The sequence below is a fragment of the Lytechinus variegatus genome, chromosome 4, assembly GCF_018143015.1.
Source record: "Lytechinus variegatus isolate NC3 chromosome 4, Lvar_3.0, whole genome shotgun sequence".
In the NCBI taxonomy this organism is placed as follows: Eukaryota; Metazoa; Echinodermata; class Echinoidea; order Temnopleuroida; family Toxopneustidae; genus Lytechinus; species Lytechinus variegatus.
Genome location: NC_054743.1, coordinates 2,141,915 through 2,214,003, shown reverse-complemented (window position 1 = coordinate 2,214,003; position 72,089 = coordinate 2,141,915). Strand labels below are relative to the sequence as shown.

Here is a 72,089-nt window from a genome sequence, read left to right as displayed (position 1 = left end):
CTGCTGACGATCGGACTTGGCATCTAGTCTTCATTCGAAACATGTTTTATGGTTGAAGTGTCAAATGAAATGTCAAATTTCGACGACGACCTACGCGGGCGACCTACAGAACCTTTAAACATTTAGGCTAAAGAAAACACCGGGAGAAAAATAAAGGGAACATTTTGAAAACGTATTTGTTGTATGCATTGGCGGCGGAAGCCAACAAGATATAGGGGGGGGGGGGGGGTCCATCTGAAATTTTGGGATGCAAGGTCCATCTGAAATTTAGGGATGGACGCAGGCAAAAAAATTAACATTTGAATTTAGGGGAGTGGATTACCAAAAATATTTGACAAGCAAAAAAAAGGGGGGTTATCAACCTAAATTTTAGGGAGGGGGGGGGACACAAACATAATTTCAGGGAGCGCTAGGGGTGGGGGCCCACGTGAATTAAGGGGGATGCATGCAGGAAACAAAGTAGACAAGCAAAAAAAATGTTATTATATCAACAAACAATTTAGAAGGGGGGAACGTCCCCCCCCCTTCTGTCCCCCCCCCGCGCTTTCGCTGCCTATGGTTGTATATATAAATGTTATCATAATGACGTCATATAAAATTGTAAATGCACTCGTCGTGAAGGTGTTGTGGCTCAGTGGATAAGTCTGCGGACTGTGAACCACAAGGACCGGGGTTCAAATCCCACTGCAGCACGTCCTTTGGCAAGGCGTTTATCTACAATTGCCACTCTCGACCCAGGTGTAGTAGGTACCCGGTAGGAAGAAATTCCTTGGAATGCTCGATGCGCCCGATCAGGGTAGCCGTGCTAAAGCCGGGGTAATGGTATGCAGCGCGTAGAAACATTTGTATTAAGCGCTATATAAATGTTGCATATTATTATTATTATTATAATCACGTTGTATTTTTTGGTCATGCAGAATTGTAAATGTACTTGTGACTGGTTGATGACGTCAAAATCACATCATTATCTGGTCATATAAAATTGTAATATATTCGTCTTTGATTCGTCAATATATGACGTCATATATAGGTCATATTCTGGTCATGCAAAACTGTAAATTTTACTTGTCATTGAATGGTCAATTAATAACGTCATAATCACGTCAAAATCTGGTCATGTAAAATTGTGGATAGACTCGTCGTTGATTTGTCAATAAATGACGTCATAATCATGTCATATTCTGGTCATGCAAAATTTTAAATTTACTCGTCATTGACTGGTGAATTAATGACGTCATAATCACGTCATAATCTGGTCAAATACAAATGCAAGATAAACTCGTCGTTAAAAGTGGTCGTAATTACGTCTTAAAGACGTCATATTTATTGTCTACGACCAGTATGCCGAGAATACGACGTAATTATCACGTGATTATGACCATGTCTGCTATCAGGGTATGAACATTAATGACGAAATTAACACCCGTTAAAATTTGCAGCACGTGTGCGCGCGAGCTCTCACTATAGGCCATATATGGGCAAAAACATGCTTATTGCAAATCCACTGTAGCTCTTTAAATAGTCCATTCACCCTCAATTTTTTTTTCATATATCGATAGAGTATGAGTTGTAGATGTGATTTCATGTCACCATTGTCCCTAAATTATATCGTGACGTCATCAAAATGGCGCCTAAACTAAAAATTTCATTTTTTCAAAAATGACGTCATCAAATTTATGCAAATTTGGTTGTAACTTCTCGAATATACATCGTTTTTCGCCCAGATTTCGATATGTTGTAGTTTAGAATGTACTCTTTCTCCTCAGTTAACATAAATATTCGTTTTGAGAAACGCATCATTGCGTAAAACAGCGATGAAAAGAGGCATGTCATTTTTCCTCATTTTGCGTGTAATCTCTATGGGACATGACTTTTTCTCAAAACCAGATTCGACATTCCTCTATTTCGTGAGCCATATCTCCATTTTTTCTTGTCAGCTTTCCTTGAGCTTTTAACATGTTGTAGCTGAGATTCTGGGCTATCGGAAGTGTGCCCTTCATTTTTTGATCAGATGCCGGGATCATGCCCGTATTTCACTTGCAAAATTGGAATTGTAATTCTCAAAATTGCTTACGTGTAATCTCTATGGGGAATATCGTGGCTCAATGGATAACGCATTTGACTTGCTTTCTCGAGGGCGGAGGTTCGATTCCTGGGGTAGAAAAGATGATTTTTTTTTTCGTTTTTTTTTTTCTTTTTGCCACCTCTTACATGATCCTTTATGATAATTAAAAGGTATGAAAGTTAAAATTTAGCAAGATAAAACAGATTATCATTGTTTTTTTCATATCACATGTGTTTTGCGTGTAATCTCTATGGGACATGACTTTTTCTCAAAACTAGATTCGACATTCCTCTATTTCGTGAGCCATATCTCCATTATTTCTTGTCAGTTTTCCCTGAGCTTTTAGTATGTTGTAGCTGAGATTCTGGGCTATTGGAAATGTGCCCTCCACTTTTTGATCAGATGCCGGGATCATACCCGTATTTCGCTTGCAAAATTTGAATTGTAATTCTCAAACTTGCTTACGTGTAATCTCTATGTGGAATATGCTAGCTCAATGGATAACGCATTTGACGTGTTCGTCCGTATTGCTGACGTGTAATGGAGATATGATTGGTAATGTGATTTTAGAAAATGGCGGCTAGATGACGTCATCATCACCTGATGACCTTGAAAAGCTTATTCTGACGTATCCATGACAGATCCTATGTATGACGAAAAAATATTATCATTGCGTAAAACAGCGATGAAAAGAGGCATGTCATTTGTCCTCATTTTGCGTGTAATCTCTAAGGGAAATTACTTTTTCTCAAAACTAGATTCGACATTCCGCTATTTCGTAAGCCATATCTCCATTTTTTCTTGTCAATTTTCCTTAAGCTTTTAGTATGTTGTAGCTGAGATTCTAAGCTTTCGGAAGTGTGCCCTTTATTTTTTGATCAGATGCCGGGATCATGCCCGTATTTCACTTGCAAAATTGGACTTGTAATTCTCAAAATTGCTTACGTGTATTCTCTATGGGGAATATCGTGGCTTTGACTGCTTTCTAAAGGGCGCGGGTTCGAGTCCTGGGGTGAACAAGATGATTTTTTTTCACTTTTTTTTTCTTTTTGCCACTTCTTACATCATCCTTTATGATAATTAAAAGGTATAAAAGTTGAAATTTAGCAAGATAAAACAGATTATAATTGCTTTTTTCATATCACATGTGTTTTGCGTGTAATCTCTATGGGACATGACTTTTTCTCAAAACTAGATTCGACATTCCTCTATTTCGTGAGCCATATCTCCATTATTTCTTGTCAGTTTTCCCTGAGCTTTTAGTATGTTGTAGCTGAGATTCTGGGCTATTGGGAATGTGCCCTCTATTTTTTGATCAGATGCCCTGATCATGCCTGTATTTCGCTTGCAAAATTTGAATTGTAATTCTCAAACTTGCTTACGTGTAATCTCTATGGGGATTATGCTAGCTCTCAGTGGATAACGCATTTGACGTGTTCGTCCGTATTGCTGACGTGTAGGTCCGTGTTGCAGACGTGGTGGTCCGTGTAGCTGACGTGTAGGTCCGTGTTGCTGACGTATTGGTCCGTGTTGACGACGTGCTCTGCCGGCATGATCCGTGTAGATCCGTGTGAAGCTGCCGTGTTGATGCCGTGTTCACAGTCATCTGGGGCAAAACTATCCCGGACCTCCCCGGACCATGCCGGCATTGCCGTGTTGATCCGTGAGGTATAATCATCTATCTTGTATGTATCTGTTTGAAGATGTATGTATGACGATTGTCATCACCACATCAATAATCACATTTAGTAATGGTCAAAACTTATTCTTAGGATGTCTACGATCAAGATTATCAATGATATCTAAATGATTTATTTCATACATCAGCCGACACTGAATGACAAATCATGACAGACCACCTAATTCGTCCGCATGACGAATTAAATTCTAGTTAGGTGGTCTGTCTTTGACAGATCACCTCTTAATTTCGTCAGAATTTTTTTATTTCTTTATTAGGTGGTCTGTCATTTATGACAGATCACCTTTTAATTTCGTCAGAATTTTCTTTTTAGGTGGTCTGTCTTTGACAGATCACCTCTTAATTTCGTCAGAATTTTCTTTTTATTTCTTTCTTTATTTATTTCTTTATTTTTACGGATTTTCTTGTCGCCAAGATATTTCAAAATGGACTTTATCAATTTCATTGAGTTTCATGTCATTTATAGGATCTATTATGGACACGTCAAAATAAGCTTTTCAAGGTCATCAGGTCATGATGACGTCATCTAGGCGCCATTTTGTAAAATCACATTATCAATCATATCTCCATCATCAATTATCAAAAATTATCAATATTTACATCACATTAACTTCAGGTCAAAGGTCATCAAATCATGTCATCAAAGGTCACCTGAAGGTCACGACGCGCGCGTACGCGCGCGTCAAAATTTTAAAATGCTCAAAATCACTTTTTGACCAAACTAGAGTACGTTTCAGGTCATTCTAAGCATTTCAAAAATTTGCGCGCGCACACGCATGCGCGCGCGTTTCCGCGCGTAATCCCTTAACACAGTGCAAAAACACCGTTTTTTTTACACCATTGCATTGATAATATAATTTTGAGCAATTTGATACCCAATTTGGCTCTCTATGACTAATAATAACGAAATCAACCCCCGTTAAAGTTTGCAGCACGTGTGCGCGCGAGCTCTCACTATAGGCCATATATGGGCAAAAACATGCCTATTGCAAATTCACTGGAGCTCTTTAAATAGTCCATTGACCCCCCATTTTTTTTTCATATATCGATAGAGTATTAGTTGTAGATTTGATTTCATGTCACCGTTGTCCCTAAATTATATCGTGACGTCATCAAAATGGCGCCTAAACTAAAAATTTCATTTTTTCAAAAATGACGTCATCAAATTTATGCAAATTTGGCTGTAACTTCTCAAATATAGATCGTTTTTCGCCCAGATTTCGATATGTTGTAGTTTAGAATGTATTCTTTCTCGGCAGTAGGCATGAATATTCGTTTTGAGAAACGCATCATTGCGTAAAACAGCGATGATAAGAGGCATGTCATTTTTCTTCATTTTGCGTGTAATCTCTATGGGACCTGACTTTTTCTCAAAACTAGATTCGACATTCCTCTATTTCGTGAGCCATATCTCCATTTTTTCTGGTCAGTTTTCTTTAAGCTTTTAGTATGTTGTAGCTGAGATTCTAAGCTTTCGCAAGTGTGCCCTTAATTTTTTGATCAGATGCCGGGATCATGCCCGTATTTCACTTTCAAAAGTGGACTTGTAATTCTCAAAATTGCTTACGTGTATTCTCTATGGGGAATATCGTGGCTTTGACTGCTTTCTAAAGGGCGCGGGTTCGAGTCCTGTGGTGAACAAGATGATTTTTTTTTCTTTTTGCCACTTCTTACATGATCCTTTATGATAATTAAAAGGTATAAAAGTTTAAATTTAGCAAGATAAAACAGATTATAATTGTTTTTTCATATCACATGTGTTTTGCGTGTAATCTCTATGGGACATGACTTTTTCTCAAAACTAGATTCGACATTCCTCTATTTCGTGAGCCATATCTCCCTTTTTCTGGTCAGTTTTCTTTAAGCTCTTAGTATGTTGTAGCTGAGATTCTAAGCTTTCGCCAGTGTGCCCTTCATTTTTTGATCAGATGCCGGGATCATGCCCGTATTTCGCTTGCAAAATTGGACTTCAGTTATTCTCAAATTTGCTTACGTGTTATCTCTATGGGGAATATCGTGGCTCAATGGATAACGCTCTTGACTTACGTTCTCGGGCCCGGGGGCGCAGGTACCATCCAATCTCTTTCCTATCATCCCATCTTTTTCCTACCATCCCATCTCTCTCCTACCATCCCATCTCTTTGTCTGTTTTCTATCCATCTGTCTAATCTCTCTATTATATCTATCTGTTTGAATATGTTTGTCTATTTATCCATTTATCTTTCAATCGAATATCTCATCTCCTACCATCCCATCTCTCCTACCATCCCATGTCTCTTCTACTATCCCATCTCTCCTATTATCTCATCTCTCTTCTACCATCCCATCTCTCTTATACTATCTCATCTCTCCTATCATCTCATCTTTCTTCTACCATCCCATCTCTCTCATACCATCCCATCTCTCTTCTACTATCCCATCTATCCTATCATCTCATCTCTCTTCTACTATCCCATCTTTCTTCTACTATCCCATCTCTCTCCTACCATCCCATCTCTCTTATCATCTCATCTCTCTTTTACTATCCCATCTCTCCTACCATCCCATGTCTCTCTTACTATCCCATCTCTCCTACCATCCCATCTCTCTTATCATCTCATCTCTCTCTTACTATCCCATCTCTCCTACCATCCCATCTCTCTTATCATCTCATCTCTCTCTACTATCCCATCTCTCCTACCATCCCATCTCTCTTATCATCTCATCTCTCTCTTACTATCCCATCTCTCCTACCATCCCATCTCTCTCCTACCATCCCATCTCTCTTGTACCATCCCATCTCTCTCCTACCATCCCATCTCTCTCCTACCATCCCATCTCTCTCCTACCATCCCATCTCTCTCCTACCATCCCATCTCTCTCCTACCATCCCATCTCTCTCCTATCAACCCACCTCTCTCCTACCATCCCATCTCTCTCTCCTACCATCCCATCTCTCTCCTACCATCCCATCTCTCTCCTACCATCCCATCTCTCCTACCATCCCATCTCTCTCCTACCATCCCATCTCTCTCTTATCATTCCATCTCTCTCCTACCATCCCATCTCTCTCCTACCATCCCATCTCTATCGTACCATCTCATCTCTCTTGTACCATCTCATCTCTTCATTCCATTTCATCTCTTTCCTTCAATCCCATCTTTCTCCCACCATCTCATCTTTCTACTACCATCCTATCTTTCTCCTATCATTTCATCTCTTTTCTACACTAACATCTACCATCACTAATCACTATTATTGAACAGAAGAAATGATATAGGCAATAATATGCAAGTAACATTACAATACTTTAATAATACACAACATTATACCTATCTATTTTGGTTTAATAATTTCATCCATTCTACATATATAAATACTAGTACATGAATATGAACATCATCATGATCAGTATCATTACACAATTAACATTATCATCCATTTTATTTTCATCATCATTTTCTCATTATGATAATTATTGCATAAAGGTTTGAATAAAGAAAAATAAAAATATCAACAAAATGTTCTCCATGTACTGCAACTCTTCCATATACTCAAAAGAGTTATTCTTAAAGATTCCTTAAGAAAATTTGGACTATCACACTTTTAGCTAATTGTTTCAAGCATTAGCCAATTATTGAAATTTGCTGAAGCCCACAAACTGCGATACATCTTTCTTTTTTGCACACAAGTTGACCATTATGCATCAAGTTTTCCACCATTACAGTTAGAATAATTGGATTTGTACTTTCCAATTGAAGATGACTTTTTGCCCAAACTAATAATCAAACAAAGGAAAAACATAAACAAAATTAGTAATGAAGCTGAAAATAAAATTTAAATGACATAATCTCATATCATTAAGACACATGTGTAACATTCTAATTTACTCAAATTACAATGTCTAGCATTACAATTATATAAAAAATACATTTTATTATGAAGTTTAGAGAATTAAATAAATTATGTTACTGTTGGGAGGGGGATCTGAATCAGCCCCCCCTCCCCTTCAAGATTTTTTGTGTTAAATCTGTAACGCAAAAAGCGTGCAACAAACTATTCAATGACTTTTTCTTTTCAAGACTTGCCCAATTTCTTAGAACAGGGGCCCGTTTCTCAACACCTGGGCAAGTTAGTCATATCTTTATCCACAAACCAAGGAGTTAGTTCCAATCTTACTAAACCTGTTTCACGAAAGGCTTCCTAACTAAATATCTTGATATCAATACTATCGGTAAAAAGAGCAGACGAGACGTAGCCTTAGTCACAAAATAGCATAGTTTTCAAAAAAAAATTATGACGAAATTGCAAATATTGTGATGAATTGGGAATTACATCTTTTAAAAATAATAGCACAGGTAAATTATGCATCATACATACTTAGTCCATGAAGACTGGGGCATTCAATTGCTGAAAAATGGAATTATGAATAATTTATTTCATGACTAAAACATCACATGTGGACGTTGAGATGGGTACCCATGGGATATCCAATTTTAATAGTTTACGAAAGTAAACTATAACGGTTTTATTTGTAAAATTATGATAATTATACAATATTTTACGATTCCAAACATCATCGAAATATAGTTTAACATTTTTCTTTGATAAATCTTTGATATCGACCTTACGATTTGACAGATTCTATGCATAAATTAGAGATTAGAATTTATCCAAATGTCAATAGGGTCTGAAATCAACAAATACAAATGCAGTTATGGATGGCTTGAAGTGGTGGAATTTTTATCGATTGAATTATATTACTATTTCAAAATGAATGGTTTTGCTGCGTTTTGCTAACAGTTTTCATACTTACTTTGTATTACAATGATCATTACAATGATTACAATTATGCATTATCCCACTTATTTTGGGATGTAATTTCAATCTCTATAATTGATTACATAAGATTATAATTTTCAAATTTCTCGGCACTTTTGCATGTCATAATCTACCCACGTGATGCCACTTCATCATTAAGAGAGAAGTTATGACAGGTTCGGAGGTGTCATAATTATTTAGTGAGGTTGTTGTACCCAATCTTGGTAAAGAGGGCTTCGTGAAATGGTTAGCGGACAACTAGCTCACTATCTCCGATTTAGTCAAGAAGTTAGACTTATGACAGTGTTGAGAAACGGGCCCCAAATTTCCAAAGCCTGGATACGCATTTCTGAAATTATAGAATATTTCATAAATGCATATTTGATTTTGATTTGATTTTATTGTTTACTTCTGCAATCACATCATTCGTATATAATACATTTTCCATAACATAACAAACATAGTATATTGAGAACTTTTTTTGGCATGAATCATAACTAAGTGTACTAAAATTATCATAACAACAAAACTGATTTCATACCAAATTAGTTAACATTTACAATTTGCAGGAGAAGGATTGCCATCATAAAATTCTCAAAAACATGAATTTGTATAAAAATCCAATGCAAATCTTGTGTTTAGTCGAAATTCATAAATGCATCATTATTACAATATTACAAATTAAACTCAATTAATTTGATGTTAGGTCAAAATAAAGTCACAGATAATTTCAACTAAAAAAACAATAAAAACAAGTGGAATGCCTCTGGCCGTCTCACCTGCATCACGCGGTTCAATATAGCAGCAGTGCTGACTTTGAATACTACTCTAACTCGCACAAGATGTTCAGCTATACATGGTTACTCTTATGTCCACTTTTTATGAACTAGACCAATAAACTTACAGAGATATGATGGTTATTCAACAAAAAACCCCAACATGGCCAAAGTTCATTGACCTTACATGACCTGTGACCTTGATCATGTGACCTGAAACTCGCACAGGATGTTCAGTGATACTTGATTACTCTTATGTACAAGTTTCATGAATGAGATCCATAAACTTTCAAAGTTATGATGGTAATTCAACAGATACACCCAGTTCGGCCAAAGTTCATTGACCTTTGACCTTGGTCATGTGACCTGAAACGCGCACAGGATGTTCAGAGATACTTGATTACTATAATGTCCAAGTGTAATGAACTAGACCAATAAACTTTCAAAGTTATGATGGTAATTCATCAGATACCCCCAATTCGGCCAAAGTTCATTGACCCTAAATGACCTTTGACCTTAATCATGAGACCTGAAACTTGCACAAAATGTTCAGTGATGCTTGATTACTATTATGTCCAAGTTTCATGAATCAGATCCATAAACTTTCAAAGTTATGATGGGAATTCAACAGATATCTGCAATTCGGCCAAAGTTCATTGACCCTAAATGACCTTTGACCTTGGTCATGTGACATGAAACTTGTGCAGGATGTTCAGCGATACTTGATTAACCTTATGTCCAAGTTTCATGAACTAGGTCCATATATTTTCTAAGTTATGATGACATTTCAAAAACTTAACCTCAGGTTAAGATTTTGATGTTGATCCCTCCAACATGGTCTAAGTTCATTGACCCTAAATGACCTTTGACCTTGGTCATGTGACATGAAACTCTAATAAGATGTTCAGTAATACTTGATTAACCTTATGGCCAAGTTTTATTAACTAGGTCCATATACTTTCTAAGTTATGACGTCATTTCAAAAACTTAACCTCAGGTTAAGATTTGATGTTGACGCCGCCGCCGTCGGAAAAGCGGCGCCTATAGTCTCACTCTGCTTCGCAGGTGAGAAAAAAACAATTAGGCAAAAGCAATTTTGTGTCTCACCCACTTATGAAAATAACCAGAAATATCGTGATTTGCGAAGGCATGCAAGAGAATTATATCGAAACTTCATTATGAAATGACTGGGATGGAAAAACACTTGTCATAAGAGCCTTGCACGTACACTTTAAGGTTGACCAGAAAATGACCTTTGACCATACCATGTGACCTCAGACTGCAGCATAAAATGCAGGTTGCCAAGTCCATCTACCATCCAAGATTGGTTGAAAAGTGACTTACTGTTTGGGATATATGTCATTACAGGTTTGTGACGGATGGATGCCGGACGAACGCCTGACGGACACCGGACGACATTTGGATCCCTAAGTCTCGCCTTCACCTCTGGTGGCGAGACAATAAAATACATAAGAACTGTGATACAATTTTTTTAATACTTTAAAGGGGAATGAAACCTTTGGAACAAACAGGTTTGTGTAGAAACAGAAAAATCAAAGAATAAGAATGAAGAAAGTTTGAGAAAAATTTGACAAATAATGAGAAAGTTATGAGCATTTGAATATTGCAATCACTAATGCTATGGAGATCCTCCTATTGGCAATGCGACAAGGATGTGTGATGTCACTAATGAACAACTTTCCCTTTGGTAGACTATAAAATACCCTCAAAATGTTTCTTTTTGCTTTTTCTATGATGATACAAACTCTTTATCCATGATGTATTCTTAAAAAATATGTATTACATGCCCTCATGTAGAAAGAACACATGATCTATGGATAGATGTGATAAAAGAGGCAATTCAAGTGAAATATATACTAAAGTAATGGGGAGAGTTGTTCCCAAGTGACATCACACATCTTTGTCGCATTTCCAATTTGCTATCTCCATAACATTAGTGATTGCAATATTCAGATGCTCATAACTTTCTCACTATTTGTCCGATTTTTCTCAAACTTTTGTTGATCTGTTTCTTTGATTTTTCTGTTTTCACACAAGCAATCTTGTTCCAACGGTTTCATTCTCCTTTAAATATTTCACATTTCATATAATAAAATACAAAAGAAATAGTCACAGGGTTTTGTCATCAGCCCCTCATTTGCATACCAACCAGGATGTGCATATAACTGTTTTGTGTAAAATAAACAAAACTTTAAAATTTCATAACTTTCTTATTTTACATCCAATTTTTATGAAATTTTTGGTGTTTAACCCTATCTAGGCCGGGGGGGGGGCGCCTCCGAGGCCCCCCCTCAACGAATCGCGCAATATTTTTGCTGCGCGAATTTTTCTGACCGTGCCGCTCGCTGACTATTTACTTTCAAGTCTTGAGCAACTTTTGAGAGCAAATTTGCGTCACCCGGGTACGCGGTTCCGAAATTACGCAACATTATGTAAGTGCATGTCAGACCAAAAATTGCTCAAAAACGTAATTTCGTGTACAAAGTCAATGCAAATTGTGTTTTCAACCAAAATTCATAAATGTATGATTATTTTTAGTTTTGCTGGTCTAAACGTATTTATTTTATGCTTTTTATGATCACAGAAGAGTCACCAACAAATTTCATTGAAAAAACAATGAAAAACAAAAGGTCAAAAAACAAAGAAATACATAAGAAATTACAAAAAACAATAAAATACATAAGAAAATTATTTGATATCGCAATTTTTTTCATTTACACTTGCTAAGAACACCACAAAGAGTTTCTATACAAAAAATTAGTACATTTGGAGCTTTATTTAGGGAGTTAGAGGAAAAAGTATGATTTCGCAGACTAATTACGCATAAATTAGCATAATCACTTAATAGCAATTCGCATGAAATAAATTACTATACAATCTTGTAGATTATGTCCCAGACAACCTGCGTGCCAAATTTTCGGCGCAATCGCACGGTCGATGGCCGAGATCTTTGGGGGGGGCCTGGGAGGCCCCCCCCGGCCATATGAACTCCAAAAATACCCCGGCCTAGATAGGGTTAATATGCTTTTTTTTATTTTTCTATTTTTATTAAATCAATTTTTTGCTGGGGTGGACACCGTAGGAGGCACTCGCATATATTGGTGGTACGGGGACGTGACACTTTGATGACCCCCTTTTTCAGACTCAAGTTTCAGTTCTCTAGATACTCCGAATGAGAAAAGTTCAGTTCAGAAGCCGCCCAGCCCCGCTCGCAAGACCCCCGTTACGAGAGATCTCAGTTCTCTAGCCCTACTAAAATTGTCCAGCGCGAGCACCGCATACGAGAGATGCACGTACATCTTTGCAACTCCCTACATAACTAGTAGCCGCTCTATGCATGGCGAGCGTATAGTGCCGCAATCCCATTCCGTAGACCCTGTTTTTCACACCGTTCGGTATATTCAGTATATTATGGACACCAACGAAAAACAGCATGTGCTGATAGGGTGTTCCATCCCACAAGTGGTAGATAAATAAAAAAACTTCCAAGACCCGTATTTTACCCTTTTAGTGAATTCCTTAGACCCCCATTTCAGAGTTTCGGGAGGCACACCCCATCAAAAAACAATTTGAGTGACCCCCCCCGCGGGGGGTGGACTTGTCCTTTAATGAATCGTGAACAAAATCTCATCAAGCAGGAGCCCATGATGAAAACTTAGAATGTAATAAGTCTAATTCCCATAGTCCTGTTCGTGGATGTTGATGAATCATGAGGTAGGTCTAATATGAAGCAGGATTCTATGATGAAAACTTTTTGGTGCCTGGGACAAGAGATTCACCTTCCTTTTCAGACAAAGGTTGATTGGTCATCTTTAAGTCCCCTTTTCGCTGTTACGCTGGGGATGTTGTCCCTTTACTTTCCAATGAAAGATAAGTTCTACGCCAACACTGATAATAAAACCCAAAAAAAGAAGAAAACAACTATCAATTATACAGCTAAAAATCATATTCAAATTTCAAAATCTTATATAATTAAAACACGTGTGTAACGTTTAAAGATAATGCCAGTTCTGGTAATGATTTCAAATTGAGTTTGTACAAAATCCAATAAAATGACCATGAAAGTATTGGTTTGCATAAATAATACGTGCCAAAGGATTCTGGAAGAAATCGTGTAATTGCTGAGAAATTAGCAAATAAGCACAGGATTCGGGTCAAGCGTCGTGCTCGACTTTCAAAGCAATGACAATACACTGTCCCATGTGCGCTTATCTGTGTTGGTGATTTTCAGTGTGAACATTTTTCAGTGTAGATTTCAAGATTTCACAAAGTTCAGTTTATGTAACTCTACCAGATCTAGATCCTCGATGATATAGTGACAATTAGGCCTAGTTTTACAGACTTTCTCGTGAAATCAGTGTTAACAGCAATTTCCTTCATTTATCTTTAAGATCACTCAAATTCAAATATATACCATAATAATCATTCAAAAAAAAAATCAAAGTTGAAAAGATTAAATAAATAATCTACATGTTAGATTTTGGTAGAAAAATAATGCACAAAATTCAATCTAGAAAATTTTGTTAAGTGAATATTGCTTATAAAGACGAAAAGAAAATAACTATTAATAATGAAGCTGAAAATGAAACTAAAATTTCAAACTCTCAAATCATTAAAAATTCTGTTATATATTTTGTGTGAATTAAATTACAATTTTAGCACCACAATTATATAACTAAATGTACTAACCTTAAAAAGGTTAAAGGCAAAGCTGTGTACAAGATTTTGAACTATAACTTTTTCATAAGTCACATTGTGTTTGTCAATAAAGTCTACCAAAAAAATTCAACATACCTTTTACGAACTTGGATGCGCTGATGAATTTTGAATAAAATCCTTATGCAGCTGCAGTCCATAATGGGAACTTCTGTGGCCTGGGAAGGGAGACCTGGGAAGTGAGATTCACTTCCCTCAGCAAAGGTTGACCATCTTCGACTCTCTGGATTACAACAGAAGAGAGTCCCTCAGCCAGGAGCCCAGAACTGATAATATAATATCATAATATAGTTGGGTTCTTCACAATAACTGAACAAATGTATATTAATAAAAGAAATTAAAATCATGATATACCCCACCAAAAAATATGGCCACATCAAAATCAACATTAAGCATATCCATGTTTTTATCATAAGTAAAAAAATATGCTGAAGATAAAAGGTAATGCTTTCAATGCCAATATAGTTTTTATTTACTCGAATTTTCGACGGACCTCCGTCTTCTTCAGGAGTATATACAATGTGTGGTATCAATCAGAGAGCGCATCCTCAGATGTTGTTATGATGACTGGCTGAGGATGAGCGCCCTTCACAGAAACATACATAGCAACGCTTGTTTGTAATTATCTAATTGTTACATAACAATTAATATTGCGCAATAAAATTTCTTGTTACGCAACAATAAGAAATTTAAGAGATGAGATGATAGAACGAAGATCAAATTGGTTAAGAGAAAATGGTTCTCTCGAAAGTATTAAGTACGGATAGGTATTATTGAGCAATAAGAGAAATTCCTGTGTGATACGGTACCAAACATCGTGGCGCTTGTCAAAGTATTTTTTTCTTTTTAGGAACTAACGAAACTAACGAAAGAATGAATATGAATATGATATGGTCAATAGCACATTAAAAGTGTATAACTCTGTATTTAACGAATGAATATAAAAACAAGCATCTCAAAATCATTTTTTTGCTTGATATTCCTTAATCCTTGTATAATCATTTACACTAGTCAATATTTTAAAAAACATAAATCTATATTATTATAGCATTCAAAGCTGTTAAATGTTCATGGTAATTTATTAAATCTTGAAAATATCATACAAATACATATTTATTTTAAATCTCATTTTGTGAATTATTTTCATAAACCTTTTTCAATATTACAAATCATATAAAAAGATGAATAGAAATGTAATTTATGTTACATGTAAGCCATTTTTTTCTGAATGCAAACAATGTATATTTCATGAAAATTACATTGTTCCATAATGGAGTACAGTTATAAAAGATGAATAGAAATGTAATTTTAACAAATTACTAATACTTAAGTATTGTTAAGCCATTTTCTTTCTGAATGCAAACAAAGTATTGTATATTTGACGCAAATTACATTTTCTTATAATGGAGTACAGTTGTCTCCTAAGATTTTCAAACATGATCATTAAGTACAATACATGTATGTACATGTATGATTACTGTATATAAAGATTCATTCATTATAATCTATTATTGTGAATATGTGAAAATATTAGATTGTATCACCTATGATTTGTGTATATTTTTATCAGAAATAAATAAATTGCAATAATTTCAAAAATACAGTTGTATCGATGGATGCCCTAGTGACAACGTTATTTGAATGTCTTTAAAGTCATCATTTTTGTGCATCACAGATTACATATTATTGTTACCAATTAAACAAGGAATATTATTCCCCCTTAGTAGATACCCATCAGTCAATTATCTTTCATCTTCTAATATTTATCTTATTTCATATACTAAAACATTACTTTAATTCCTTCATGATAACTATAATATATTGGTATGATTTCCGTTTTCAATGAATCCAATCCTATACTATAAACATGATCTATCAATGTTCCATTTTCTGTTGTAGCATTCACAACATGTTGTGTGTAACCATGTAAACACATTAACTGGTGTATTTTTGAAGTTCCTTTTAATAGATCTTCATTAAAATCTCCTCCAATAATACATTTTGTGGTTTGTTTACTTAGTTTGTCTAATAAAGTACCTAAACTTTCACAAAACGATGTTATATTGTAAGATGGAGGTCGATATACCACTGAAATAACAATTGAAATTGGATCCGTAAGAACAGTTGCAATAAATTCTAAATTATCTATACATATATCTAATCTACTTGAAGTTTGCCTTTTATTGTAAATTCCAACACCACCATGTGATTGGTCTTTAAATTTGTTTGATATACCAGATTCATTGTATGAATGATGGCGTGGCTGATGATAAAATTTAAAATCCTGTATATTAACGTCATAGATGTCGTCATCATTAATCCATGTTTCAGTCAAACAAATGATGTCTGCATTCATAAATTGACACTGTGACTGAAGATCAATGAAATGTTGTTTTAATCCTTGTATATTGTGTAAAATCAATGTAAAGTTATAGCTATCATCATTTTTATTCTCAACATTTTCAAGGAATACTTTCATGTTTTTCATTCTTTCTTTGATTTCAGGATTACAATGTATATTTTGTGGCTTGAAATTCTCCAATGTAAGTCCAGATAATGAAGAAACACGACTAAGGCCTACATATGCTTGTCCAGAGTCAAATATTCTTTTCAATGATACAACAGCTTTGTCTAACGTCAAACCCTGTACTTTATGTATTGTACATGCGTAAGCAAGTTTAAGTGGAAACTGTTTCCTTGAATATTTTTTACCCAAAAATTCTTCACATCGTTCAATAGAATGAATACCAACATTTTCTTTGTCAAAGTTTACTTTGATGGAAATTGTGTTAGAATTTGATTTGATTATTTCAGTAACATTTCCAAAACACCCATTTGTAAGACCTTTGCTAACATCAATATTTTTAAGTAACATGACCCTTGCATTAACAGCAATCCACAAATAATTAGGTAACTGGCTTTTACAACGTGTCACAGGTTTTTCACGAATTTTACTTCCATTCTTTGCATCTTTCTCAGTGTCTTCTGCTTTTAAACAAATTACATTTGCACATTTTTTATGCAATAATTTCTTATTCCATTCATCTACTTCTTTGTTACATGAATAAATGTGCAAAGCATCCTCACATTCTTCACCTGTTTCACAAGATTTTAGCATTGATAAGTCTTTATCATTAAGAACATCATCACGTTCTTTTATACGTAATCTATTCAATAAAAGTGCAAATTCTGTATCATCCTTTTGTCTCATTATCTGTTGAAGTTCTATTTTTTTGAAATTATCATTCCATAATACCCCTTGAAGACTATCTTTATATAAAGGATTTCCAAACACAGGTGGTAACTGATACATATCTCCAACAGCAATTACAGATACACCACCAAAAGGAGTTTCATCTCGAGATTGTTTGATTTGTCGTAGACGACTATGAATATAATACAGTAACTTCTGGTCTACCATTGATACCTCATCAATAATAAGAATTTGCAACTGTGCTAGTTTATTACGGAGAGCACTTATTTTCTCTTCACTTAGCGGCTGATAAGGCATTTGAGCTCTAATTGGAATTGACAAGATGCTGTGAATAGTATGACCATTGATATTATAAGCTGCTACACCTGTAGGGGCTATTTTTAACACTGAAATATCGTCAGGATAATGTAACATTCTGGCCAGTATACGAGTAGATTCGTAATAAAGACATTTGACTAGATGACTCTTTCCTGTTCCAGCACCACCAGTAATAAATACATGAAAAGGTTCTATCAATTTTCCATTAACTTTATTTAAACACCATTCTCGTATTTTATAAAAGACAAGCATTTGTGTTTCATTCAAATTTCTTATCATACCATGTCTTTCTGTTTTAGATATTTTTGATGATCGTAATTCTAAACTGTAAGTTTCTGCTTTAGAATTATTTTTCAAATCAGGAATATCAAGATTTTCGTCACAATCTTCCATATCTATATTTTGCTTTGGATGCTCAAGACGTTCTACTTCACTTTCAGGACATAAAAGACTCCAGGCATCTTCCTGTACACCAAATTCTTCTAAATGTGCTTGAGCTTGATCTATTGATTCAGCATTTATTTCAAATTTCTTTCGATTTGTGCAGACAATCAAACTAACTTTTTGTACTGAGCCATGTATTTTCACAACACCTGTTTCATAGAAATTTTGATATGACTCAAAACCTGGAGGCTTTAGATGTTCATCACCATAGTGTGGAAAAAAGAGTTGTAAAATGCTAAGGAAATACTTTTCAGGTGAAACAACAACAGAATATCGAGGGTATCTTACAACTGCATCTTTTCCACGTGTACGTTTTTGAACATATCCCAAATTTTCATCCAATTTAAAGATATTTTCTTTACATGTATTTGTAATTTGTGATTTTGTTAAAATTCGATATTCCGAACAAAACGTTGCAAGACACATAGCACTAAATCTTTTGGTTTTAGGCCTGGCTTTATATCTGTCAAGTTTGCTTGGCATCCAGATATTATCTTCATCATCACATTCTGGTCTGTTATTAATGACACTTAATGGTAAACTCATTCTAACTGGATCAGGTCCAACAGGTATGAATTCTACTTTTCTAGAGCTCTCTTTTAATCGAAGACTACAAACACGATAGACACTTTCTTGAGCGGACACTTCGCGATTATGCATGTAAGCTTGACCTAGTTTTTTCATACTTTTTTTGGCATCTGTATTTCCTTCTTCCATTTCCGATAAGGTATGACTCAAAAGCATTCCCATTTCACGTTCGGCCTTAGACATATAAGACACAATGTAAGTTACACATGCATATGCATTAGTAACATATTGCAAATCCATATTTGCATTCCAAGCTCTAAGTAATTCTGGATTATATTGATTTACCCATACATCTTGTGGTTCTCTTTGGATGATCACACTTTCCTGTGAAGCAATCTCGTTGTGTGCACTTTCAAACTGGTTTTGTGTTATACCCAATTTTTCAAAAAGATCTCTGACACTGTTATATTCAGTCCCGCCAGATAATGCATCTTTTACACTATTCAATAATTGTTTTGCATCTTCTATCCTCCTTGTTTTTTCAGATTTTTTCCCCTCGGTCTCATTGTTATTTTTTTGCTTTGTTTTTTTATCTTTCACTTCTGTATCCTCAACAGGTTTTATGATAAAGGTCTTCTCTGAAGGTGGCCTTGGAAAATTAAACCTACATGTAGTTCCTTTCTTTTTGCATGATTTAGAATGTTTTTTGCTATGCTGTTGTACAGAGCTAACTATTTCATAGAGTTCTGGATCTTCTTCCTTATCAGGTTTCCGGCAAGAAATGTATTTATCTATGAATTGTGTAACATCATCGTCTTTATCAATTCCTAATTGCGGTGCTTGATCTACCCACATCAATAAATGTACGTGACTACTTCCGCGACTCTGAAACTCGATTCTTTCAATATAGTCTATGCAACGACCTACTGGTGCAGCTGTAGACATAATCACTTTATTCATAAACATATGAAATCTATGATCAAACATTCGTGCAACGGTTACTGGATTTGATCTTATAAGTTTACACTTATCTGCCCAATCTAATTCACTCAATTTTCTTGAGTCTCCAGTCTGACATAATAAAGTATTTAATAATTCTGGCCATCTCATATCTGCACATGAAAATGAAGCAAACCATGTAGGTTTTCCAAGTTGCCTTACCATTGCCAATACATCTTTTTGTGTCTTTTGCCAGTAAGGAGGTGTTCCACGAATTTGTTTTAAAAATTTATATCCTTTGTCTGCTTTTAAAATATTCTGAATTTTTTCTGCATCTTTCAAATCCTTGGCAGTTATCGGTGAAAGGTTATCTTTGGTATTCTTACTTTGTCTCAATGCAATAGAAACTTGCGACAAAACTTGTTGAATTTCATAAATATACTGTGCATAAAAGATAAAGTCTGTATTTTGTGCGAACCTGTTATCAACATGCATTAGTCGATTGTGTAAATATCGTCCCAATGTTAGCTTTTCATTTCTTTTATCATGAAAAGTAGGCTGACCTTGAGGAAACAATACAGGAAAACATTTGGCCTCATTGGTTTCATCTTGCAGTACTGATACAGGGCTTTTTCCTTCACATGGAGCACAACATATTATATCGTCAAAATACTGATCTAAAATTTCCTGTCCAATGTCAGCGGGTTGCAGACATGAATTTAAGTGAATCCCATTTAATCTTTCTTCAACATCATCATCATCTTCATCATTTGGTTTATTATTGACTGGGACACTGTTTTCTTTCTTTTTTCCATGTGAACTTTCAATTATATTTTCATCTTTTGAGAAGTATTCATCTAATGAGTCCAAAATTCTTCTCTTAAATTTCTTTAAATTAGATATATCACGCAATGATACTTCTTCACTTTCATTTTCTTCTTCATTCTTTTCCATTGAATTTTCCCATTCATCATTAACTACAACATCATAATAATACTTATTATTCATTTTCAAATAACTTAATGCATTCAATAATTTAGATTTATCTACAAACTTATACTCATAATAACTTTTAAAAGACAACTTCCTTTTCAACTTTACACGTATCAGCTGATCTTCTGTCTCAGGTCTAGGCAATATCTGTACAGTTTTAATGGTATTTGAAGGAACACAAACAACTGGGCCATGAACTCCATTTTGACCACCTTTTGGCAATGACATCATTTTCATGAAAGGAATATTAAGTGCAATCAAATGTTGCTCTAGAGTGTTTAAATTAGCAAGTTCTTCTGGAATTTCATGTAAATGCAAATTATTAGTATGTGCTTCTGCTGGGACCTTTCCACATTGTAACTTTCTATGACAAGTGTAACATATCCACAGGGATGATCTCACTGATTGGCCTATCTGGCATTCTAATCGACATGTTGAGTTGCAAACATGCAAATACTTTTCACTGATACATGTCTGTAATTTATATTTACTTTTATTGCATTTCATAACTTGGTTTTCAAAAAGAAGTTTAAGGCACACACAGCAAACATATTCTGGGCCATGACTGATAATCTTCCGAAATTCTTGCAAAACATTGTCAAACTGAGACATTTCCAATTCTTTCTTTACATTTCTCTTAATGTTGTGTTTTTTTACTTGTTCTCTATAACTCTTGTTTTTTTGGTACTTACTTTTTAAACTCAGCAATTTCTTTTGTTTAAAACTACCATCTTTCTGATATTTATTTCTTATTTTATTTTTGTGTGACTGCTGGAACTGTTCATCAGACTGATATTTATTTCTCATTATATTTCTGTGTAACTGCTTAAACTGTTCATCACACTGATATTTAATTCTCCTAGTATTTTTCATCATACTCTTCTGTGATTGCTTAAACTGTTCATCAGAGTGATATTTACTTCTCATAGTATTTTTCATTCTACTCTTCTCTGATTGCTTAAACTCTTCATCACACTGATATTTAATTCTCCAAGTATTTTTCATCGTACTCTTCTGTGATTGCTTAAACTGTTCATCAGAGTGATATTTAATTCTCCTAGTATTTTTCATCCTACTCTTCTGTGATTGCTTAAACTGTTCATCAGACTGATATTTAATTCTCCTAGTATTTCTCATCCTACTCTTCTGTGATTGCTTAAACTGTTCATCAGAGTGATATTTATTTCTCATAGTATTTCTCATCCTACTCTTCTGTGATTGCTTGAATTGTTCATTTGTCTGATAGCATTTTCTTGTTGTTTCTTTCCTATTTTCACGAAATACTTTATTTAATCTATACTTTTCATTCAACGAATTGAGAAGTGTTATTCGATAAGTTGAATCAGAATGATATTTTTTGTTGCAATCATAAGTCATTTTTCCCCTTTTTCCGTCATCCTCATATTTTTTTGTTTTCTTCAAATCCTCATAATTAACAAGCTTTTCTATATCCATATCTTTTTTTTCCGTAAAACTCCGCTCTTCTCTTTTTTGTTTCTTTTTTATATCCTTCATTACACTATAACTTTTCTTACTTCTACGTCTTTTCGTTGATAAATCAGATATTTTAACATTGTTTACTCTAGCATATTTTCTTTCTTTGTCATTTGCACAGCTACTTATATTTGTGGTTTCATTACATGGAAAGCTAGAATCACATGATTGCACTGACATAACAACATCATAATGGATGCCATGAGTATTTCTTAAATAAACACCATTTGTAGTTGTTTCCTTTCCTATTTGAACATTTTTACCAGAAAATAGACTCCATTTTAACCGGTCTTCATCATATACATAAATGTCAGTTTCAATCAAATTAGCTAAAACCACAATTTCCATTTCAGTTGCCCATGTACCACTTTCCTCAATAATGTTATTTGAGACATAGTGTGAAATACTAGAGTAACCCATTCTCAAGAATCCAACAAACCTATCTTCATTTTCTATGAGATGTGTAAGGATAGCTTGCCTAATGATAAGATGATATTCCTCACTTCCTGTCAATGCAAATGATATAGCACGATAAAAACAGTTTCCATCATCTTCAATATCTTTTACATCTTTTGGTTGCTCTAGAGGTACCCATTTTTCATAAGCATAATTTTCAAAACTAGCAACAAAATGTGGAATATTTATTATCTCACAACATTTTTTTTTCTCTTTACTAACAAGAGGCTTGAACCACAATATACTATGACTTTCTTCAATTATCATTAAATCATCATTCCTATCATAATCAATTTCACCAATGGTTGATAAATCAGTTTCATTAAGTTTTGCCAATTTTGAATTGTGAATTTCTGTGTGAAAATTGTCATTGCATTTCAATCCACTTTCAGGATTAGTCAATTTGCGTTTTGTACCTAAAATGCTATTTGAGTTCTCTATTTTAGTCATAATTTTCAACTCTTTATAGTCACTGCTGTCAACACTATCTTTCAAGTTTGGCTCATTTTCATTTACATGCATTATTTCTTTATCGTGTAAATTATTATTAACTGCTTCATTAGAATCCTCAGTGAAATGTACATTATAGTTATGAAATACTTCTTGTGCAAATATCCTTCCATCTAATCTTTCGGTTTCATCTAAGCAATTAGATTCCATGTCAGATTCAGATGATCCAAAATTTCTTTGACTATTTGTATTTGAAGGACCTTCATTCAACGAATCTTCTAATTGAATACGACCATTCAGTGTTTCATTTTTATTTGACAATGCTTTTGCACATATACTAGTTAACTCATATTGAGTTTGTGAAGAACATTTCAATGTTTTTGCCAGCCTCATGCAATGATTATAAACACCTTGCCAACTTGGAGTTTGAAGCACTACACTATAGCCATCCTCAACGAGTAAGCCTCTTGTGTTTCTTGAATGTGAATCAAATATAAAGAAACAATCATAACTAGATATGACAATAAAAGTATTTCCAGAAAATGTCACAAAACATGCATCAGAGTCACTACTCAATTCTTGTTCAAGTGCCTGTTTCAACGGCATTGAAATAGATTCTTCCATTGTTGTTTCATCTCCTAACAATCCAGGTATTGATTCACGTCGTTTTATCTCAAACAACTCATCATATGCCTCTAAGTGTTCAAGTAGATCAGAAATTAATAGATATTCTTGTTCACGTGCTACATAATACCTTATGTAACGATAGAGTTCATCACCATTGGCCAGAATTTTATCTAAATCTTTATTGTCCCAATCATTAGCATTTTTCATTTTACTATACAACAAAGCAGACAATGAATTGGCAACACATTGCTTTCCTGCTGAATCACCAAATCTCGTATCACCTTGATGAAATGTTCCTTGTGCAACTGGTTTTATTTGCATATTTACTGTTGTGCTTATATCTTTCATTGTTGCTATGTTCTTTGTTAAATCACTACTGACTGAAGTAACGGATTCAACTACATTAAAATGAACATTTCTTGTGTACTGTATATAAATGCCTTTATGAGATGTAACAACATTTATTCTTCCCGGTTTCCTTGCAGAGTACAGCTGCCAACATGGTACTTGATCATTGTAAGAATAGATATCGGTATCAATCAAATTTGCCAATGCACTCATTTCAGTGTCTGTAGCCCAAGTTCCATTTTCCATTATTCTATTTTTCAAAACATATTCTCTGACAGTTCTGAACTCACTTCTCAATGTACTCTTAAACTTATCATTGGTCTGTAATAAATGGTTCACAGTAAAATTCCTTAGAATTACATGATGACATTCAGTTCCAGAAATAGCATATGAAATTGCACGAAAGAAACAGTTTCCATCATCAGCTATTGTTTTAATGTGTGAAGGAATTCCGATGCACTCATTGCTATTGGACCTTGCATGGAAGCTTGTGTCTGTATAGGGAATATTCAATTTTTTACAAATGGCTTGTTTGTCAGTTATCTCAAGAGGTAAAAATTTAAAAGATTTGTCTGGCCTATCACACATTCCAAGATCTGATACAAACTCTACTTCGTCTCTTGATTCATTGGAAGAAAGATGCATATCATCTTCTTTTCTTTCCTGATCAATTCCTGCTTTCATATGAGATTCCAAGGAATTTTGCGCAAAACAATCGTCAGTAGACTCATCCTCTGCACTCAAAATTGCATTGTCTGTATTTTCATTCAATCCTGCATCTGGGACAATTTCATCGTGACATGTTTCATCACGTACATGCTGTGTATCAATACACTGACATGACCCTTCACTTTCAACTGAACTGATCAGTATGACGTCATCTTCAACATTTGTGTCTGAATCAGATTCTATACAATTTCTCCCACGATTGCGTTTGATAGGTGTGTCAATGTCGATATCACTATCACTCTCATTTTCTTCAAGATCGATCTGTAATTCAACTTGGCTTACTCTATCTGGAATGTTCATGGTTTCTTTACTAGACATATGTTTACAAATTTCATCTGTTGCACATGCACCCTCATTAGAATGTATGTATAGATGGTGATCTACATTTCTGTTTGTCAACTCTTCTTCAACTTTGCCTACTGTAATTGATTTACCAAAACTGTTCAACTGATGAGCCACTGGGACTTCCTTACAATTTGCATTATTCTCAATCATATCTTTGTTAGATTGTGTTCTGACCTCTTTCTTTGGAATCTTTGAAACATCAGAGCAATTATCATCTCTTTGATTCACTTTCGTGAACTGACCTTTCATGTTCCTTCTTTGACCTCTTCCTCTTCTACCACCTGCATGAACTCTGTATCGTCTCAAATCTTGCATCTTTTCCACAACAATACACGTCTTCGGGTTCAAGTGCTTAGTCAAACCTGCTTTTGACAATGAAGACAAACAACTTGTTACATGAGCATAAGATTGATTTTGCATTGTTTCAATTACCACATTGGCTTCATTGTAAAACTTCATGGAACATGGAGATTTCACACTACAAGCATAAATATTCAATAAAGTTTCTACGTAGGATTGCACATTGACATCTATTTCTTTATTTTCCATTTTGTGGGTCACCTTACACTCTTCTTTCTGTTCTTTGATTTTTCTTTCACGACTACCATAAAATCTCTTGAATGCTTTGCCAATGTAGGTTACACCTGGTTCTAACAATACACCATTAACTGATCTTCTCTTTCTTTTGTCCTGTTCGTTTTCTTCATCTGAATGTGTTCTTCCTTCTGTTTTTCTTGCCATCAATTTTGTTCTTTTGCATTCCACTTTTACCCAATTACCATCAAGTTCTTCATTGAGCAAGTTTTGATCTTTGAAATGAGACAGATTGTCTGTTACACCATTTTCACATCTGCTGCATTGCTCTGCAAACACTGTGCTCTTTTTTACTTTAACATACCTCTTCTTTGCTCTCCTTTTTCGTCTTGTCTCTTTGAAGATTTCCATGTTCTCATTGTCATTGTCATCATCAACATCTGCCGACATGAGAGGCTCATATCTGTTATAATGAGATGGAATACATACTCTGTCAAATATTCGATTACCAATGTTGCTATGGCCACAGCATGGGCAAATCCAAACCAATTTCTGGTCAGCAAGTTTGTCATTGTTCAAGTATCCCTCACAAGTCACATGAAAATGGTTGTTGCAAGATTCACATGTTACGTAAGTGTCACTTTCATTGATGTCATTCATGCAATGACAACATTTACCAATATCTGAATTGATCATTGATGTGTAACTGGAAAGCATGTTTAGAATCTCATGAATAATTGAGCCGAATTGAGTGGCAGCCATTTTCAATTTCTTTATTCCAACAGATAAAAAATTTGAGAAGTACGCACACAATGAATTGTCTTTCAAGGTCTTAACGTTTCCTTTAAAATTCACTACCCACACAAAAGTACCTTTAAATGTATTATGTCAATAAAGCTCACTTGTATTTGCAAAATTTGGACCAAATTTATATTTGCTTCTTTGCAATTGAAGTTTTTCTTTGGGGGGAGGGTAAAAGTAATCACTGCCTATCAGCTACTCTTTATATTTGCGTATACAATTCAAATTGTAATCAAGCAAGGTTTTTCCCTTGATCAGATTTATATCCCAAGTCAAATTTATAAATGCTAATTGCTTCACTCAAATTTCTCTCTTTTTATCTCAATAACACTCTTTCTAACTTTACTTTCAAATGTATCACTCTTTTCTAAATCAAATCCAAGATACTGTTTTATTTTATCTCTTTCAACCTACTCAGGTTTATGACTGGTTGCACTTGTGCAATATCACTCTCTCCACTTTAAACCTCTCAAAAATTTTAGTACCTTTCAGTATCTTATCTGTAAGGAACTCTTTATATTTTCATATATAACTAAACTATATTCAAGCAAGATATTTTTTTCCTCTATCAAACTTTATATCCCTAGTCAAATTTATGAATGACTATTAATTTGCTCAGTCAGGTTCACTCAAATTTCTCTTTTTATCAACAAGGTCACTATTTTACCCTTTGAGAAAAAATATCACTATTTTCTAAATCAAATTCTGCAATAACGCTTCTAGCCTTTATTCTGTATTTTAACTCTTTCACTTTACTCAAGTTTATCCCTAGTTGCAGTTATGCATTAGTCTTACCCCTTTTAAAATTTTAGTGCCTTTTTGTATCTTTTATCTGTATTTTTGTCAATAAATTAAATTTGTATTTGCAAAATTCTATAAAGCTCAGCCCAAATCACTTAGTCCTTTGTATTTAAAAAGTTGTTTTATTCTTTGTAATGAAAATCAATTGCCCGTTTCAAACACTATAAAATTTTATCTGTAACCTCGACTTCAATCAAGCTTTTTCCTTTTTTACACTTTATATTCCAAGTCAAATTTACAAAGACCAATTTTCACTCAATCCAGTTCACTTGATTTTTCAGATACCTCTTTATCACAATGTTACTTTCTCCTTATCTGCTCTATCACTCTTTATCTGCTCTATCAAATCTGGAATATTGCTCTTACCTCTTTTGACGTATTCAGTTATATCACTGTTTGCACTTATTATTGTGTAAAGTCACTTTTCACTTTTTCACCTTGAAAAAAATTGTATTACTATTTTTAATTTACACTAGGGAATGCAATCAATACACTTTTGAAATCAATTCTCTGCAAGTAATACCTTCCAATTCTTATTTTTTTGGTTTCTTGGATATGGAACCAAAATAGTAAAATAGATTTGTGGTTTAAAGTACTATATTACACTTGATCTATAAAAATTAAGTTTTCTTAGATACTCTATTTCTCAGTCTAGTTAACTTATATTTTCAAAACTCTCTTTCTCTCACTGTTGTGCCACAAACTTCTAATTTTTTTAATCAAATTCACTTTTATATTTAATATACTTTCTCTCTAAGTTATCAATGAAGCTCACTTGTATTCTCTTCTCACAAACAATCAATCACTATTTCCTTTCTTAACCAAATGCTACAAATTCCCAAAGTCAATCAAATAAAAACTCTTGACACAAATTGGGGAAGTCATTCAATGTTTTTAATTCTTTAGTTTAGGTTTTTTGTTTGTTTGGGATTGTTTGTTTTTAGTTTGGTTTTTTTTTAGTTTTTTAAGTTGTTTAAAAGAATTATGTGTTTAAAAAAGAATTATGTGTTTAAAAGAATTATGTGTTTAAAAAGTTCTGTTTGTTCGTTGCTATCCCCAATTCCTTGTGACTCACCCAAGCCTCTAAATGCAAGGGTTATTGTCGTGAATTGGTAGACAGACTTCCAGATGAAATTTCGATGAAAGTTTAAAATGAAGTTTCTGAGGTTCTAAATGAGTTCGTTTTGTCTCTCACCTTTACGTCTAAAGGTGAGAGGGTGAAAATGAAATGGTATGGTATATGGTATGAATGAAATGTTCTGAATATGAAGTTTAGGATGAGGTTCTAAATGAGTTTCTTACTTCTCGCACCTTTACGTCTAAAGGATCTGAGGGTGAAGGTGAAATGGTATGAGATGAGTGATATGGACTGATTTGACAATCAACAGAAACAAGACAATACAACACAGAGAGAGAAAAGGAAAAAACAAAACAAATTAATACTCTATTGATTCTCCCAAGTATTTTCACTCTTCTCACTCGGGGGGGGGGGGGGGCCACAAACTACATGTTTGCTTTATAAATGTAACCTTTAGATGTAACCTAAAAAGCTGCATACCTTTATTTGCAAAATATTTATTTTATTTTATATGAATCAATGCTAATTCATACATGAAATTTTGAAAATAGTTTTTAATCATTAAATATAAGCCATGAACTTTTGATTTTAGTTTGAAGACTCTTTTGAAAGTTATAATCAAAACTATATTTAAAAAATTGGTATGTTTTCTATTGTTTTTATAATTTCTTACATATTTCTCTGGTTTTCTACCTTGTGTTTTTTATTGTTTTTTCAAAGGGGATTGATACTTGAACTATTTCAGGCATATAAAGCAGAAAACAAGTGAATTTTCATAACTTATAGTAGAAATAATTGTATATTTAATCAAGGATTGCCGCATCAACAGTTTTTCACATTACGGAGAATCCCCTCCCCCCCCCCCCCCAGAAAATTAAAGTTAAGCACTTTCCCCAAAATAATATAACAATAATATTATAATCAAAATATATATAAATATATTATGGTTGACAATGTATTTTTGTTGATTAAAATAATCAACCTTGTATTTAACTATTACATGAATAGTCAATCTACTTTTACAGTATTTTATTGAATTCGTGACCTTTGACCTCATCAATCCCAAATTTAAAGGGGAATGAAACCTTTGGAACAAATAGGCCTGTGTAAAAACAGAAAAATCAAGGAATAAAAATAAAGAAAGTTTGAGAAAAATCAGAAAAATAATGACAAAGTTATGAGCTTTTCAATATTGCAATCACTGATGCCATGGAGATCCTCCTATTGGCAATGCGACAAGGATGTGTGATGTCACTGATGAACAACTTTCCCTTTGGTGGACTATAAAATACCCTCAAAATGTCTCTTTTTGCTTTTTGTTATGATGATACAAACTCTTTATCCATGATGTATTCTTAAAAAATATTACATGCCCTCATGTAGAAAGAACACATGATCTATGGATAGATGTGATAAAAGAGACAATTGAAATTAAATATTTTCTAAAGTAACGGGGAGAGTTGTTCACAAGTGACATCACACATCTTTGTCGCATTGTCAATTTCCTATCTCCATAGCATTAGCGATCGCAATATTCAAATGCTAAACTTTCTCATTATTTGTCCAATTCTTCTCAAACTTTTGTTGACCTGTTTCTTTGATTTTTTTGTTTTCACACAGGCTATCTTCTTCCAATGGTTTCATTCTCCTTTAATCACATCACTGTCATCCTCAATACACATATGACCCAAGTTTGAACTTGATCCGTGAAACGGATTTTCAGTTATCGTGAGAACATTGTATTTTTTACATATTTTATTGATTTCATGACCTTTGATCTCGTGATCCCAAAAAACTAATCAGATCATTGTCACCACTCAATTCATACATGAATAAGTTTCAAGTTGATTGCTGAAACAGTTTACGAGTTATCGCAAAATTCGTCATTTTTTTATGTACTTTATTCAATTAATGACCTTTGATCTTTGACCTCATAAACACCAAAACAAATCAAATCCTTCCCACCCTTCAATGCACATATGATCCAAGTTTAGGGTTAATCCGCGAAACCTTTTTTTTTATATTGCAAGAAAAATGTATTTTTTATGTATTTTATTTATTTCTTGACCATTGATCTTTGACCCCACAACCCCAAAATCTAATCAGATCATTGCCATCCTTCAATACATATATAAAGTTTCTTTAGCTTTTAACATTGCTTATTCATATGTGACTACATATTGGTCTATTTTCATAAAACTAAGTCAATTGTAATACAAAATGTCTACAAAAATTTTACTTATCAAAATTATTTTGTACAAAACTTTGGTACTCTCAAATGAGGGGGAGGGGTTATTACTTTTTTGTTATATTTATAAATATACTTACGCTGTAATAACAATTTAACTACCTCCAAGAAACCTGTACTCAATGGCCTTCTGCCCTCTGAAATAACCTGTTTTGGAAAATAAAAAAAAAACAATAAGGTGCTTTCCAGAAACTAAAGTTCCTCCTTGTTATAGATAAATAATTCCAATCATGACAACAGATGAAATTCCAATGAAAGTTTAAAACGAAATTTCTGAGGTTCTAAATGAGTTCCTTTTGTCTCTCACTTTTACGTCTAAAGGTGAGAGGGTGAAGATGAAATGGTATGGTATATGGTATAAATGAAATGTTTTCAATATGAAGTTTGGGATGAGGTTCTTAATGAGTTTCTTACTTCTCGCACCTTTACGTCTAAAGGATCTGAGGGTGAAGGTGAAATGGTATGAGATGAGTGATATGAAACTGATTTAACAACTAACAAAAACAACACAATACAACAGAGAGAGAGAGAAAAAGAAAAAACACAAAAAATTAATACTCAATTGATTCTCCCGGGTATTTCCACACTTCTCACTCTCAATGGATCTCGGCCACATACTGCATGTTTGCTATATAAATTGGTACATACGTCTCCCGTGATGTAATGTAAAGAGCTGCATAACTTTATTTGAGAAATATTAGAATTTTTATTTTATATGAATCTATTATGCTGCTAATTCATACATGAAATTTTGAAAATAGATTTCAATCATCAAATTTAAGCAATGAAGTTTATTGACCCATCAAAACAAAACAAATCAAACAAAACGGATGAGCCATGGTCATGATCTTCAAATCTACACAATATTGGGTTCCAACCTTTTTGAATTTGGAAGTTATGAGCCTCCAAACGGGCACCCCAAAACATTGACTTCGCCGCTGAAAACCATTTTCGGCGACATCGTGCGCAATAACGGCTGATTAGATCCGCGAAATAATACACTGCCCATGTAAACATCAAAGAGTTCTTCCAATTTACGTAAAATGAGTATTCTATCTCATCAAACTTGGCTGCAGCAATCAATCAAAAATAGCAAATTTTATTTAAACTCAGTTGTTGAACATGCATTGATTACTAAGAGAGGCCAATATTAGCAACCGTTTCACCTTAGGGCAAAATATTTCATATTTTTCAATCAGACACTTCTGGGAACATTTGGTGCAAGTTTAAACAAAATCAAAGTTGGTCGAGTGACAAATTGTCTGAAAATTGGTTGATTTGATGTCGATTGACCCATAAAAGATAATGAAAAAAGTAAATATGCTATTTTTTCTGTACAATCCTGTACAGTCTGGCTATTGAAAATAGATAGCCCCAAAAAAGGAAAGAGAAAAGCATTTTTTTTGCTACATTATGTATACATGTAATAGGATTAATGAAACCCTCCCCCACCCCACCCCCCAAAAAAACATAATACATAATGAATCTTAACATGGAAGATGTAATAAAACTATACCTACTGTACACAGAAATAACAATATAAACACCTTCAGCGCAAGCCTTCGCTGAATTGCCTCAAGATGAGACTCTGAAATTACCTGTTTAAAAAAAAATAAAAATACACACATGTGATATTGAACTAGATCGCTCTTAAAAACATCTTTGAACTCATCACCCCAAAACTTAACCAAACCATTGTTAACCCAAACCAAGTTTGAAGTACATCTGTGAAACAATTTTTATGTTATTGCAAGAATGGTCTATTTTTTAATGTATTTTATTGAATTTGTGACCTTTCACCTTTCATCTCATAACCTCAAATAGTAATCAGATCATTGCCACATCCCTATGCACATATAATCCACATTTAAAGTACATCCATAAAATATTTTTTTAAGTTATGTCAAGAATGGTTTATGTTTAAGTATTTTATAGAATTCGTGACCTTTGGTCTCATGAAATAAAAATCTCAATATATTGTCCCTACATCCCTACATTATACACCAAATTTCACAATCAAATATCTAAAACTGACAGCACACTCAACCAATTCTCCTTTTATTCTTTTACCCTTTAAAAGCAACACTGATCAGAGAGCATTATCTGACTGGCGCATAACGCTGCACAGACAAATCATGTGCATCAAATTATGCTACTTTAATGAACTGCTAAAAAAACATATTTAGAACATTTCTAATCACCAAGTAGGCCTAGATTACATAGAGAAATATATTTATATTCATATATATATACATATATATATAAGTATATATTTAAAACCAACGCTGGTCAGAGACCATTATCTGACTGGCACATAACACTGCACAGACAAATCATGTGCATCAAATTATGCTACTTTAATGAACTGCTAAAAGACATAGAAACATTTTGAATCACCAAGTAGGCCTAGATCTACTTATAATAAAATATACTTACACACAAATGAAGCTGCAAATGCTCCTTGAGTTGACAAAAACTGAAACTTGACTTTGAAGAAGTCTTCGATTTCAACTGAACTGATGTAAACTGTCTTGAGAAAAGTAACACATAAAATATAAATTAAAGGGGAATAAAACCTTTCTGTAAAAACAGAAAAATCAAAGAATAAGAATAAAGAAAGTTTGACAAAAATCGGACAAATAATGAGAAAGTTATGAGCATTTGAATACTGCAATCAGTAATGCCATGGAGATCCTCCCATTGGCGATGCGACAAGGATGTGTGATGTCATTAATGAACAACTTTCCCTTTGGTAGACTATAAAATACCCTCAAAATGTCTGTTTTTGCTTTCTGTTATGAGACAAACTCTTTATCCATGATGTATTCTTAAAATATATGTATTACATGCCCTCATGTAGAAAAAACACATGATCTATGGATAGATGTGATAAAAGAGGCAATTCAAATGAAATATGGGTCAATCCACATCAAATCAACCAGTTTTCAGACAATTTGTCACCCGACCCTCTTCGATTTTCTTTAAACTCGCACCAAATGTTGCCCCAAGTGTCTGACGGAAAAATCTGAAATATTTTGCCCTAAGGTCAAATGGTTGCTAAGATATGCCTCCCATAGCAACCAATGCGCACACAACTAAATTATTCAAATACAAGTGGAATGCCTCTGGCCGTCTCACCTGCATCACGCGGTTCAATATAGCAGCAGTGCTGACTTTGAATACTACTCTAACTCGCACAAGAGGTTCAGTGATACATGGTTACTCTTATGTCCACTTTTTTATGAACTAGACCAATAAACTTACAGAGATATAATGGTTATTCAACAAAACACCCCAACATGGCCAAAGTTTATTGACCTTACATGACCTTTGACCTTGATCATGTGACCTGAAACTCAAACAGGATGTTCAGTGATACTTGACTACTCTTATGTACAAGTTTCATGAATCAGATCCATAAACTTTCAAAGTTATGATGGTAATTCAACAGATACCCCCGATTCGGCCAAAGTTCATTGACCCTAAATGACCTTAGACCTTAATCATGAGACCTGAAACTTGCACAAAATGTTCAGTGATGCTTGATTACTCTAATGTCTAGGTTTAACGAACTAGACCAATAAACTTTCAAAGTTATGATGGTAATTCAACAGATACCCTGATTCATCCAAAGTTCATTGACCCTAAATGACCTTTGACCTTAATCATGAGACCTGAAACTTGCACAAAATGTTCAGTGGTGCTTGATTACTATTATGTCCAAGTTTCATGAATCAGATCCATAAACTTTCAAAGTTATGATGGGAATTCAACAGATACCCCCAAGTCAACCAAAGTTCATCGACCTTAAATGACCTTTTGACCTTGGTCATGTGACGTGAAACTCATGCAGGATGTTCAGTAATACTTGATCAACCTTATGGCCAAGTTTCATGAACTAGGTCCATATACTTTTTAAGTTATGATGTCATTTCAAAAACTTAACCTCAGGTTAAGATTTGATGTTGACGCCGCGGCCGTCGCCGCCGCTGCCACCGGAAAAGTAGCGCCTATACTCTCACTCTGCTATGCAGGTGAGACAAAAACCACTTTTGCCACCATGTGTAAATTCTATTTTTTAACACTCTTTGTATGCACTATATTTGTACCAAATTAAAACACCACCAAATGGTCAACATTTCCTATATTTCTAAATAGGGTCTAATTAGTTCTAGACTATACCACTTACATATATCAGGCCTACAGGAGAAATGGAGAAAAAAATCGAGGTTACAAATAACAGCCCAAGGTTTACACCACTGATCTCACCCTCCCTGCATGCATAACATCTTGTCATCTGTCTAAAGGCAAGGCCAGTCAATGTCAGAAATATTCAAAATTTCCCCATAACAGATGGCTTTTTTTGTCTAGATCTAGGCCTACTAACTTATGGGGTGTTGCAAGAAACTTGCACTTGCAATTGATTCCAAGTTAATTTTAGGTCTTAAATTCAATCAAACAGCTTGTAGATCTAACTAACTAGAAAATTCCAGTTGAATGCTAATTATCTTCGGTAATCCTGAGACCGATTGCACAAAAAGGTCTTTCAAAGGACCGTCTTCTGTGTCGCCCATCTTTTATGATGCGCTGTATGCAGGATATTTATGAAATGTACTATGATAAACAAATAAAATTTGTTAACTACCATTTAAATCGATTGGTATACAATTTCATTATATATCATATCATTTTATAAACAAAGATTTTGTTTACTTTAACGGATGGATAATATATGTTTCAAGGCAATTTATTTAAAATGCGTTTCACATGATGGCGCATCATAATAAATAAGCAACACGAAAGACGGTTCTTGCAAAGTGCAATCGGCCCCTGGGATTTAGGGGCCTAAATCATTTGCTTAGTTTTGGTCTATTTAAAAAGACGATCAAAACATCGTCATCTTTGATCATTTCATTGGTCGACATAAATTGCCATCTTGGATGACGTCATCATCCTTACAAACGTATATACCAGTCGCTACATATCGCAATTTCTGCCGCTGCTTTGCTCTTGTACATGTAAACGTCCGTGCGTTCGGAACTTGTCGCTTGCATTGATTGGCCAAGATATCAAAAATTTAATCGGAAAGCCTTGATAAAAGCACAACTTGTTGACGGCTTCCATATTTTCCTCTCCGGCAGAAAATTATAAATTAAGGATAAACCCGGGGAATAACTCGTCGGTAACGTATATTTTCAATATTTTATACATTTTGCATTATGCCCTAAAATGTACCCCCAATGCCACAATTAATAAAATCCCCTCAAACAAAGGTGATATATAGCAATATATATGTATCTATTGGACCCCCCCCAACTTTCGCCTTGACTCCCCGGGAGTGCAGTCAATTAACCAGCCAGGCCGATAGGCGATCGAGCGCGCTCGTACGTTCACGGCCTTGTAGCTTGCGGACGACTTATTCTCATTGCATTGTAAGTGCATTTGTGACTTTTGCCTGAAGTTAGCAACCTAATATAATTTGGACCCCTAAAAACAGAAGATTACCCTAGCCTAAACTAGGGCCAAATCCCTTATCATTATTAATAGGCAGTGTATACAGCCACACGCGTGTGTCTTTACCATCCAGCCACACGCGTGTGGTTATATCCAGAACACCTATCTGTGGATACCGCCACACACCGCCAGTAATAACAGTAAAACGCGTATGTAGGTCTGACCGTCTATATCACGATAAAAATAACCTCATTTCTTCATTAAATTCTTACATTCTAAACCACTCTGATTTCTTTAAATCGTTTCAATTTCATTCTCACCGTCTTCTCTCCTTGCTTTTCTTGTCTTGTTACAAAAGGCCGCCTGTTAAATAGCAAATTCTCTTTTTCTACTTGTGTCGATTCTGGCTTCCTTCGCGGTGGCAGACCCATACAGCGTTAGCGCAGCGCAGTAGTTGACATACACAGTTTGGGTTTACGTTTGGTACGAATTATGAATATTCATAACTTAGTAGTACGTCTTGGTAGTGCTTGCATGAATATGCATGATTTCATTTTTACGATCTCCTGCTAACGATATCGATAGCCTCAGGAGATGAAATGAAAACGAATACTTAGTAGATGGATAGACAGATAAAATTTAGATAAACAGGAAACAGAGTGATAGACATATAGATAGATAGAAAGAAAGATAGATAGAAAGATAGATAGATAGACAGAGACACCGGGGATAGTGGACAGATAGATCTGACAGAAAGACAGAATATATAGGCCTGGCATTAGAATGAAATATGAAGAAAATAAATGAATCTATAAGTATTAGATTTATACGTACCTACATTACTACTAAAACAAATGATTGGATAAATAAATAAATAAATGAAAAAGTAGACCTAGGTAAACTTAGACTTCTGGTGATGGGAGAGGGTCATAATGTATACATCATAACCACTGGCGTAGCCAGGAATTTTGAATTTACATTCTCCTTGCCCCCCCCCCCCTCCTGTTGAAAATTCCTGGCTACGCCAGTGGTTATGATATATACATTATGACCCTCTCCCATCACCAGAAGTCTAAGTTTACCTAGGTCTACTTCTTCATTTATTTATTTATCCAATCATTTGTTTTAGTAGTAATGTAGGTACCCATAAATCTAATACTTATAGATTCATTTATTTTCTTCATATTTCATTCTAATGCCAGGCCTATATATTCTGTCTTTCTGTCAGATCTATCTGTCCACTATCCCCGGTGTCTCTGTCTATCTATCTATCTATCTATCTTTCTATCTATCTATCTATCTATATGTCTATCACTCTATCTGTTTCCTGTTTATCTAAATTTTATCTGTCTATCCATCTACTAAGTATTCGTTTTCATTTCATCTCCTGAGGCTATCGATATCGTTAGCAGGAGATCGTAAAAATGAAATCATGCATATTCATGCAGCACTACCAAGACGTACTACTAAGTTATGAATATTCATAATTCGTACCAAACGTAAACCCAAACTGTGTATGTCTACTACTGCGCTGCGCTAACGCTGTATATGGGTCTGCCACCGCGCCGCGAAGAAAGCCAGAATCGACACAAGTAGAAAAAGAGAATTTGCTATTTAACAGGCGGCCTTTTGTAATAAGACAAGAAAAGCAAGGAGAGAAGACGGTGAGAATGAAATTGAAATGATTTAAAGAAATCAGAGTGGTTTAGAATGTAAGAATTTAATGAAGAAATGAGGTTATTTTGATCGTGATATAGACGGTCAGACCTACATACACGTTTTACTGGTATTACTGGCGGCGTGTGGCGGTATCCACAGATAGGTGTTCTGGATATAACCACACGCGTGTGGCTGGATGGTAAAGACACACACGTGTGGCTGTATACACTGCCTTATTAATATTATGTCTGATTATCTTCCATAAACAGATTTGCTAGCTAAGCTAAAGTTAACATCGATATGTCTCTTGTATTTAAATTTAAACTTGAAATTTGCAATCAATTGCATATATGTTTCTTGCAACAAACCACCACTTGTACCACTCCTAGTACCAATGAGGTCCAAACATTACATGTATGGACCTCATAGGCGACATCAGTGCTAAAATTGGGTTAGAGATTTATGTGGATCTAAATTTATTGTAATTTCAACAAAAGTACTAGCTAAATTTGAGGCTTTTGTTGAAATTTTGCTTTAATGATACATTAATGCTTCAATAAGTAACAAAAAATTGAAAGAAATGAAGGGGAACTTACATTTTGACGACTTTTTCCTGATTTTCTTGGCAGTTGTCCTTCACTTCTGACTCTCGATCGGACCTGATATGCAGATCACGTATACGCGTTCTCGTCAGGTGATCGGTCGGTTATTCTTTTCGCCAGATGTTGATAATTATATATTTCATAACGCAGCGTTCATCGCAAATTTAGCTGAAAGAGATTGAAGTTGAACAGCGCAAGCTTTAATTTATTCAGAAATAACGTTTGATTGCACAAGTTTCGCCTCGGACATTTAGGATCATTTGGTCCCATATTGGCGTAACTACGGGGGGGGGGGGGGGGTGTCCCTACCACCGTCCACACCGGGCGTCCACAAGCCAGCAATTATCTTTTTTCTCTTTTTTTAACCAAAATGCTTCCCCCCAGAAAAAAAGAACCAGGGTTAAAGAGAAAGACAATTATGATAGAGGAACACAAAATACTTTATTTTTTCAGCTTTTAATGCATCGACTTATAATCAAATATTAAATGGGGCTTAGAACATTTTTTTAAAAAGTCAATTAATAAAAATATTCCGCTCTTCGGGATTTGAGCTTTCATGAAATATCCGATCTTTTTCATGATTACCGAAAATACTTCAAATGTCAAAAAAAAAATTATCGGTGTAGTAGCTGATACCTTGCGCCCGCCTTAATTATTTTAATGTTGAGATACTTTGCTTTAATTTAATGAATTCCTAAAAGCATTAATTCTCAGATCATTTGTCGCAATCGAATGATTCGATTGGTAAGCTAGTTGTATAATTATTATGATTCATGAATTGTTTAAAATGTGTCTCTCTATCAGTTTTGAATATTTAAAAAAATGTCAGCTCGTGCTTTTTGCTCGCAATATTTTGATTAGTAAGAAATTCTTGTGTATGCGAGTTTGATACATAAATAACTAGAGAGAGAGAGGGGGGGGGGGTGTCCCTCAGCTACTTGTCCTTGCTTATTCCAATTTTTTTTATTATGCTCGTGTTGTGAGTATTTCAAAGTCTTTTCTTTTTCTCACCCTTTTTATTGTCTCGGAGCTTCCCTCTATTTCTTTGCTACGATGTATAGCCCATCTTACTTGTTTCATTTTTTTATGTTCTCATTTCATTGAAAACATAATTATTAAACTGACGTAGAAGACTTTACAACAAAATTTTGATATTGTTTTTCTTGTTTGTTTGGCTTTCTTTTTTCTTCTCCTCAGTCCTTTTTCTAATTAGTTTCCCTTTCCTTATTTTATATTATTTCATTTCATGAGGCATCCGCCAACTTATATACAACAACAAACGTTAGAGGCGGATATCCAGTAAGGGGCGTGGTGGTGTGCCCTCTAAAAAGAGGAAAATAGGAAGGAAAAAAAGCAGGATTTATCTTGGTGAAGATGATAGTGGTGGTGATGGTGGCGGTGATGATGATGATGATGATGATAATAATGATGGTGGTAGTGGTGATAAAGATGAGAATGAAGTTGGTGACGATGATATGATGATGATGTAATTTTGTCTTTAAAAAAAATAATAGTGCAAAGGCGAAATCATTTAAAGTTTATTATGAAAATAGCAGAAAAAAATAATTTGAAAAATTGTACGTATGCGTATGGAAAATCTATCCCCCACCAAAAAAGAAAAAAAGTGAGATTTTGTTTTGTTATTTGTGACGGCGTAGGCCTATGCGAACAGCTGTGTGATATAATTATGGTAAAAAAAAGTAAATGAAATGCCAAGAAATACATGATAATGACTTTTATTGTACATTCAGTATATCAGTAGATAAATTCATACTCGTTCCAAAAAAAGAAGAAAGTGGGTATATTATGGACCATTAAAAATGGGCAGTTGCTCTATATATTATATTACATAGAATATATAGAGCAACTGCTCGTGTGTAGCGGTAAGTTATTCACCTGATCTACATAATTCATGCGGCGCACGGCGCGTGCGCAATGTTTAATAATTATTGTTGTGAATACAATGAATGTCATCAAAAACATAATAACACAGATCAAATAGTGCCAGCTCGACGCGCAAAATGAGAAAAAAATATATATTTTCTGCCCTGATAATTTGATAACCCTAACCTAACCCAATTTCTAAGTATTTTTATCATAAACAGGATAACTATATACAATGATTGAAATTAACTTTATATTCTTTTGCGAACAAAATGAATATGAAAGACAGCTTTTTGATAAAGAACACAGTTTTAGAGCGTTAGAGCGCGATTTATACCTACAACCGCTAACATAGGCGGATCCAGGGGGGCCGAGGGGCCCGGGCCCCCCTATTGGCGGAGCAAAAAAAGAAAAAAAAAGAAAGGAAAAAAGAAAAGGAAGGGAAAAGAGAGGAAAAAAGAAGAAAGGCAAACATAAGAGGAGGAACATGATTAAATGAAATAACATTAGGGGAAGACTCTGAAAATAATTTTTTTTAAAATCTATTTGTTAGGATAAAAAATTTTCGCTCGCGCTTCGCGCCTTATTGTCTTTTAGGGTATTTGCATATCTTGCTCAATATGGAGCTTGAAAAATCAAACTTTGAAGTCATTATACAAAACATATTTCAGCTGGGAAATTGAACTTTCATTATTTTGTTTCATTTACAAATTGATTTTTAAAAAGTGCTCTGTAAAAATGTCTGTGATATCATCTGAACATTATCATTTTCTGCTTGCGCTGCGCGCTCGCAAAATTTGAATTTTCAGGTACGTATTATTTTCCTGTATTCCATAAAGTTCTCAAAAAGTTCCCTATTCAGGTCAGATTGTTAAAACGTATCAGCTAGCGCCGCACGCTATAGCATTTGGATTAGTCGGTTATGTATATCCCAATATTAATTCTAAATCAAACTAATTTGATGACAGTTTATCAAAAACTTCGACTCGCGATTTCTGCTCGCATTGATAGATATATAATGCCTCTTATGCATAATTACAAAGTGCTTTAAATGTCCAGTTTTCAGGCCATAAAATTAACACATTTCGCGCTCCCATGCGAGAGAAATAGGAAGATGGTCATCAATTTCATATGATGACATAATGCCCTCATAGCATGTTCCGGTCCTATGTAAAAACTCAAAGTAATAAAAATAAAATACATCAGCTCTTTTTTAACTGTGATCCATCACAATTCACAATTTTCCCACAAAGTGTTTGCATTACAGAGCTTAAATTCACCCTTTGTTATATCATATATTTTTAGCTCGCGCTTTGCGCTCTCTTTATTGATTTTCATGATAAGAAAGTTACTTAGAATACCCAAATTCTAGGTCGAAATCTAAAACACACGTTAATTCAGATACGCAGATTGTTCTCTATTTAAATCATTATCCAGTTTCAGATCACAATATCAAAAAGTGTCTGCTCGCGGATAAATAACTTATCCTTTTCATGATAAAACATGAATAGTGCGTCCAGAATCTTTCCCCATAATTTTGTTTACCCATCACATTTCTCCTATTTTCTCCTCCCTTTTATTTTCCATTAATTTTTCTTTCGTTCACTTTTTTTCTGTCCTCTTTTCCCATAATTTATTTTACCCATCACATTTCTCCCTATTTACTCTTCCCTTTTATTTTTCATTAATTTTTCTTTCGTTCACTTTTTTTCTGTCGCCTTTCCCCTTCTAAGTTCTATTTTTTTTTCTCGTCTCACCGCTTTTCCTCATCCCCAGCCCTCGATCGACGCCCGTGCAGATTCGCAAACAATATCAAGAGTATATGTCTACTTGCAAGGGCGGAAATCTCTCCCCAAAGGTAGGGGGACCAGGGGCTGGAAAATTTGACAAGCAAAAAACAAACAAAAAAAGAAGGTTTATCACCCTCTAAAGAAGGTCATCTTGACCAAAAGAAATTTGACAAGCAAACAAGCAAAAAAAGGGGGCATGCCAAAAGTAAGATCGTCTCTTCCAAAATACATTTCGAATTTGAACGACATGACCAAAAATAGTAGGGGGACATTTCATAATGTGCCCCCTACTATTTTGGGTGAGGGGACATGTCCCCCGGCCCTGGGGTTTGCGCCCATGTGGGTGGGGGTGTTGCGCCTCCCTATCGGGATCATATCACAGCGAGTATACACTCTTCCATATTGGAAGAGTGTTTACTCGCTGAGATTTCGATCTCACACATAATTTTATAAAAAAAAATAGAACAGCTACGCCTTGAACACAGGCCAAAATGCCTAACAATTTCTCCGCGGCATTAACAACTCTCGTAAAGGGCGCTCCATTTATAAATAACGTTGCATGAACAGCTCTCTATGGCGACGAAATTTACCGCGGAATTGCAGCCAGCAGCGTGGGAAATTGGCAGAAAATTCAAGAAGAGAACCGGTGAGTACCGATTTAACAGTATTCATGTATTAATTAATATTTATTTAATCATAAGAATAATTTTTTTTACGGAAAGAAAGCTTAGTTCTAAGCTAGGGCGGCCCAAATGCGCGTGAGTGGAGTCCCAGTTTCTTAACACGGGTAAGTATTGCGGTGTCGCCTAGAGTGACTTGTACCGTATTAATAACAGACGTGTTCTGTCATGCAGACGCCCGTGCCATACCGTACTACATGAAACAATTCTTACCAATTCACACGTACGAATACAGCGAAGGCCGTGACGACGGCTACGGCGTACCAGTAGGCAAGAACAAGATGTCAAAAGACCCTAATTAGGCCTGATATAATTAACGACTTTAGTCCTCACGCTACAACAGTCTTACTCTCAGTCTCAGAGACAGAGACACAGGCTCCAAGATTTCCGGTATGGCAGACAACAAGCTTGAAAGTTAAACAAAACTTCTTTAAAGCAGTAACTCGTCCAACACGTTGTTTATCATGCGTGCGCTCGAGCATGCATATCTGTATCGATAGGGGGCGTCAACCAATATTGCAGTTGCTATGTTTATACTGTGATGACATTATTTTCCCGTACAGCTTGCACGATGAATGCAAACCATCGTCATCATAAAATTGTTCTAATGCCATTTTTATTATGACATCATTAATAGTAAATATTAATTTAAAAAACATATATTATGCAAATCATCAATATTACACAAATGATTAATTTCATCTTGCTCATTATCATGAACAATTTCAATGATAAAAACTATATACGGTATATAGAACCCTATCTTACAATTAAAGAATATCTATCTGTGTCTGTTTATATGTCTATCCATCTACCTACATGATATATGTATCTATCTATCCATCTATCTATCTGTCTATCTATCTATATATCTGTCTATCTATCTGTCTATCTATCTATCTGTCTATCTATCTGTGTGTCTGTCTGTCGGTCTCTCCATCTATCTATCTATTTTCATTTTCAGTTTAGTTTATTTCACTTTCATTTTCAGATAATAAACAAAACAAACATATATATGCATATATGTATACAGTGGCGTAACTAGGGGGGGGGGGGGGCATGTGGGCCACGTGCTCCCCCAATCGGCTGACCAAAAAAGGGGGAAAGGATAAAAAGTAGGAGAAAGGAAAATAACGTAGTGGGAAAAATATTATTGTTCATTATATTTATAATGTTATAATAATCGTAATTATGTTATATTACATAAGAAACATTTTTTCATAAATTTACGAAACATAATTTGCTCAGGTCCTATGTCTTCATTGTTCCTATAGTGCTCGCATTGTCTGTTTAACGAGATATATAACCCTGTAATACTAAATCCTCCCGTTTTCAAGTCAATATACAACATACTGCCAAATATAATTCGATGCACTTCGAGTGATTATTGTTTTATGTACAATAGTATGCTTCTTTTTTCAAGACTACTTAAAGTGATTGCACCATTTTAAAATCTTAATAAAACATTTCCTTCGCAGTAGTGGATTGGTGAAATATGTCTGCTCTCCATGAATTCCTAGAATCAGTCCTTCAAATGTCCCTTTTTCTGATCTGAATATCAAAATTTTTCAGCTCGCGCTTCGCGCTCGCATCATATGGTAAGTGAACTACGTATCGTCTTCGTGAATTCCTACAAACAATGTCCCTCTTCGGGTCTGAATTTCCTAAATTTCCAGCTCGCGCTTCGCCCTCGCAAGATTTGATTAGTGAGATGGGTATGTTAATCATGATTACAAGTGCATTATGTGCATGTTTAGATGTAATTCTAACAAAATCAGCAAGCGCTTGTTGGCACTCGCATTAGATGACTATGGTGAGATGTGTATACTCTTATGGATTCCTAAATATATTACTCAGTTAAAATCTTCCTGTTTGGGGTCAATACTTACAAAAATTTCAGCTCGGGCTTCGCGCTCGCATTATTTAGTGAGACACGTACGTATCATGATTACAAAAGATTAATTGAAGTGTCCTTTTTAAGTCTGAATATAAAAAAAAATGTTTAATGGCACTGACTCTATTAGGTCAGTATACCTGTCAACTGGGCGCGCATCGCGCGGTCACTAGTGACTCAAAATTTTTGCTGGTGCCCCCCCCCCCCCATGTCATGACCCACGGCACGCCACTGTATGTATAAAAGTACAAAGCAGAATAAGTGTTGTAAGAATACTTCAAAAATTTATTAACAAATTCATAAGAAATAGATGAAATATAAAGAATTCTTTATATTCCAGATACAATTTGATAAGTAGACAAATTATAAATTACAGATAGCATGTGAAAATGAAAATGAGGGACTTATTAAAAAGAGAAGCTTGTAATTGTAAGTCCCTTAGAATAAATTTAAAGTTATCTTAATCGTATGTAATTAAAAGTAAAGACAATCTAGACCATATATGAAGAACGGCAGAATAGGTTTGAATAACAAAAAAAAGAAAAAGGGGGCAGAAACTACACAGGTTAGGGGGATAAGGGAATATTAAAAAACTGGGAGAAAAACAAAACAAAAAGAAACGATTATGTGTCCAGCAGAAAAAGGAAAGGAGAGGGAAAGAGAAATATGGTCGAGAGGCAAGTATCGTGCAAAATATAAAACAGAGTTGTGTGTTATACATAGTACTCATTAAACAATGAAAGTCTTAAATGTCAAGTTTTCAAGGTGTTTATATTTCCCAATTCTAATAATTAATAGCTAAAATATTGCAAAATAAAACAGATTATAATTACATTTTTTCGTATTATATCTATCTAATCATATCCGTCCATCCGCTATCTGTTATAAACCTATCTATCTATCCATATATACACTCTAAAAATGAAGTGCTAATTCAGCTCTTAAAGAGCGTGTATAGTGACTGCACTTCGGAGTACTGATTTTCCTCGTTCAAATTCGAACTAGACAAAACAGCACTCCGAAGTGCAGTCACTATACACGCTCTTTAAGAGCTGAATTAGCACTTCATTTTTAAGAGTGTATGTTTATCTGTCTATCTATCTATCTATCTCTCTCTCTGTCTAATATAACATATCTATCTGTTTAGATATGTATATCTATCTATCGTTCTATATATCCATCAATCTGTCTGCCTGTCTCTATCTATCTTTCTATATGTATGTCTGTCTGGCTATCTGTCTATATCAATCTATTTGTCTCTATCTATCTATCTATCTAGCTATCTATTTATCTATCTATATGTCTGTCTGTCTATCTATGTTTTATTAATATAACCACCTATCATTCATCTCTCAATCGATCACTTGATCCATCCATCGCTCCATCCATCACTCCAGTCTCCATCCATCTATATATATAATCATCTATCTTGTATGTATCTGTTTGAAGATGCATGTCTGACGATTGTCATCACCACATCAATAACCACATTTAGCAATGGTCAAAACTTATTCTTAAGATGTCTACGATCAAGATTATCAATGATATCTAAATGATTTATTTCATACATCAGCCGACACTGAATGACAAATCATGACAGACCACCTAATTCGTCCGCATGACGAATTAAATTCTAGTTAGGTGGTCTGTCATTTATGACAGATCACCTCTTAATTTCGTCAGAATTTTCTTATTAGGTGGTCTGTCTACGACAGATCACCTATTGTTTTCGTCAGAATTTTCTTTATTTATTCTTGGCACCTATGTTTGTCGCCAACTTTTCTCGGAATTGGCTGAATCAATTTGGCTGATTTTTTCGTCATACATAGAATCTATCATAGAGACGGCAAAATAAGCTTTTGAAGGTCATATGGTCATGATGACGTCATCTACGCGCCATTTTGTAAAATTCTTAATTTGATCATATCTTCATTATCAATTATCAAAAATTAACAATATTTACATGACATTAACTTCATGTCAAGGGTCAAATGTCAATGTCATCAAAGGTCATGTAGAGGTCATGACGCGCGCGTACGCGCGCGTCAAAGGTAAAAAAATCGTCCAAATGACCTATAAATTTTTTTGGGTACGTTTCAGGTCATTTTAAGCATTTCAAAAATTTGCGCGCGCGCACGTATGCGCGCGCGTTTCCGCGCGTTACACCTTAACGCAACGCAGAAAAACCGTTTCTTTTAATATCATTGCATTGCTAATAAAATTCTGAGCAATTTGATACCTTGATCAACCTTCTACAACCATTAATAACGAAATTAACACCCGTTAAACTTTGCAGCACGTGTGCGCGCGAGCTCTCACTATAGGCCATATATGGGCAAAAACATGCCTATTGTAAATTCACTGTAGCTCTTTAAAAAGTCCGTTGACCCCCAATTTTTTTTTCATATATCGATAGAGTATTAGTTGTAGATTTGATTTCATGTCACCATTATCCCTAAATTATATCGTGACGTCATCAAATAGGCGCCCAAACTAAAAATTTCATTTTTTTCAAAAATGACGTCATCAAATTTATGCAAATTTGACTGTAACTTCTCGAATATAGATCATTTTTCGCCCAGATTTCAATATGTTGTAGTTTATAATGTACTCTTTCTCCTCAGTTAACATGAATATTCGTTTTGAGAAACGCATCATTGCTTAAAACAGCGATGAAAAGAGGCATGTCATTTTTCCTCATTTTGCGTGTAATCTCTATGGGACATGACTTTTTCTCAAAACTAGATTCGACATTCCTCTATTTCGTGAGCCATATCTCCATTTCTTCTTGTCAGTTTTGCCGGAGCTTTTAATATGTTATAGCTGAGATTCTGGGCTTTCGGTAATGTGCCCTCCACTTTTTGATCAGATGCCGGGATCATGCCCGTATTTCACTTGCAAAATTGGAATTGTAATTTTCAAAATTGCTTACGTATAATCTCTATGGGGAATATCGTGGCTCAATGGACAATGCATTTGACTTGCTTTCTCGAGGGCGGAGGTTCGATTCCTGGGGTAGAAAAGATGATTTTTTTTTTCATTTTTTTTTCTTTTTGCCACCTCTTACATGATCCTTTATGATAATTAAAAGGTATGAAAGTTAAAATTTAGCAAGATAAAACAGATTATAATTGTTTTTTTCATATCACATGTATTTTGTGTGTAATCTCTATGGGACATGACTTTTTCTCAAAACTAGATTCGACATTCCTCTATTTCGTGAGCCATATCTCCATTTCTTCTTGTCAGTTTTGCCGGAGCTTTTAATATGTTATAGCTGAGATTCTGGGCTTTCGGCAATGTGCCCTCCACTTTTTGATCAGATGCCGGGATCATGCCCGTTTTTCACTTGCAATATTGGAATTGTAATTCTCAAAATTGCTTACCTTTAAAGTCTATGGGAAACATTAATAATCACATTGAGCAATGGTCAAAATTCATTCTTAGGATGTCTAGAATCAAGATTATCAATCATATCTAAATTATTCATTTTATACATTAGCCGACTCTGAATGAAAAATCATGACAGACCACCTAATTCGTCCGCATGACGAATTAAATTCTAGTTTTTATTATTATTTATTTATTTATTTTTACGGATTTTCTTGTCGCCAAGTTATCTCAAAATAGACTTAATCAATATCATTGAATTTCATGTCATCTATAGGATCTATCATGGACACGTCAAAATAAGCTTTTCAAGGTCATCGGGTCATGATGACGTCATCTAGGCGCCATTTTGTAAAATCACATTATCAATCATATCTCCATTATCAATTATCAAAAATCAATTAAATTAATATCAAATGAACTTCAGGTCAAAGGTCATCAGGTCATGTCATCAAAGGTCACCTGGAGGTCAAGACGCGCACGTACGCGCGCGTCAAAATTTTAAAATGCTCAAAATCACTTTTTTACCAAACGAGAGTACGTTTCAGGTCATTTTAAGCATTTCAAAAATTTGCGCGCGCGCACGTATGCGCGCGCGTTTCCGCGCGTTACACCTTAACAAAACTCAGAAACACCGTTTTTTTTTACTTCATTGCATTGATAATATAATTTTGAGCAATTTGATACCTTGATCAACCTTCTACGACCATTAATGACGAAATTAACACTCGTTAAAGTTTGCAGCACGTGTGCGCGCGAGCTCTCAGTATAGGCCATATATGGGCAAAAACATGCCTATTGAAAATTCACTGTAGCTCTTTAAATAGTCCATTGACCCCCAATTTTTTTTTCATATATCGATAGAGTATGAGTTGTAGATTCGATTTCATGTCATCAATGTCCCTAAATTATATCATGACGTCATCAAAATGGCGCCTAAACTAAAAATTTCATTTTTTCAAAAATGACGTCATCAAATTTATTCAAATTCGGTTGTAACTTCTCGAATATATATCGTTTTTCGCCCAGATTTCGATATGTTGTAGTTTAGAATGTACTCTTTCTCCTCAGTTAACATGAATATTCGTTTTGAGAAACGCATCATTGCGTAAAACAGCGATGAAAAGAGGCATGTCATTTTTCCTCATTTTGCGTGTAATCTCTATGGGACATGACTTTTTCTCAAAACTAGATTCGACATTCCTCTATTTCGTGAGCCATATCTCCATTTTTTATTGTCAGTTTTCTTTATGCTTTTAGTATGTTGTAGCTGAGATTCTAAGCTTTCGGAAGTGTGCCCTCCATTTTCGATCAGATGCCGGGATCATGCCCGTATTTCACTTGCAAAATTGGACTTGTAATTCTCAAAATTGCTTACGTGTAATCTCTATGAAGAATATCGTGGCTCAATGGATAACGCACTTGACGTGTTGGTCCGTGTTGCTGACGTGTTGGTCCGTGTTGCAGACGTGTTGGTCCGTGTAGCTGACGTGTAGGTCCGTGTTGCTGACGTGTTGGTCCGTGTTGCTGACGTGTTGGTCCGTGTAGCTGACGTGTAGGTCCGTGTTGCTGACGTGTTGGTCCGTGTTGACTACGTGCTCTGCCGGCATGATCTGTGTAGATCCGTGTGAAGCTGCCGTGTTGATGCCGTGTTCAGTCATCTGGGGCAAAACTATCCCGGACCCCCGCCCGGACCTCCCCGGATCATGCCGGCATTGCGCAGGTTCGAGTCCTGGGGTGAACAAGATGTTTTTTTTTCTTTTTACCACTTACATGATCCTTTATGATAATTAAAAGGTATAAAAGTTTAAATTTAGCAAGATAAAACAGATTATAATTGCTTTTTTCATATCACATGTATTTTGCGTGTAATCTCTATGGGACATGACTTTTTCTCAAAACTAGATTCGACATTCCTCTATTTCGTGAGCCATATCTCCATTGTTTCTTGTCAGATTTCCCTGAGCTTTTAGTATGTTGTAGCTGAGATTCTAAGCTTTCGGAAATAAGCCCTTCATTTTTTGATCAGTTGCCGGGATCATGCCTGTTTTTGCTTGCAAAATTGGATTTGTATTCTCAAATTTGCTTGCGTGTAAAGTCTAAGGGAAATATTCTAGCTCAATCGGTTAGGCGTCAGACTTGTATCTCATTCAATCATGCGTACAGGGGTTCGAGTCCGCGGGTAAACATGATTTTTTTTTTACTATCTTGCGCACGATCAATTATAACAATTGTAATAAATAATAGCTAAAATATTGCAAAATAAAACAGATTATAACATCCCATCTCTCTCCTACCATCCCATCTCTCTCCTACCATCCCATCTCTCTCCTACCATCCCATCTCTCTCCTACCATCCCATCTCTCTCCTACCATCCCATCTCTCTCCTACCATCCCATCTCTATCCTACCATCCCATCTCTCTCCTACCATCCCATCTCTATCCTACCATCCCATCTATTTCCTACCATCCCGCCTCTCTCCTACCATCCCATCTTTATCCTACCATCCCCTCTCTATCCTACCATCCTATCTCTCTCCTACCATCCTATCTCTCTCCTACCATCCCATCTCTATCCTACCATCCCATCTCTCTCCTACCATCCTATCTCTCTCCTACCATCCTATCTCTCTCCTACCATCCCATCTCTCTCCTACCATCCCATCTCTCTCGTACCATCCCATCTGTCTCGTACCATCCCATCTCTCTCCTACCATCCCATCTCTCTCCTACCATCCCATCTCTCTCTCTTACCATTCAATCTCTCTCCTACCATCCTATATCTCTCTCCTACCATCCCATCTCTCTCCTACCATCCCATCTCTCTCCTACCATCCTATCTCTCTCCTACCATCCTATCTCTCTCCTACCATCCCATCTCTCTCCTACCATCCTATCTCTCTCCTACCATCCTATCTCTCTCCTACCATCCTATCTCTCTCCTACCATCCTATCTCTCTCCTACCATCCCATCTCTCTCCTACCATCCCATCTCTCTCCTACCATCCCATCTCTCTCTTATCATTCCATCTCTCTCCTACCATCCTATCTCTCTCCTACCATACCCTTATAAAAATCGCCAATGGTATTTGAATGGTGCCGAATGGTAGTTGAATGGTAATCTGAATGGTAAATGGTACGTGAGTGGTATTTAAGTGGTGTTTCAATGGTAAGTTCTTAATGGTAATTGGTAGTTTATTTAATGGTAAATGGTATACCATATACCGAATGGTGTTTCAGTGGTATGTGACTAATGATATGATTGGTATGATGAATGGTATACCATTTACCCAATGGTGTCTCAGTGGTATTCAATGGTGTCTCAGTGGTATGTGCTTGTAATGGTATGATTGGTATGATGAATAGTATACCATACATCCAATGGTGTCTCAGTGGTATACAATGGTATCTCAGTGGTATTCAATAGTGTCTCAGTAGTATATGCCTCTAATGGTATGACCGGTATAATGAATGGTATACCATGCACCAATGGTGTCTTAGTGGTATACAATGGTGTCTCAGTGGTATTCAATGGTGTCTCAGTAGTATGTGCCTGTAATGGTATGATTGGTATGATCAATGGTATACCATACACCAATGGTGTCTCAGTGGTATACAATGGTGCTCAGTAGTATATGCCTCTAATGGTATGACTGGTATAATGGATGGTATACCATGCACCAATGGTGTCTCAGTGGTATACAATGGTGTCTCAGTTGTATTCAATGGTGTCTCAGTAGTATGTGTCTTTGATGGTATGACTGCATGGTATACCATGATATACCCAATGGTGTCTCAGTGGTATACAATGGTGTCTCAGTGGTATTCAATGGTGTCTCAGTGGTATGTGCTTGTAATGGTATGATTGGTATGATGAATAGTATACCATACATCCAATGGTGTCTCAGTGGTATACAATGGTATCTCAGTGGTATTCAATAGTGTCTCAGTAGTATATGCCTCTAATGGTATGACCGGTATAATGAATGGTATACCATGCACCAATGGTGTCTTAGTGGTATACAATGGTGTCTCAGTGGTATTCAATGGTGTCTCAGTAGTATGTGTCTCTATAATGGTATGACTGGTATGATGAATTGTATACCATATACCCAATGGTGTCTCAGTGGTGTCAAATGGTGTCTGAGTAGTATGTGCCTCTAATGGTATGACTGCATGGTATACCATTATATGCCCAATGGTGTCTCAGTGGTATACAATGGTGTCTCAGTGGTATTCAATGGTGTCTCAGTAGTATGTGCCTCTATAATGGTATGATTGGTATCAATATGGTGTCTTAGTAGTATGTGCCTAGTGGTATAATCATGTTGGATAATTGTACAGCTATAGTGGCTTAGTGGTGTTTGCCTAATGAATGCCATTTGTGTTAATGCTGAATGATATGCCCAATTGCATTACCCATTAATATAATTCAGAAGATTTAAAGAAAATATATCAAAGATTAAAAGGTATTTAGAGTTAATTAAATATTTGACCTGTGACTTTTATGCGAGCAGCTTCCCGAAATCAAGTGTAATCGCTCATGATTGTAAACATGGTCTCTTGCATTCTTTTAAATTGTCTTTGTCCTTATTAAGTAAAAGGTCTACATGTGTTTAAATATTATTGATCCAGTGGTTATGATACAATATTATAAATTAGTTATATTTTACTATTGTACATAAATTTAAATCTGATGCAATGGGTGCATGCAAAAATAAAATCAATCGGTCAATGAAATCTTTTTGATAAAAAGGGTTTTAATTTTTAATTAATAAGTTTTATTCTATTTTTATAATCATTTTGCTTGTTTATGGCCGCTTTTTATAAAAAGAACTATATATTTAGTGTTCCAAGAAGATATTTGCAATCAATCCCAAAATTCGATCAGATGCAAATTTACAGGTGATGATACATTAAGTTTATCTAGAACATATCAATTTGGATTTTTTTATGGATCAGTTGCAAGTTTGCAATGAAAAGTATGACTCTCATGATTTTGGAGTCTGAAATTGATTTGCGTTCGATTGCTTCGATTGCAAGTTTCTTGCAATGCCCCATATTTTGCTAAAAATGAATTCACTGTTGGTTGTCTTGGTCCCCCAACCTCTATCAAATTCCCATCCGCAAACCCTGATTTGGTCTGTCTGCAACGTCAAAAGCCCCATCTGACCCATTTGTACGCTATTATAGCTGCTTCCAATCATGAATTATTTCACCCTTTTTTTACAAATGATATTTCCAAAATTCTAATTCTATTTTAGGCTCTAAATATTCTTTCCCACTTGTGGACGGCGTTTATAAAGAGGAGAGCTATTCTATAGGCCGGCATTACTTGATTGAAATGATTTATCCACATGGTCTTGCTCCCTGACCCCTATCAAAATTCCCTGCCGCCATACAGGGTATAGTACAATGTAACAGAAAAGAAATCTACTGAATGAAATCTCAATTTCAATCATTACAAAAGCAAATTAAAAGGGAAGAGGAGTGAGTAAAAAATATATATATAAAGGGGAAAAAACAAGAAAAGAAAAAAGGCAAAGAAGAAAAGAAAGATTAACAGAAAAGAAAAAAAGACAACGAAAATAAAAGAAAATAACATAGAGAACAGGAAAAAAAAGTGAAGGGATCGAAAACTTTTTGCATAGATTCCAAGATCCAAGGAAAACAGTGGCATGCACTCACGCCATCATGGTTTCCAACCCAGAACCAATCGAGAGGAAAAAGAAGACACCCCTGATTTTGTTTTAATTCACCCCCCCCCCCACCCATATCGGGAGGTGTATTTATCTTGGCGAAGAAGTCCCCTCCCCCCATATTTTGTCATAATTTATCCCCCCATATGCTTTGGCGAGAGGGGCCGCTTGGCTGCTTGCCAGGTAGCTCTATTATACGTGTTGTTCTCGCACTACGCACGCGCGAACGTCTAGCTAACCGCCAAGTGCAATATTTGAAAAAGAAAACTCGATCTACCGGTACTACCGTTTTGCTGTTGACATAGTCGATAAGTCCGTCGATAATTCATCAAAAACTAAAGGAACACGGGTCAGATTCGGACAGCGACTTCAAAGTCATTTGTAGAAGGCTATAACAGTAAGTTCTATAACAATTTTCTTTGATTTATTTCTCAAATTGTCTCAAAATGTTAGATGTCGTTGTACTGCCACGACATGCACGACCACTGCACTGCCACCGTCACTGCCCCGTTGGCGCTGGCCGCTGCTCTACGGGCCGGGACGTGGCTTTGACGATAGGGAGTGCTTATGGTTTATGCTTTGTATTGGCAGAGTTAAGATCGGCGAGCATTGAATAGTAATTCGCTCATATTGCCTGATGTTTATTGTCAATGTTTTACAAAAACCATCTCTGAATACATTGAATTCGTGAATGAATGATTTGTTAATGCTAATGTCAAGACTGTCAAAGTTTTAATTGTGAATAAATAGACCGTTACTGCACACGTTAATTTACTGAAATTGAAAACTTGCCGACAAATATTGCTTTGAAATTAGGCCTATAATTTGTTGTTGTTGTTGTTGTTGATAGATGTTGGTAAATGAGATAAAATGGAGGTGAAACATGGTAAGGGTCCTAAAGTTTAAAAAATGATAAAGGCTACGCAGGTCTATAACTTTGCTACACTGTACACACCACTCATTGCACATACTATTTCAATGGTAAAATGTGCACCTTGTGTGTGGAACTGTGACTGGACGGAGTGACAAACGATTCCTATTCAATTTTTCTACAGAGGCTGCAATAAATATGCAGAGAAAACTGGCGCTAATGCAGTTTTGCACCGGCCGATTACCAGCATACCTCATCACCAAAACTTGTTCCCAAATGTCATGACAGGTCTCTCAGTCACATTTCGATGTTAATATACTCACCGTTTTTCAAAATATCGGGAATGGTTGTATTTAGTCTTCGATCTCGACGTCGTTGATCTAATCCGTAGACATCGCTTCGCGGATCTCTCGGATTCGCCGTAATATTTATATGGACTGAAGTTAGCAACCAAATCATGCTAACATGTGGCAAACAAACTGCCAGCATGCCGCATGCGAATCTTTTGATCGCATAACTTCGGTCCATATCAACATGACGGCGAATCCAAGCGATCCGCAATATTTTGAAAAGTGGTGGGCATATTGTGTATTGATCTCAAAATGTGTGTAGACAATTCTGGTGGGGAGTTTTGCTTGAAGTTGCATGCACAACGAACAATTGTCCATAGACTGTGTACAACGGATAGATCGTCTCCGCACAGCGATTCAAAGACCGCTGATTGGTCAATAGCGCAGATCACGTCATGACCACGTGGTCCCAAAAATAATTCCTTTGGACTGCGTGCAGAAGTATCGATAACGATATCCGGTCATGTTGTGTACACGGTAAATGGTCTTGGTTCGTGATCGGATCGCTCCGGTATCGATCGAAAATTATCGAAACTGCAATTTCATGCATATTCACGCGACGCTCCAAAACCCGGAAGCCAATTGACTTTATGCACGTTGCGATAGACTCTACAAATTCCAAGGAACACGATGACATATAGACGCTAATTCGTAAGATTTTGACGGAAAAGCAAGAAGTATTCAAAATTCGCTTACCTGTGCGGTATCGGTGAGAAAATAGATCCTCCGAGAATACCTTTCATAATTCATATAAAATATAGGAAAATTGAAATTCTAGGTCGATTTTGGTACGAGGTGATAGGGAATTGCACACTTGTTTTGGTGGAATTCTGTGTGGGGAAACAAAAGGCTTGCACTGCGCATGCTTACTATATTTTCATTCATAAATTGGTTCTCGGCAGTGGCTGGATGACGTCATGTAATAAGCAAAAATGTACACGACCGCTACGTTCACGCTCCGCTATCCGTTGTACACAATTGTTCACTGTGAGTTGGCTGGTGTGAAACTGCATTAGTGCCGGAGGGTATTCTTAGATCCTTTCATGGGGCTAGGCATATCAATTTTTAAAGTAAATTTTATCCTCTTTTAAAGTTAAGTTTGTCCTGTGATCACATTTTATCTGTTTTTATTTATTTACTGATCAAAACTTGCCTAAAAAACGTCTGGAGTTCATCCACTGGCATATGATTGTCCATGAACGGATCCATGATTTCTCAAAGGGGGTAGTGGGGCACATTTTCCCAAGGAAACTTTAAATAACAAGCAAACCAAAAAGGAGATCCTCTTGTATGAGACAATATTTTTAATATAAATATTTGCTGTAACTTTCGAAGGGGGGGGGGGAGAACACTTGTGTAAGAAAGCCACATTTTTATCAAACACATCAACTATTGCTCTCAAGGTGGGGGCACAGGTCAAATAAGCCCACTTGGATCTGCTTCTGCGATTGTCAATACCAGAAAAATGGAATTTATGTCATCGATTACCCTCTTGAAAATTGCTGCTCTAGAAATTTGATTTCAGATGACATAGCTATTACTAGTATAAAGCATGCACAGTTATAATACAGCCTTGTCTGAACTACGCTGAAATACTATCACATTTCCTTATTTTTATCCTAAATTCTGGGCTGGTAATCAGAGGTCCATGAAAAATATCTTTAACATTAAAGTTCTAAGATCATTATTTTTCTATTACTATATTAGTATTCTATTTTTGTTTGTATCTGCACATACATGCAGATTTTACAACACTTAAATTGATTTTATTTCATTTTCAAAGTTTGGACGACGGATACACTGGATGATAAGGTAGATGATCCAGCCTTATCTTGGAATGACACGACGGGAGTTGAACACAGAAAACGTACCGTGTACAAGAAACAATTGGAGTTTATGAAAGGTAGGTGTGTAAGAATTTTCTTCAGTAGAAAAAAATGCAAAGCTTCATGAGATAAAACAGATTGTATTCCTGCAGTGGCATAGCTGAAAAAAAACCTTGTCAGGAATGGTAAAAAATCCTTAGAAAGGACAAATGTCATCCCTATTTAGAGGAGCACACGTCTTTTCTGACACCCCCCCCCCAGAAAAAAATCAGTATGTTGGCTGAGGGGGGAAGGGTGGACACTTTTTCCCCAGGTATTCATTTGTTGTGGTATTTGTCATCATTGGGGCAACCTCCCATTATATAATAGGTTATTGTCTACCCATCTATGGTTAAACATAAATTTATTTATCATATTTTACAAAATGTTTTGTTGATATTTGTTAATTGGTATCATTCAATTGAATGGTAGAGTATACTGCAAATTTCTCAATATATAAAAAAATATATGAACTTCTAAAGAAAGCTTAAACACATGACAAGCATTCATATTTTGAACCCTTAGCTAATATACTGTCCTTTGCATTGTTTTCATCCAATATTTCTTATTACAGCTTCAAGGAATTAATCCTGCCGGGTACCCATTCACTTCATCTAGGTCTAGTGATGCACAGTGTGGATGAAATTCGGGCTGAAGGAAAACACACCATGGCTAGGACTCAAATTCACGACCCTCTGTTTGAAAGGTGAGAGTCAGAACCACTAGACCACGACGTTCCCAGCTGATGTCATATCCCCACTTGTTCTTTTGTATTTTATTACAAGAAGTCGCGCTAATTTACATTTTGTCCTCCGAGAACTATAAAAAATGGAGTGAAAATTTATTTCAAAGACATGTCCACCCTAACAAAAAAGTTGATTTGATTAAAAAGAGAAAAATCAAACATAAAAATCGGATGAAAAATAAGAAAGGTATGACATTTTTAAGTTTCGCTCAATTTCACTTAATAGTTACATGCACATCCAGGTCGGTATGCAAATGAGGGAACTGATGACATCACTCATTCACTTTTCTTTGTTTTTTAGATATGAAATATTATAATTTTCTCCTCATTGTCCTATGAAATAAAGTTTTATTTTTATTTTTATTGTCAAATCTGTAAAAAAATTGAAATATTGTACAATTCAAACAATGAAAACCAAAACAAAAAGTGAGGGTCTTATTTTGCATCCGATTTAGATGAAATATTTTGCATGATGCTTGCCTGATTTTCTGTGTTGATTCAAAACAATCTTTTCTGTGGTGGACTAGACCTTTAATGTGAAGATATGCATTGCTGGAAATAATGATATGATACTTGGGACATATCATACACACATGTATGAAAATATGAAATAATTATTTCATTTTATAGAATAAGCCTAACAAATATTCCTGACGATCGTGTGTACATTGGGTTAATTTTTTACCAAAATGTTGTTAAATTTCAAATTCAATAACTTTGTTATTATCAGATTTTAATGAAATTTTCAGCATGATCCTTTTCTGATTCATTCTCTCCCTACCAAAATCTCCCCTTTTCTCATGCTTTCTTTCTATGGTCCCCTTCATTCTCCTTATAACTATGTTATATGTAAAGTGTAACCGGTCGTCCAACCAATTTGATTGAAGGGCTAGAGGTACTCGAGACTGAAAGCTATATGATATAATTCAAAGTGTACATCAGACAAACAAAAAACACTGAAAATCTCATCCAAATTTGTTTAGGTTTAACAAAGTTTTGACGAATTAAAGTTGTTATTTTTTGCTAAAACTGTTCTCTGCAAGTCCTCATGAATATACAAGATCACAATTTATATATTTTTTGTATTATATGAATTTAAATTTTGTCCAAGCTCGGTTGTAAAAAATTACGATTGACTACTGATTTACTGTGTAAGACAATATAACACAACAAAAATAGACAGAAAAGAAATAAGTGGGTATCTTGTATATATTATTTTCTATATATTTTGCAAAAAAGGTCTCTATTTTTCTTCTGTTTTTTAGTTTTCCAAAGTGAATAATTTTCTTTCCTTATATTTTTTTTCTTTGTGTGATATATTATTTATTTATTAATGTATCATTATTGTATTTATGATAAACTTTTGGCGTGTTTCTACAGTAAATCATTAAAAACGGTTTATCTTTTCCGGACTCGAATTACGATTGACTACTAATTTACTGTGTAAGACAATAATCTTTCTCACACATATTTAACACAACAAAAATAGACAGAAAAGAAATAAGTTGGTATCTTGTATATATTATTTTCTATATATTTTGCAAAAAAGGTCTCTATTTTTCTTCTGTTTTTTAGTGTTCCAAATTGAATAATTTTCTTTCCTTATTTTCATTATATTTTTTTCTATGTGTGATATATTATTTATTTCTTAATGTATCATTATTGTATTTATGATAAACTTTTGGCGTGTTTCTACAGTAAATCATTAAAAACAGTTTATCTTTTCCGGACTTGAATAACCTTATCGTTCTTAAACCAACCTGTTTCTACAGACTGAATAATCTGATTAACTTGCATTTCGCGTCGCAAATACGGTGGAAATCGGAAAATTCAACCTATAACCTCACATTGCATTTTGGTATGTAAAAAATTGCATCTCGTTAGGAAAATTTTCAAAATTCATGGTAGATCTCACTCATTGTAGCAGGTACACGTTTCGCGATCAGCTGGCGAGATAAAAAACGGCCAGAATATATGTTTACTGTGAGATCGCACTTCTTGGTTCAAGCACTTAAGCCAGACACGTATGCTATTTTGCCCAGTGTTTTTACAGAAAAGTTAAACGGATTAACATGGCAATAACCACCTCTCAGAGAGATGGTTATGAGAAACCGTATTTTGCGCGATGCAATTTATCAATAAACCGCATCGCGTCTGTTTCTACAGGAAAGTTATCAGGGATTCTGGATACTTAGGCGGGTAATACCTTTTAACAATTCTATGTAGAAACATGCCATTGATATATCTTTTTAGGTGAAAAGAAAAAAGAGACCAATTTGGGAGTACTATTTTCCCCCCTTTTGGGGATATTTCATTTCTTCTAGGTGTGGTACCCTTTATTCATTTGGCCATGTGAAGGCTATCACACATTTTGAGTTTAATCTTCGAAATTTGGTGTTCATTAGTTTGTTGTCCAAACTCTGTCTTACATGTAAATTTGTTTATAGGAAGATTAACATAATATTTATGTGGAGTGCAATCATTGATCTCTTGTGGAGTCGCACAGTCACATGTATTCATAATATGGTGCTTTTATGCCATACCTGTCAATACTCTTTTGTACTTGAACTTATTAGTAAAAAAATGTTTATTAATGTCGTTGAAAGCAATTACACACAACAGATTTAACATCAAGTTTATTGTATTACAAGTATCAGGTTTGTATGCAGAACAGTGGTTTTGCCAAGTACTCAATCCATGTAAAAAGCAATATGAGAGAACAGGTTTATTCTTGGAAATGTTAGCCTTCATTTGTTGTGTTTTTCAATCAAACTCTGTCTTGATGCATGTTTACTTTTAGATAACAAGATTGACAGAGTATAGATATCAACGAGTAGCTAAGTCATATATATTAATAACTTATGTGCTTTAATTATAAAGTCTATACTTGTGAATACTCTGTGCCATTTATGCTGTACTTAAACTTCTTATAGTAAAAACATTTTATTGACGTTCTTGAAATAAGTAAATGTTTTCATTTTTTTTCTTGTGTATACTTATTCCATTATTAAGCCTACCACTAACCCCAGAGATATGCTGTTCACCAATGGTCTACCATTCACTGTACTTTATTGGCCTACTATACATTGCACATCGTTGTTCTACTGTCTACCATTCAGTGTAAACCATTGGTCTACCATTGAACTTGTGGTCTATAGTGTATGACCAATGGTGTTATTTGAATGGTTGACTAATAGTATAGTGTGTATGACAGTGTTGTATGGTAAATGGTAGGTCAATGGTGTACGGTGTATGGTAAGCCAATGGTGTATGGTAAGCCTATGGTGTACGGTGAATAGTAGTTCAATGGTGTATGGTAGGCCAATGGTGTACTGTAAATGGTAGGTCAATGGTATACGGTGTATGGTAGAATGGTGTAAAGTGAATGGTCAATCAATGGTGAATGGTGTGTGGTGTACGACGAATGGTAGTTGAATGGTGTATGGTGAGCGGTGAATGGTACGTGAATGGTGTACGACGAATGGTAGTTGAATGGTGTATGGTGAGCAGTGAATGGTACACGAATGGTGTACGGCAAATGGTACGCGAATGGTGTACAGTGAATGGTGTACGATGAATGGTACGCGGATGGTGAATTGTACACGAATGGTGAATGGTACACGAATGGTGAATGGTACACGAATGGTGTATGTTGAATGGTAGGCGAATGGTGTATGGTGAATGGTGTAAGGTAATTGGTAGGCCAATGGTGTCCAGTGAATGGTGGCTGAATGGTAAATGGTAGGCCAGTGAATGGTGGCTGAATGGTGAATGGTGGTCAATGGTAAACCTGTCTATAGTGGCCATATGGTAGATCAATGGTGAATGGTGTTTGATCAATGGTATATGAATGGTAAATGGTGCTCATGAATATGGTAATAGTAAGGTCCGAATTATTTAAATTAGTTTGAATGGTATACCATTGAGGCTTGAATGGTATACCATTGGTGTATGGTGGGTGCTGTGCGAATGGTATTCCAATGGTATATCAATGGTGTATGATAAATGGTAGTCAATGGTATACCATTCAATTTTTTTTATAAGGGTACCATCTCTCTCCTACCATCCCATCTCTCTCTTATCATTCCATCTCTCTCCTACCATCCCATCTCTCTCCTACCATCCCATCTCTCTCCTACCATCCCATCTCTTTCCTACCATCCCATCTCTCTCCTGCCATCCCATCTCTCTCTCTTATCATTCCATCTCTCTCCTACCATCCCATCTCTCTCTCTTATCATTCCATCTCTCTCCTACCATCCCATCTCTCTCCTATCATCCCATCTCTCTCCTACCATCCCATCTCTCTCCTACCATCCCATCTCTCTTCTGCCATCTCATCTCTCTCTCTTATCATTCCATCTCTCTCCTACCATCCCATCTCTCTCCTACCATCCCATCTCTCTCCTGCGATCCCATCTCTCTCCTACCATCCCATCTACGCATGCGCAGCGGAATGGAGTAGGAGCGCCATTTTTGAGTTCTAGTCATGAATTTTTCATAATATGACTTTTATCGCCAGGAACCATTATTTGAGGTAAAGATCGGTTTATTATATCAATATAACATTCGGTGTATCATCTGACGTATTTTGGAGGATTTTCTCCTCATGAAGAAAGGATACGATCTGAGAAGTAAATCCAGACCCGGTCAACATCAACGCAATACCAATACCAGTGCGCGTGCTAGTGCATCGAACCAACGCCCACTTCAGGTAGACCAAACGGTGCCACGTAAGCACATGAATGCCGACAAGGTGCCAGCTATGGAGGCATCGATCGCGGATCTTCAAAAATCATTCTCCGAGTTCTCTAGTCGGGTATGTGCTAAACTTGATATCATTCATACAGACCTGTCTTCAATAAAGAAAAAAGTATCGGATTTAGAAGCGGCTGCTGAGGATAATTCGGTACGAATGCTGAATCTGGAGAAAGAAAAACTGCCTCAGTTGGAAAAAAAGTTACAAGATGAGATCGACTCTCTAAAGGAAAAGCTACTACTCTCCGAAATATATCAAAGGAAATCAAATCTCTTGTTTTATGGGTTGGAAAGAAAAGAAAATGAAAATGTTATGAATGTTCTTCGTGATGCATTTATTTCGCTTGGTTTGAGTAATGAGGAAGCACAGTCCGTATCCTTGATCAATGCTCACCGTCTCCCATCAACTCGTAGAGCAACCAACACCAACGCACCAGAGCCTATCATCGCCAAGTTTGTTTACATGGCCCAAAGGAATCGGTTGCTATCTGCATTTGAAAGGAGGCCACAACGTCCAGGAAATGATCAACCCCAAGCAAGAATCAGTGTTCGCACCGACTTACCCCCAGTGTTGAAAGTTGAGAGAGGAATTCTGGCTGCAAAAGCGTACAAATTCAGGAAAGAAAACAACCTTTCAACCAAAATAGTTGTTGCCGGCACAAAAGTTATCCTGTACACCAAATCAAAAGAATCAACAGAATGGAAGCGTTACCAAGAATAAAGGAGTAAGAACCCAAGATTATTCTTGTTGCCCTAATACTAGAGCAAAGTTGTCTTAAAATAAGAATAATAATATAATGATAAGCACAAACAATTTTTCCGGAACGTTCTTCAAATTCTAATAACTCATATCCTATGTAAAATCAAACGCCTTAGTTGGATCAAAGCTCACCAACACGGTCATAGGCCTACAGACTTTAAACACAGGTGTATGCTTTTTGAATTGCTTACAAGAAACTAACTTTGTGTTAGTGTTTCTACCAAAAATCTGTAATATCGTTTAGTAAACGAAACACGTTTTAATATTCATACAGCTATAATGTTAAGGTTGAAATTTATAAGCGAAACAACAACATCCAAATCTTCATAAGTCCTTCACCTAAAGCAAAAAAAAAAAAAAAATCTCTACAATGATAAGTAAATAAAAAATATATATTGTGAGATGTATTCGCCAAAATGTGAGGACTTGTACTATGTGAATCTTTTATTTGAAATCTGTCAATTTCTACAGAGATTGCTAAATATAATATCTTCACACCTTACTATGCACTTATTATGATATCCATTCAGCCAAATGTGCAGATATTATGTGGTTTTGTTGTTTGGGGAAAGGAAAAATATTAATGTCACAATTCATATAGATTGTATAATGAAAGAATAAAACATTTTGTAAACAAATCAATTTGAATGAATTGGAGATACAGTGTGTATTTCATCTAACTACATATGAGTTTGCACGCGGTTGTATATAGCTTGCTCAAATACATCCGAGTAGGGATCTATCTTTAACTTGAATAGTGACGATTTATGCAGATGTTAAACACATGACTATTATAAGTATACAAATGTTTCACGAAATGTGAAATATATATAATCATAAAATACATCTAATTCAATGTGGAACTTCTGTTTCAAATGTGACAACTATTGCAGATATTCTCATCAAAGCATATACTAATCATATCTCACTATATATTATCAGATCCATTCAGTCAAAAGTTGAAAATATTTGGTTGTGTTTTGTTCGAGGAAATTATTAAATAAATTATTTTGTAAACAACCAAATCTGAATAATTTGACAATATATCGTGAGACTCATAGATGTGAATGTTCACACGCGATTGTATTTTATTAAAATACATTCGATTCATTAGCAATCTTTTACTTGGAATGTAACGACTCTGTAGACACTTTTTTTTTCAATCATGACTAAAAAATAAATGTGTCTTTTTTGTATCAAATATATCTAGCTCTAGTTAAATCTTTTACTTATATGAGATCGGTCTGCAAAAGTTGTTAAACATTGGACTATCATTAGTATACAAACCATATATACAGTGAGATGCATTTGCCAAACGTGAGATATGAGGTAATATTTTATCCAAACATATATAATTCTATGTGGATTTGATATTTGAATTTTGTCATTTTCTGCAGATATTCTTATTAACATAAGATTATCATCAATATACAAAGTATATTTCAATATACGTTATTAGAGATTCAATCAACAAACTGTGAAAATATGTGGTTGTGTTTTTGTTCGAGGGATAACAACTGCTTTTAAGTCTTTATAGAACTTCAGTTAAATGCGTTAATTTCTAGATTATCTAGAAGGAAAATATTGAATATATTATATTGTCTTTGTAAACACCACAATTAAATTTCAATATATCATGAGATTCATTTAGCTAGTTGTGAAAGTGTACACTAAATCTGGCTCTATGTGAATCTTTCTTTTTTTATACTGGAGATGCGAAATGTCTGCAGATATTGTTAAAGAAGTGACTACCATTAGTATACTTCACATATTTCATCACATATTGCGAGACTCTAATATGTGGATGTATTTTGTGGATTTTTTTTATTTATTATTGCTGTGTAGCTAGAATGTGAAGGTGCATACGAGAATGTAGTTTATTCACCGTGAGCTGATATCAATTGGAAGGCTCGATTTGTCATTTTATTTTATCTTGTTTTTGGCGCCTCAAGTGAAAAATTAGACTAAATCGATAAACATAGGGACGGGAAAACAAATGTTTTATGTAATCAACTTCCTGATTGCTGCAATTCACTATATGAGTGAGTTTAGGGATACCTCATTGCTTTGTTTCCGGGAAATATTAACTGTGCCTATGGCGGTTTACTGGACCGTACCTTTATACATGTTTCTTGCTATCTCGGTTGCCATGTGACGTGACGGGGTGTTCCATTGTTATTAATCGGTGAATAAACTCATCACGTTGTCCATGCATTACCCGTTGCCAGGTCAGGGCAGTTTTTATAATCATTTGATCGTCCAGACATTTATTGACAAGTGAAATTTTCCCTTCCTTGCATCCACCAGCTTTTGCTGAATCAACCTGTATGCAGCCTTTATGTGTATAGGCCCTATGCAACCATGCATTATGTGACTATACCACGTATATCCATTGTGGCACCACCCTTTGGTTGTACATGACATTATGTGCTAATTTATCATCATTTTCACGAACTATCCTTCTTTCAGAGGTCATGAACCAATTTTGAGAAACTTGTGTTTAATTTCTAGCTTTTAGAATTTACTTTATTATTTTGAATACCAACACAAGTGATCGATCATGAAAAATAAAAGACTCTGAAATTTAACGAGATATTTAACAATTTGCATCTCATTAGAAATTAACAAATTAAAATTTTTCTTTGATTCTGGATTGACTCAGACCTCTGAGACACTTCGTGATGCCGATGACCAATTATATCAATATATATAAATGTATATTTTATCGATAGGATCGAAACCTTTATTTTGTATCCTTATTATTACAGTGCCACTGATATTTCGTGTTTAAAAGGTTCCTTCATATACAAATCATGGCTGAGACACTCAGAAATAAGAGTGTTCGTTACATTTCGATTATGAATATTCATCAGATTCCGGTTGTAGGATTTGAATTCTCCAATCATCAACTCCATCATCATTGTCATCATTGTCATCATTTTCATCATCCTCATCATTATCACCATCATTATCATAATCACCAACAGCAAATTCTATTTCACATTCATTCATTTTTAGTTTTTTTTAAACTTCATCCTCTCTTCATCTCATCACCATCTTGCTGTCACGACACAGAAAATTTACACACAAATCACATGTCATACCAATAATCTTAAGTTTTTGGTAATATTAAATATTCCTCCTGAGTAATGACATGGAAATTTTTTCTATTTTCAATACAAACAATATATCATCTGATAATAACTATTACTCAACCGAAGATTTTACTTCTAGATTTAGAGACATGGAACATAAATTCAGTTTGCTTCATATTAATGCTCGAAGTTTGAACAAAAATTTTGAGTCATTGGAATCATTACTTTTCACTTTAAACAATTTCAAATTTTCCATTATTGGTGTCACGGAAACATGGCTTCACAATACTTCACCTAACATATTCAGTTTGCAAAACCATAATCTCATTAGGCGTGACCGGAAGAACAAAGAGGAGGAGGTGTAGCATTTTACATCAGTGAACATTTACAATTCAAAGTAAGGAAAGAAATATCATTAAAACAGAGTGAAACTTTATTCATAGAAATCACGAAGCCAAAAAGCAAAAATATAATTATTGGATTGATTTATAGACCCCCTCATGATAAAGTAAATTTATTTTGTGAAGACCTTGAAACATGCCTTCATACTATTAGAAAAGAACAGAAACAAATATATTTAATGGGAGATTTTAACATCAACCTGTTATCCCAAAATAATGAACACGATTTATTCCTACACACAATGCATTCATTTGGCTATTATCCCTATATAAACAAACCGACCAGAATTGATAACCATTCATCAACACTTATCGACAACATTTTTTCAAATATATTAAACAGAGATATTACCAGCGGATTGTTAATATCTGATATATCGGATCATTTGCCGGTTTTTTCATTTTGCGATAATGATATTCCAAAAGAAAATGTACTCAAATCGACAATGTATAGAAATGAATCTCAAAATAACATTGAATCGTTTAAAAGGGATCTTGCAATTGAAGAATGGTTGGATGTTTTTCATGAGTCTAATCCAAACATTGCTTACACAAATTTTAACAATAAATTGCAGACATTTTACGAGAAAAATTTTCCCCTGATATCACAGGTCAAAAGAAAGAAGGCAAAAATGCCATGGATTTCTAAAGCAATTTTAAGATCCATACGTACCCGAAATAAACTTTACAAGGCATTTTTAAAGAACCCTTCTATTCAAAACAAAAATAAATACAAAACTTATAGAAATAGACTAACCAATACAATTCGAGCTTCTCGCAAATTATATTATTCCGAGAAGCTTTACAAAGTCAAATCAAACATGAAAGCAACATGGGAGATTATAAATGATTTGATTGGCAAGAAACCCAAAACATTACCCAAAGATAATTTCACAGCTCATAATCTTGCAATAAATTCAGAAGATGTAGCTGATACCTTTAATTCTTTTTTTGTTAACTTAGGACCCTCCTTGGCAAACAAACTTGACAGAACTGATGAAAATTTTGGAAAATTTCTTCCCACACCCATTAACTCTTCTTTATTCTTTAACCCAACAAATGTTCAGGAATTAATTGAAATAACAAAAAATCTAAAATCAAGTAAATCACAGGGAATTGATAGAATTAGTACTTCCCTTCTTAAGCAGATCATACACTATATTGCCTCTCCTTTGTGTCATATTTTCAATCTCTCAATTAGCACTGGAATATGTCCTGATTTCCTAAAAATTGCAAAGGTAAATCCTGTTTTTAAAAAAGACAATCCGCATGAAATAACAAATTACAGGCCTATTTCTATTCTTCCCAGCATTTCCAAAATATTAGAGAAGATTATCTACAATAGACTTTATAAGTTTCTAGATACTTTTCATTTTCTAAATTCTAACCAATATGGATTCAGGAAAGGACATTCGACTGATCAGGCGTTAATACAAATATATGATAAAATTACAAATGCAATGGCAAATAAAGAACATATAATAGGTGTATTCATGGACTTAAGCAAAGCCTTTGACACTCTTGACCACCAGATATTACTTAAAAAACTTGAAAATTATGGAATTCGCGGAATTACACTATCTTGGTTTAAGAGTTATTTGTCCAATAGAAAACAATATGTAATTCACAATAATATTTCTTCTGATTTTCAGTTAATACAATGCGGAGTTCCACAAGGATCAATCCTAGGCCCCTTGCTCTTTTTAATATATATTAATGATTTGACTTCTGTAACACCTTTATTATCATATGTATTATTTGCAGATGACACCAACATTTTTTGTTCACATAATAGCTTAGAAACTTTAGTAGATATAATTAACCGTGAGTTACCAAAACTATCTTTGTGGTTTAAGTGTAATAAGCTTTCACTCAATATAGACAAAACAAACTTTATATATTTCAAGCATACACACTTACATGGTAACGAATTTCCTTATAATATAAACATAGACAATATTCCTCTCAAAAGGAAAAGAGAAACAAAGTTTTTAGGTGTCACAATAGATGAAAATTTAAATTGGAATGAACATGTACGTTGTATAACTACTAGTATTTCTAGAAACGTTGGTATACTTTACAAAATGAAGAATATAATTCCACATACAACTCTTGTCATACTATACAATTCATTAATATTGCCTTATATATCGTATTGCAACATAGTTTGGGCAACATGTGCAAAAACTAAAATTAATACAATATACTTATTGCAGAAAAAAGCAATTCGAATCTGTACTGATTCCCAATATTTATCACACACAAATCCATTATTCCATAAACTAAAGACTCTAACAGTATTTGACATAAATACTCTTCAAAGCTTACTACTTATGTTTAAGTACGTAAATAACATGCTCCCACCTTCATTCCACAATTTTTATACTCTGAATACATCTATTCATTCATACCCTACCCGTAACTCTTCAAATTTCCATTTAATTAACCCCAAATTGCTTATTGCGCAGAGATCCATAAGACACCATGGTCCAGATTTATGGAACTCCCTACCAGAGCCTGTTAAACAATGTTCGTCTCTTCACTCATTTAAGGCAAACGTTAAATCTATGTTATTATCAGAATACTTGAAGTAAAATTTCTGTGTCGTATCCTTTTTATCGTGAATTTATTCCTCCTTCGTTTTAGTCATGACCAATATCTTCATCTTGACCATCATCATCTCCATGGCCTTCATCATCATCATCATCAACATCATCATCATATCACCATCACCCTCAGCTATTTGAAAGAATATGCCCATTCTGCTTTATCAATGTTAAAAATGTATTAATTCAATTAGTATAAGTTTGGGATTGTCATTTTTTTCAAGCAATCTGCTTATGATGACAATCCTTCTCCTGCAAATTGTGAACATCATATAGTTAATCATTTTTGTCTGGAATTAAATTTAGTAATCTTTATTTACAATTTATGCCAAAAATGCTAACATATTATGTTTATTATGTTATGAAAAATGTATTATACAAATGTTATGGATGCAGAAGAAAACAATAAATCAAATCAAAATCAAATCTCTCTCCTATCATCCCATCTCTCTCCTACCATCCCATCTCTCTCCTACCATCCCATCTCTCTTCTGCCATCTCATCTCTCTCTCTCTTATCATTCCATCTCTCTCCTACCATCCCATCTCTCTCCTGCCATCCCATCTCTCTCCTGCGATCCCATCTCTCTCCTACCATCCTATCTCTCTCCTACCATCCAATCTCTCTCCTACCATTCTATCTCTCTCCTACTATCCTATCTCTCTCCTACCATCCCATCTCTATCCTACCATCCCATCTCTCTCCTACTATCCTATCTCTCTCCTACCATCCCATCTCTCTCCTACCATCCCATCTCTCTCCTACCATCCCATCTCTATCCTACCATCCCATCTCTCTCCTACCATCCCATCTCTCTCCTACCATCCCATCTCTATCCTACCATCCTATCTCTCTCCTACCATCCTATCTCTCTCCTACCATCCCATCTCTCTCCTACCATCCTATCTCTCTCCTACCATCCCATCTCTCTCCTTTCAACCCATCTCTCTCCTTTCAACCCATCTCTCTCCTGCCATCTCATCTCTCTCTCTCTTATCATTCCATCTCTCTCCTACCATCCCATCTCTCTCCTACCATCCTATCTCTCTCCTGCCATCCCATCTCTCTCCTGCGATCCCATCTCTCTCCTACCATCCCATCTCTCTCCTACCATCCCATCTCTCTCCTACCATTCTATCTCTCTCCTACCATCCTATCTCTCTCCTACCATCCCATCTCTCTCCTACCATCCCATCTCTCTTCTGCCATCTCATCTCTCTCTCTCTTATCATTCCATCTCTCTCCTACCATCCCATCTCTCTCCTACCATCCCATCTCTATCCTACCATCCCATCTCTCTCCTACCATCCCATCTCTATCCTACCATCCCATCTATTTCCTACCATCCCGCCTCTCTCCTACCATCCCATCTTTATCCTACCATCCCCTCTCTATCCTACCATCCTATCTCTCTCCTACCATCCTATCTCTCTCCTACCATCCCATCTCTATCCTACCATCCCATCTCTATCCTACCATCCTATCTCTCTCCTACCATCCTATCTTTCTCCTACCATCCCATCTCTCTCCTACCATCCCATCTCTCTCGTACCATCCCATCTGTCTCGTACCATCCCATCTCTCTCCTACCATCCCATCTCTCTCCTACCATCCCATCTCTCTCTCTTACCATTCAATCTCTCTCCTACCATCCTATCTCTCTCCTACCATCCCATCTCTCTCCTACCATCCCATCTCTCTCCTACCATCCTATCTCTCTCCTACCATCCTATCTCTCTCCTACCATCCCATCTCTCTCCTACCATCCTATCTCTCTCCTACCATCCTATCTCTCTCCTACCATCCTATCTCTCTCCTACCATCCTATCTCTCTCCTACCATCCCATCTCTCTCCTACCATCCCATCTCTCTCCTACCATCCCATCTCTCTCTTATCATTCCATCTCTCTCCTACCATCCTATCTCTCTCCTACCATACCATCTCTCTCCTACCATCCCATCTCTCTCTTATCATTCCATCTCTCTCCTACCATCCTATCTCTCTCCTACCATCCCATCTCTCTCCTACCATCCCATCTCTCTCCTACCATCCCATCTCTCTCCTGCCATCCCATCTCTCTCTCTTATCATTCCATCTCTCTCCTACCATCCCATCTCTCTCTCTTATCATTCCATCTCTCTCCTACCATCCCATCTCTCTCCTATCATCCCATCTCTCTCCTACCATCCCATCTCTCTCCTACCATCCCATCTCTCTTCTGCCATCTCATCTCTCTCTCTTATCATTCCATCTCTCTCCTACCATCCCATCTCTCTCCTACCATCCCATCTCTCTCCTGCGATCCCATCTCTCTCCTACCATCCCATCTCTCTCCTATCATCCCATCTCTCTCCTACCATCCCATCTCTCTCCTACCATCCCATCTCTCTTCTGCCATCTCATCTCTCTCTCTCTTATCATTCCATCTCTCTCCTACCATCCCATCTCTCTCCTGCCATCCCATCTCTCTCCTGCGATCCCATCTCTCTCCTACCATCCTATCTCTCTCCTACCATCCAATCTCTCTCCTACCATTCTATCTCTCTCCTACTATCCTATCTCTCTCCTACCATCCCATCTCTATCCTACCATCCCATCTCTCTCCTACTATCCTATCTCTCTCCTACCATCCCATCTCTCTCCTACCATCCCATCTCTCTCCTACCATCCCATCTCTCTCCTACCATCCCATCTCTCTCCTACCATCCCATCTCTCTCCTACCATCCTATCTCTCTCCTACCATCCTATCTCTCTCCTACCATCCCATCTCTCTCCTACCATCCTATCTCTCTCCTACCATCCCATCTCTCTCCTTTCAACCCATCTCTCTCCTTTCAACCCATCTCTCTCCTGCCATCTCATCTCTCTCTCTCTTATCATTCCATCTCTCTCCTACCATCCCATCTCTCTCCTACCATCCTATCTCTCTCCTGCCATCCCATCTCTCTCCTGCCATCCCATCTCTCTCCTACCATCCCATCTCTCTCCTACCATCCCATCTCTCTCCTACCATCCTATCTCTCTCCTACCATCCTATCTCTCTCCTACCATCCCATCTCTCTCCTACCATCCCATCTCTCTTCTGCCATCTCATCTCTCTCTCTCTTATCATTCCATCTCTCTCCTACCATCCCATCTCTATCCTACCATCCTATCTCT

At 35.5% G+C, this 72,089-nt stretch overlaps 2 protein-coding genes and 2 long non-coding RNA genes across 6 annotated transcripts; 1 reads left to right on the top strand and 3 right to left on the bottom strand.

The window, feature by feature from the left end:
• Positions 1-20,649: 20,649 nt before the first annotated feature.
• Positions 20,650-25,294, bottom strand: LOC121412409 (OTU domain-containing protein 4-like). The gene is made up of 3 exons (XM_041605219.1): positions 25,205-25,294; positions 21,434-23,388; positions 20,650-20,660 (listed from the first exon to the last, which is right to left on the bottom strand). Exons 2-3 carry the CDS (start codon positions 23,304-23,306, stop codon positions 20,650-20,652), a joined length of 1,884 nt encoding a protein of 627 aa, XP_041461153.1. The 5' UTR covers positions 23,307-23,388; positions 25,205-25,294.
• LOC121413201 lies at positions 25,205-27,499 on the bottom strand. Of its 2 annotated transcripts, none has more exons than XM_041605955.1 (2): positions 25,861-27,499; positions 25,205-25,327 (listed from the first exon to the last, which is right to left on the bottom strand). In XM_041605955.1, exons 1-2 carry the CDS (start codon positions 26,256-26,258, stop codon positions 25,315-25,317), a joined length of 411 nt encoding a protein of 136 aa, XP_041461889.1. In that variant the 5' UTR covers positions 26,259-27,499; the 3' UTR covers positions 25,205-25,314. The 2 variants fall into 2 exon arrangements, with proteins under 2 accessions (XP_041461889.1, XP_041461890.1); XM_041605956.1 differs by having other exon boundaries at positions 25,205-25,324.
• A 580-nt stretch (positions 27,500-28,079) lies between these two features.
• LOC121413202 lies at positions 28,080-42,966 on the bottom strand. 2 transcript variants are annotated; one of them, XR_005969695.1, is made up of 5 exons: positions 42,707-42,966; positions 32,861-32,954; positions 31,945-32,022; positions 30,505-30,571; positions 28,080-28,467 (listed from the first exon to the last, which is right to left on the bottom strand). It is a non-coding gene; the product is annotated as an uncharacterized LOC121413202 (long non-coding RNA). The 2 variants fall into 2 exon arrangements; XR_005969696.1 differs by having other exon boundaries at positions 28,081-28,467; positions 32,861-32,950.
• Positions 42,967-53,833: 10,867 nt separating this feature from the next.
• LOC121412494 lies at positions 53,834-57,169 on the top strand. Its single transcript, XR_005969613.1, has 3 exons — positions 53,834-53,874; positions 56,482-56,601; positions 57,138-57,169. It is a non-coding gene; the product is annotated as an uncharacterized LOC121412494 (long non-coding RNA).
• Positions 57,170-72,089: the final 14,920 nt, after the last annotated feature.

What these genes read in the sequence shown, in the direction of transcription:
- LOC121412409 (XM_041605219.1), bottom strand. Translation starts at nt 23,306, where the DNA reads ATGAGGCTGGCAAAAACATTGAAATGTTCTTCACAAACTCAATATGAG.
- LOC121413201 (XM_041605955.1), bottom strand. Translation starts at nt 26,258, where the DNA reads ATGGCTGCCACTCAATTCGGCTCAATTATTCATGAGATTCTAAACATG.